This window comes from Peromyscus eremicus, chromosome 5 (genome assembly GCF_949786415.1).
Source record: "Peromyscus eremicus chromosome 5, PerEre_H2_v1, whole genome shotgun sequence".
Classification (NCBI taxonomy): domain Eukaryota; kingdom Metazoa; phylum Chordata; class Mammalia; order Rodentia; family Cricetidae; genus Peromyscus; species Peromyscus eremicus.
The window spans coordinates 66,009,022-66,063,083 of NC_081420.1; the positions used below are offsets into that span (position 1 = coordinate 66,009,022).

Genomic DNA, 54,062 nt, shown 5'->3' on the forward strand with positions numbered 1-54,062 from the left:
TCAAGAGAAGTGCTAGGTCTGAAGCCTTTCCCTGAAGTGTTTGAAGGATGCTAAAGAGAGGAGTGAAAGGGGAGTAGTAGAATATTGAGTTGCAGAGAATGGGCTTGGGGGTGGGGAAAGACAGAGGGCTTGTTTGAATAAAGTGAAGAGGAAGTGATCTTTGGGGAGTGGCTCTGACTTACCTCGTTCAATGTCCACTGACATCAGTGGACCAGATTTACATAGATAGATGAAGCTATATTATCTCTACAAGACTTATGCCTTTAGGCTAAATTTTATTTATTATAAATTTTTAGGTTTTTTTTTTTTAAGATTTTTTTTTCAGTCCTGAAGTGTCCAGGGCCTTGTACGTGCTTAACATGTGTTGAAAACCTGAGTTAGATGATTTTCTAGAGCTGATTTTTAGAGGATCAACTCTAAAACAGGACTTAAGCAAAACCAAACATGCGCCACCCAGTGGTGTTAGGGAGAACTGCTTTGTAGGCAAACTGCTAGGAAGTTTCAACTACATTGGTAAAATTAACTGCATGAGTCTGTGATTTGGGCAGTCCTACTGAGTGCTTTCAAGATTTTTAACTTAAAAATTGGATCAATTAAGTCTTCAATAGTGGGAATTTGGAAAATTTAAGACCAAATTTATGTGTTTATTTTATGTGTTTGGGAGTGAATTCATGTTAATTGATTAGGGATGCATGTACATTTTGATACATTTTGATTGTGTAAATTCATTACTCTGAAGTACTAAAAGGCAAACTCAGGTCCTTGTCGTCTCTTAAAAATCAAAATTTAAGAATCATTGTGGAGAGTGATTTCTTTTTTTCTTTGCTGTTTTATTTCATGAGTTCTAGCTACCCTTCTCTGCAGTGGTGTGGGGTTGTATAGTGGGATGGGAAGGCATTCTTTTAGTTTTCGCCTTGAGATCTAGGCAGTGTGAAAGGAGAGCATTTATAAAGTAAGGGCCTTCTTTGCATTTTATTGACTTCAGGAAGAGTCAGGTCTGAAAGGGCTTCCTAAACGAATATGGTATTGCTCTGGTTCTTACACAATGGCTTCAACTGTTTACTACTTGGACAGATGAAGTAATGCGTGATCACATACTAAATTTAGTATAGTTAAACTGTGAGATTGTAACAGCGGTGGAGGGTTAGAGAGCACATGGAGTCATAAGCTTATTAAGATGACTTCCAGTGATTCATTTGGTCACACCTGCTTGTGAGACTCAGCAAGCTGTAGTAATTGTAAATCAGACCCAGGAACATGTTTCCACCTCCTCCCCAGTCTCTCTGCAGATCCAGCTTGATCCCAAGAGCAGTGTCGCTGTTACCAGCTCCTGACTTTGTGCACTTCAACACCATGGGAGCACAGGAAACAAACCTCGGGCATGCCAGGACATTCTTGGCAGTTTGTACATTTTGTTTCACAGACCCGCTGCAAACAATGAATGAGCCTTGAGATTACAAATACTCTTGCTAACAATTTTAGAGACTTTCAGTTTTTGACTTCCTGCCTTCAGGAAGGAAATATGACAGTTGGCAGTGTGGACAACAGGTGTTCCTCTGGACGGAATGGTATCTTCTGCTTACTAAAATAAAAAGCACTGCATCAACACTCCTACATGGAAGTGAATTCAAACCACACGAGTCGGTCTTTCTACCACAGATCCAGCTTCCGAAACCAAATGTGTTTTCTATCAGGAAGTTCTGACACCCAGCCAGGCAAAGGCAGGCTAAGGCACAGGCCTCTCAAATCACTGTTGGACTCTTTTGATTTCAGCATTTGGGGTGTTTGAAAATGGTCCCTGCACACCTTCTGGTTGTTGAAGTCCAGTTGCATGACGAATTCATGAGGGAACTTAGGAGGGAAGGCATTAGGACTAGAGTACCCAGCTCTCCCCTGGAGGGTAGGTGACTTTTGAAGTCCTCTTGCATCTCCCTTTGTCTTTGTCTCCAAGTCTGGCCATGGCATTATTTCTTCCTCATGGCTTAGTGTTAGCCTAATGGTTTTCTTTTCCTTTGCCAGGTGAGCTAGTTGTTCTATCACTTGTTCAGATATTTTTCCCTGCCTGCCAGTCTATTAGTTACAACTCAGACAAATGAGACAATGAGATGTGAAGACTGATATCACTGAAGGTTGTTGTTAGGATTCCTAGCCACTCCCCCAGCTACATGACTGCACAGGCGCTGTCCAGTATCAGGCAAGATGCTTAGTCATCCCAGGGCCTTACATCCTATGTAATCTGTGCGCTGTGTGATCATATAATTTGCTTGCAGCATGGTCACGCAATCTATGCGCATGCGTGGCGTGGCTACATAAGCCCATATGCTCATGTGCGGGGCAGGGGTGGAGGAGACCTATAAAAGCGGGTTCTATCTGTTCCTCCCCTCTCTTCCTGCAAGATCATCCCATAGGCCTATGCACACCCCTTCTGTTCCCTTCCCTTAATAAACTCTTATAGTGGGTTTTGGTGTGCCTCGTGGCTTCTCTCATATGGTAAACAGCGCTGCTGTTAATAAATAGCAGTTGTCCCTTGGACGAGACAAACACCAGGCAGTTCTCTCCTGGTTGCCTTTGTTAGTGCTCAGATCTGTCATGCAGTATGGTTTTGAAGGTACACAGGTTTGAAAAATTTGGGAAAGATATTGTAGCGTCTTTGTCTGGAAAGGGCCAGAGTCATTACCTAACATCAGTTATGAAACTGGTTTCAGTTATGAAATTAGGCTTTGTCTTCCCTCTCTGACCTTAGGACCCCAAAGACCCATATGATGGAGGAAGGAGACACAGTAGGTCTCCTCCAAATGAATCGAGCATGTGTGTAGAATGAGTAGATTACAAAGGGACAGACGGCTTTCTCTTGATTTCTCCTGAAATGCAGCGTAGAAAACAGCACCATTCCCTTGGGATAAAAGAGCAGTTGCCATGACTGAAGGCCACAGCTTCTGTAGCTGCTCTGTGCTTCCCTTTCTGTCTTCATTCCTTCCTTCCATGAGTATGTGCTGTTCTGTGCTGGGTTCTGTGCTGAGAAATGATGACACACAGACAGGAGCAGATGTTTCCTGCTTTCAAGGAGTGTTTGTGCTTTCTGGAGATCCAGCCTGCAAACCAGGATGTAGATAGACATAACTGTGAGCCGAGAGGGTTTCCCAAAGCATTTGGCACAAGGGAGGAAATGTCTCATTCTACTTGGAGAAAGTGGCTAGAGAGGGGCTGGACAGGAGAAAGTTCTTAAGGTGAGCACGGAGGATGGAGGCCTCAACTAGTCTGCAAAGGCAGGAGACAGCAACCCAGTTCTACTCAGGAGATGGTTTTCCATGCCTTTCTCCTGCTTGATGCTAGCTCCGTGGCTGTTGGCTTCTGTTTAGTTCTTCCATTCAGAGGTTAAGTGGAAGTGAAAGTTGTTTATCTGGCTTCTGCCCAAGGAAAAGTGAAGGAAGTAAGCTGGCAAATTAAAGACTTAAAAAAATATAATGCAAACTTTTTATTCAACTGCAATGATTGTTTTAAAGTTATTTTTAAGTTGTTTTATGTGTATGAGTGCTTGGTTGCATGTATGCATGTGCACCACATGTATATCTTGTGTCCTGGGGGGGCCAGAAGAGGGCATCAGATCCCCTGAAACTGGAGTTAACTATGAGTCATCATGTGAGTGCTGAGAATCAAACCTGAGTTCTCTGCCAGAGCAAGTGCTCTTAACTGTTGGCCCGTCTCTCCAGGCCAATGGCAATGATGTTAAAATACATTTTCTTAGTCTAAAATTATCTTCTAACTTCTTAGTTTTATGAGATATTTAGATGATGGCAATATTAATGAAATGATTAAAGAAAAAACTTCACATACTGCTCTCTCCCATTTCCCAGGCATAACACTATTAATTTGATGGGCATCTTTCTGAATTTTAAATTCACATGACTATAACTAAAATATTTTAAAGCAAAGGTGAAGTTGTGTCGCTTAGAGTGTTTGTTAATCGTGGTCTCTGCAACTTGCTCCTTCCTTGTCCTCTTTAGCTCTGTCTGTAGAGCATGACCACTCTTAACAACAGTTTCCAGAGGGGAGGCCTCTCCCATCCCCCATGCGAAGAAAAGGCTGCAGCCATAAGTAGATATTGCTTTGAGTCAAGGGGAAGAGTGATGGAGGTCCATACTGAGCTCTGAGAATGGTCCGCTGCTTTCTACATTTTCCCCCCCCAGGGTCATTTTTTGGAATCATCAGCTTTTGCACATGTCAGTTCTGAGTGTTATTTATCCCTTGCACCTAAACCTTATAATCTTTTTCTTAATGTTCACAGTAAACTTAGTGTGTTTGTGTGTATGTGTGCATACATGTACATGTGAACATATATGCAAGGCGCAGTGGCTCCCTTTTGTAACGGTTCGCACGAACAGTTGAGGCATCACTAGAGTGGATGTTTCTTGGTGTGTTTACTTCTTGTCAGTCTATCCCAGTCATTTCACTCTCTGGATCAACACCATCCCTCTGCTGAGTCTTCCATTCCCTCTGCATCTGGCTTCTGCTTATTTATTCATCTATCACATAGTTACTGTCTTAGTTAATTTTTCTGTTGCTGTGGGAAAATACATTGACCGAAGTGATTTAAGGGAGAAAGCTCACAAATTGAGGATCTGTTCCATCATGGAGGGCAAGTCATAGCAGCAAGAGCTTGGGACAGCTGTCACATTCCCTTCACAATCAGTAAGCAGAGAGAGATGAGGGTTTGTGGTCAGCTGGCTTTCTCCTTTGTGTTCAGTCTGACACCCTGGAAGGCACTGCACACAATGGGCAAGTCTTCCACCTCGTTTAGCCTAATTGAGATAGTCTATTTGTCTTAGTTAGGATTTCTATTGCTGTGAAGAGACACCATGACCACAGCAACTCTTTTTTTTAAATTTAATTTATTTTTTTATTTTACATACCAACCACGGTTCCCCCTCCCTCCTCTTCTCCTATTCCCCCTCTTCCCTTGCGTCCCACCCCCATTCACTTCTCATGGGGTAAGAATTCCCTTGGGTAGTCAACACCGGCTAGCATATCAACCTGGGGCAGGACTACACCTCTCCATCCTGCATCAAGGCTGAGTAAGGCATCCCACCATAGGGAATGGGCTCTAAAAAGTCAGTTCATGTACCTGGGATAGGTCCTGGTCCCATTGCCAGGAGCCCCACAAACAGATCAAGCCACACAACTGTCACCCACATTCAGAGGGCCTAGTTCTGTTTCATGCAGGCTCCACAGCTGTCAGTCCAGAGTCCGGGAGCTCCCACTAGCTCAGGTCAGCTGTCTCTGTGGTTTTTCCCATCATGATTCTGACCCCCTTTGCCCCTATAGTCCCTCTTCCCTCTCTTCAACTGAATTCCAGGAACTCAGCCAGGTGCTTGGCTGTGGGTCTGGGCATCAACCACAGCAACTCTTATAAAGGAAGGCATTTAATTAAGGCTGGCTTACAGTTTAGTCCATTGTCATTATGGCTGGAAGCATTGTGGCACACAGGCAGACACGATGCTGGAGAGAGAGCCAAGAGTTTTACATCTGGATTGGAGGCAGCAGGAAGAGAAGAGAGAGCCACTAGGCCTGGCTTGGGCATTTGAAACTCCAAAGTCCACCCTCAGTGACAGATCCCCCCCGCAAGGCCATACCTACTCCAACAACAATTGCTTTCCCCCCAACTTGAGACAAACTGGGTCATAGGGATTGACCTGTCTGGGGCAGCAAGGAGACAAGACAATGATAGACACATGGACTCCAGGATAGAGAAGAGCTGGAATCCGATGGGCTGGATCTCTAAAGGCGAAACCACAGCATGTTTAGCATATGCAGTAGAACAGGAAGTCAGGGCTATTGCATACAGCTGAATAAAGGTAGGAGCAGTCTCTGTAGGCGAGCAGTCTTCAGGCTGTAAACATCCAGGATGGGTTGTGGGGAGAAAGCTATGGTGGACATTCTCTGCACACACTATCAGCCTCTACACGTGGACCAGATGTGCTTAGCCATCCTTCTGAGTCTCACCCTGCAGGGACAGCTTTGCATTTGCCCATGGATTGGAGGCTATGGTCCTTGGCATGACCATGACCATGTCAATAACATGTTCACTTGGGCCTTTACACACTCAGGGTTTCCTCTACTCCTCACAGGTAGGCAAGTCCATTGGGGCATTTTCTTGATTAATGGTTAATAAGGGAAGGTCTGGCCTACTGTACCCCTGGACAAGTGATCTTGAGAAGTATAAGAGTAGCTGAATGTGGGCCTGGAGCCCAAGCTAAATACAGTGTTCCTCCACAGCCCCCAGCTTCAGTTCCTTCCTCCATGTTCCTTGCCTGGAGTCCCTTCCCTGACTTCCCTTCCTGCTGGACTGTAAGCCGTAAGATGAGAGACCCCTTCACCCAAGTTGGTTTTGTTGGTGTTTTATCATAGCAACGGAAACAAACTAGGATACTTCTCATGTTTCTTAGTTCACTTTGCTGAGGAAAGAATCTGATAGGCCAAGGGGACTTCAGGTCTTCGGTAAATTGCTGGATGTTCCGTGACCCAGTGTCCTTTGTTCAGGCAGATGTGGCTGGAGAAGGGTGGAGGAGTTGGACACCATGGATTCTCCTATCTCTGATCTACTCAGCATCTTCTCTAAGGATTTCCAGGTCTTACTACGCATTTGTATCATCTCCCATAGGGACTGCAGTGATCTGCATACATTAAATGTTCAGTGGATATCTATATAGTCAACATTTATTCCCATGGTATTGGACCTCCTATGGACAGAGAGCAAGAGTCACCGCTGGAGATACGGCTCAGTGGTTAAGAATACTGCTCTTGGCCGGGAGGTGGTGGTGCACACCTTTAATCCCAGCACTCAGGAGGCATAACCAGGCAGATCTCTGTGAGTTCGAGGCCAGCCTGGTCTACAGAGCGAGTTCAGGACAGGCTCCAAAACTACACAGAGAAACTCTGTCTTGAACCGCCTCCCCCCCCCTCGCCACACACACACAAAAGAATACTGCTTTTACAGAGAACCCAAGTTCAGTTTCCAGAATCCATATCAGGTGGCCTACAATTGCCTGTGTTCCTGAACATGCACGCACACACACACACACACAACAGGGGGGGGGGAGAGAGAGAGAGAGAGAGAGAGAGAGAGAAACATTTTTTTTTGTAATAAATTCCTTCCATGTCATTGCTCTACACTTATGGGACATTTATTTGTGGGGGGACTCAGTGGTATTCTAATGTCACCTTCTCCTAGCCCCTGCTATGTCCTGCTAGCTCTTGCTGACCATTGCAGCTCCCTGTGTGAGCTCCCAGCTCACTTCTGTCTGAAGTGTCACCAACATCCCTCATTCATCTTAGTCATCCTTTATCTTTCCTTCCCTTTCTCATGACCCAAAGACGAAGTCGTCCCATGCCTTAGCTTTACTGTACCATGTAGTTTTATACCTTTGGCCTTTGTGCCCTGTTGTTGTTTATAGGTTTGTTTTCTCTATTGGACTATGAACACTTTCAGAGCAGGCAGCCCTGTCTGTCATCCTCACACCATAATACCAAGTAAAATGATCATTGTGGGGCCTCCAGTAAGTTTTATGAAGGAAGTACCCTTCACAGATGGCTATGTATTTTACATATTTCATGTGATTTCTAGATAAGATATGGAGCTCTGAATGTTAAAATCCTGATAACAGGTTTCTAATAAAACTATGACAGTTTCCTAACCAGTGAATGAAGAACAGTGTAAATTTGTGTTCCACACCCGTCAGCATGTAATAATGAGTGAAGACTATATCAGGAGGGATCCTGGTTAGGAAGTTGATAAACTGAATCCAAACTCCCCTTCTCAGAACTTTGAAGAATTATAAAGAGTAGTTTTAAAGACAAAGACTTTGAGTACCTCTCTGCATGAGTTTACTTATATATAAAAACAGGGGACTAAAAGTATAGATGTAATCTAGTAAATGAAATCCATTCTTTTTAACTTTAGAATTACATTATTCTAATGGTTCTACCTAATAAGGGTTAACTATTACATAAATGACTTAGATCAAAATTACTCATAAACATTACGTTAAACAAACAAACAAACAAACAATAAAACCCTTTTTTTTAACCAGTGTTCACGCTTGAGAGCTGTTCTGACTTCTAGGAGGAGATGTGTGAATGCATTTAGTGGTCATTTCCACAGGGGTTCTGTTTCTTTAAGAGAATATGGTTGTTAAGTCAGAAGATCATTGAACCATATGAGGGTCAATAAAAGAATAAAATCACTGGTTAGCGATTCGAGTACAAGGAACTTGATCCCAGTGTATGCTGCTCACAGTCAACAGAGGAGTGCCAGATCCTTGGCTGTTTGCTGCTCTTCAGGATGTTTTCTGGCAGAATAATTAAGCTGGTGGTTTTTGAGCTTCTTGAGTTCGCTGCCTTCTCTGTCCCTACCCTTGTGATAATGGAACAGTTTGCTACTGCCTATCAGAAGACAAGGGACGGCTCTGACAGGACGCATTATTGGCTCATTGTCTCCTGCTCCATTGCCTATGTGGCTGCAATGAGCCTCTTGATCTGGGTTCCGATAAAAGTTGTCTTATTCAAGAGATGGCATCTTTACAAAAAAATTGTAGGATGGTAAGTAAAAGAGCTCATTAGCAGGGAGTCCCTGCCATGTTTTTAATCTATGGATGTGATGTGTACATTTGTGCCAAGCATATGGACTTAGCACAAGTGTATATAAGATAATGGTGACATTGCATTCACTGTCTGTAAATGTATTGATGTTGTGGTATCTTTTATATCTCCTATGTAAACATGTTGATGTTATGCTATTGCTACATTGTCTATGGTCACTTTTTTTTCTGAATAACAAATTACATATGTTAACAAGGTATGCTGGTTTGAATGTTGCCAGTACTTTCTGCACTGAATTGTATAAAGTCTCCAGAGTGTTCAACCTACACACATCATGATCATTAGCACACGGAATTTCACTTTTGCACCAAACTAAAAGTAACATATCTTTCTACGTGTTTACATTGCACTTCATGGGTCTAAGGCATGATTTGGATGTTTATTAACTGAGATGTTTTAGGCAACCTGATTATTAAGATTAAAAAAAAAAAAAAGAACGCTTAAGGTGATGGGAAGTCATGTTGTTAACCCTTGCAGGGAGAAAATATGTCTGTGATAATACAGAAGTGCCTTAAGTAAAGATTTAATGTTGCCAGGTTCAGTGGTATATACCTGCACACCCAGCAATCAGAAGGCTGAGGTAGCAGGATCCAGGGGTTCTAGATCAGCATGGGCCCAGGGGTTCTAGATCAGCGTGGGCTACATAGCAAGACACTGACTCTCAAGAGAAACAAAGTGAACACAGCAGCAACAAAGTCACCTTACTTTGGCATTTACTGTCAGTTCTGACTGGTGAGCTTGAGAACAATCCCTGTTACTATTGTGTTTTTTCCTTTTAGGTCTTCAGATCTGGTTCTCACTTCTCTGGGATTTCTTTATCTTCTCTGATGAGTTCAATTCTCTTTGTCGCTTTGTTACTGATCCTTTACTTTACAGGTGAGCAACACAGAGAGAATTTGAAAAAGGAAGAGCTGAGTGTTGTAATATAATTTAGGGCAGAAATGTAAAAGCCATACCTACAGCAATAGAGTAATCTTTGAAAGGATGTTGACACAGAGAGCTGAAGTATGAGTGGAGTTTACCAAGGGTTCCTTAGGTACTGACCCTGGATGTGGCGCCCTGAACCTTGCCAGGGCACTTTCTGTTCCCTAAGGTCAAGACTTCTCAGAAGTAAATCATTTTGTGGTTGGCATTGCCTTTGTCATGGGAGGCAGAGACTTTCCACCCCTGGCATGAGCCTCAGGTTCACAAATGGGGTGTCTTAGAGATGGGCCATACACCCCCAATTGCTTTGACTGTTCAAGACAGTTAGATGAGCAAAGGATTTTGAGGAGATAATGGCAATTCCAAATGACAGTGAGAATAAAGCAGTTGGACAATAGCCCACTGCAGTACCCGCCCCACAAGACTCTTGGCTTTGATGGCTTGTTTTGACATTGGTTCATTTCTCTAGCACCTTATGCCCTTACTGTTATTCAGATGTCCAACATTTCCTCATAATTATTATCAATATGATGATTATTAAGCTATAATTGCTTTTTCACAGGTCCTGTATGTTGAGGATGTTATACATGGATTTTTATTTCTTAATTCTGTACCACCTCATACAAGTATTTTACCTTTAAAAATAGATATTTTTAATGAATGTCTCATTAGTATTCCAAAAAGGAAACTGATATTCAGAAAAACTTAGCAACTTTCCCAAAGCCAGTCTAGTAAGTGATAGAACTGAACATTGGACTTTAGCCTGTCTCAGTCCTTGCCTGATACTCCAACCATGATTCTAGACTATCTCTGATGAACCAGGTCTTGGGCCTTCAGGGCAATTGAGATGGAGGAGAAGTCCTTTGTTCCCAGTCTTCAATGCTTGGTGCATCCTCACCCTTCCGCTGTCTGCTCAAACTTCATTTTACACATCTGTCCCAAGTTATGCATCTGCATCAAAGGGTCTGGGTTTGTTGCCACAACTTCATCTTTCAGTGATTCTTCTGGGGAATCCTCTCTCTGTCTTTAGTTTCTGTTTGTGGGTGAGGCTGGCCACAGGTGCTGTGAATGCTTTTACATAGATATCAGTTTATCTGTAATTCCAGTGAACTCTGCAACTATTTATTTCCTCATGGGCTCATTCATGAACACTATCTAGTAGTGACCTTTTAGAGTCATTAAAGAGAAGAAACAGCTCATGAAAACAACTTGTAAGCATTTTACATGCTCAGTAAAGCTAAATTTAGACTTTATGGCAACTCAGTGGAGTTAGGTGTTGCTGTCCTCATTTTATATCTGGTGAAATAGAAACTTAAAGTGATAACTTTGTTAAAAGATATGGCTGCCTTGAGGTGGGTCTGGGATTTGTAAGCCCAGAGTTGTCTAATTCTGTGCAAGTTCTTCTATTTTAGGAAATTTTTCTTTCTTCTTTTTGATTTTTGAAGGCCAACCATGGTTTGCTTTACTGGCATTAGAATATATTTCTCCCAAAGATGTACATTTCAGTAGTACTCAAAACAAGTTTTCCAATGATATTTTGTCATTTGACCATATGAGAGGCAATATAGTGATACCATTACAACCTCAAAGTTATTTTTGCATTTACACAAGTGCAATCATGTACAGGGTATTAAACCTTAATTGCTACATGAAGATTGCTTTTTAAAACAATACACATAGTGGAGATCACAAACATTATTTTAATTATTTATTGTTGAGTAACTAGGTAGATAGTTTTTCATAAAAAGTTTAATAAATCCTTAAATTCATAGGTTTGATATTGATGAGACTATTTGAGCACATCCCCAAAAGGCCACATGAACCCTGTGAAACTGGTCTTCAGAGAGAGGGACTAGAGCACTGATAATAAAGAATCTGCTCAAAGAACAAGAATAAGAAAGAGCAGACATGGACTCAAATCTCAGCTTTGACATTGTCTTATATGAGTTATTTATATTTTCTAAGCTTTAGTTTTTTCGAGAACCAAAAAGGAACAATCTAGTTTCCATTTTGGTTTGAAAAAAAAAAAGAACAGCATAAGATTGTGCCTCTAAAATTGCTAATACAGTGCCTCAAAGCACTATATGGCTATCAGTGTTAGTGCCCTCCAGCCGAACTGATTATTTCCATTTAAACTGTGAACCTTGTTTAATCCATAGAGTAATCTTGAGAAAGATCATGAAAGATGTCATGATGAAACTGAAGAGAAGTAGATGCTGTCGGTGGTACTCCTAGAATTTGAAGAATTTTGTAGGCTCTCTCTTGCCATTTGAACCTGAGAACCCATATAATGATACCATTATAATCTCAAAAGTAACCTTTGCATTTACGCAAGTGCTTCGAGTTTCCCTTTCTCTGTGACCTACTGGACAGGGCTGTGAATTGACCAGGTGGCTATAAATCTTTTCTGAAGAGGAAGCAAGTCACAGAGCTGAAGACATACACCAAGTCAACAGTAGAGTTTGAACTTTCACTTGTGCTCAACACTTCCTCATTCTTTCAGAATCATTGTTTCTCTCTTCATTGCCTGTTATCATTCATGTGGGTTAGGGAGAGGCTAGGTGGAATAAAGAAAAGCTCCTTAAGTAAATACCCAAGTGTATGTGACAATCCATAAGAGATCCTTTCCTGGAGGATCAGAAGGCTCACTGGGGACAGGACAGCTCTGGAGGATTTGTGGAAATCCCCAGATTGCCTCAGGACCCGGAGCCGTATTTCACAGATTCTTCCTACTCTTTTTCACGATACAACTCTTACAAACTATGATGTATCAGGAATCCTTGGGATCGTGAAGTTTGAAAGGCCATGTTTTGAATGACATTTAGTTTGTTGAGATTTTGTTGTTGCTTTGTGTTAGGCAATGGAAATGGCAGTGGTAGTAGGTGTCCTCATAGTAAAATAAGAACAGGTATTTGTTGATCACTTCCTATGTGCCATGCTAGCTACATCAGTTTGGTCAACTCCCTAAACTTGATACTCAAGAAGCATAGCTCCCCTTTTATAAATGAGGAAACTAAGTCACAGACGTTAATAGATCACACAAGCAAGAGATGCAAGAACATCCCTTGGATGTCTGTCTCCAGGGTCCTCCAGTAGGACACACAGCACCTGTGACATCTGTGCTACACTGCACAGACTGGCTAACCTGCAGGGAATGTAGCCTACTGTTTTTAGTAGGATATCCATAACCATTTTATTATTATTACTGTTATTATTTATGATTATGATGGGTGCTTTTGAGGTAGGACCTCATTTCTCACAGAAGCACCTCAAACTACTTGGTGTGTAGCTGATGATGACCTTGAATTCTTGAGCCTCTTGCCTCCACCTCCCACGTGCTTGGATCACAGGAATGCACCCCCAACTCTCAGTTTTATGCAGGGCTGGGGATCAAAACCAGGACTTTTTGCAAGCTAGAGAAGCAGCCTGTCAACTCAGCTGCATCTGCACCTTGATCCCAGTATCTATATATTGGTGTCTTATAGTTATTTACTTTATCAGTGTTCCCATGTGGCTGTCGTCTTCCTCCTTGTTCAGAATCAGTGACGTTATCATTCTGGACTGTAGGCTTTCCTTCTTTACCCTACTCTATTCCATAAGTCAGTAAGAGCCACCCTTTTGGTCTCTACCCACCATATGCAATAAGTCGCCATAGTCTATCATTTCTTTTCTTGTGAACCAGCTCCCTTTTCCCTGTGACTGCTTTTCTCACCCAAGTTGGGCCTTCATTTCCAGTCCTACCATGGATTTGATTTTCTGGCATAGTTCCTCATGGTCTTATGTATTCAGATGCAGTGTCAAGCCATTGTCCTGAGTTGGTTTAAGGAAACACAAAGAACATTTAGTTAATTATGGCAGGGGTTCTGGGATGTCTTTTTCATCCCTCATTCTTGCCTGGTCCTTTTTAATAGGATAGTGCAGTCATGTGTGTTTAAAGCTGGAATACCTTCTGAGAAATAAGTTTCTTGATGCTTCAAGAAATATGTGCCTGAATCCTCTACACAGACTGTGTACTGTTAAGGATATTTTTATTTGGTTGCAGTGCTGAGGATCAAACTCAAGGCCTTCTGCATGCCAGGCTGGCTAGTCCTCTATCACTGAATTACACCCCAGTTTTTTTGCTTGTTTGTTTTTTATTCTTGAGACAGAGTCTTGCTATATGGACCACACTGGCCTAGAATTCATTATATTCCTGCATTCGTCTCCAAAGTGCTAGAATTAGAGATATGTACAGCGCGCTATGTCTGGATAAAGAGAGTTTTTTTTAATTGAAATATTTAAGTATATTTTCTTTTAAATTGTCACATAGTAACTATATCCATTTTGGAGTCACACTGTGGCATTTCAATACATGTATATGATGTATAAAGATCAGGTTAGGGTAACTAGTATATATATGTATATGTATTTAGATGTCTTCAACTCTGCACTGGAAATACTCATTTTCTCTTTTATTTGAAATATTCAGCTAACTGGTGTTAGCTGTGCCATCCTGTTGTTATTCTCTCCATCAGTTTGCACCCCCGTATGCCTTAACCATCCTCACTCCATAAATTCCACCTCTGCACTCCTCCTGCCGCTCCTAGAAGCTTGCTTAATTAGTAGGAGTCCAATATAATACAACAGGGAAAGTTGTAAAGAAGAGTAGTAAATGCAGAGACCACTAACAGACTTATCATCAGTTTGGTATTATATACTGTACATGATTGTATGTGATCTGCTTTATGATTGGCAGCACAGTACATATAGTATACATCACCACAAATGTCTGAGTAAATCCTTGTGCTATGACTATAAGCTGGTTATGACATCACCAGGTGAGAGGAGTTTTTCAACTCCTTTGTCATCTTTTGAGATTGCTGTCATATATGTCAGTCATTATCTATATCATCACTTGAATAAAGGTTTCTGAACATCAGCCTTGTCCCTTAAACATCAATTTGGTGGATGGAAGAAATCGGAGAACTCAGTGTCTAATCTTTTTCTTCCAAGATAGACTGTCTACCTCTTCTCTCTCCCCCACCCCCTTTATAACAGGGAGCTTAGTATTTTCTGTGGTTTTAATTATCAGAATGGTCTTCCTTATTTATCAGGCAAAGACTGCCACCATGCAGCTTCCCTCCTGATCTGCTTTCAAGACTTTGCCTCTCTTTATATGTCAGTGAGCTTGGCTTTGGCCAGGATAACTGTCCATCGCTCCCCAACACCCCCTTTCTATGTTTCTTAAGCGTATTATCCATTGTCAAAAATATAAGCTGCCATTTCTGTGATGTGTCTCCAGGACAACTTCTACAAGCACTCTGTATCTGTCCCAAAGTTTTTCAGACACATGAAAGTGGTCATGTTACCCTACTGTCCTCAGATGTGGCCCTAGCCATTCTACTTCTTTCAGTTTGCAGAATTCCACCATTCCTTTTTGACTCGTGGTTCCTGGGCTTTGTACAGTTTTGGAAGTCTCCTTGGGATGCTGGCTGGCTTCCTAATGTCTGGACATTGTATTGTGATATCCTTTTGATGCAAATACTGACTTCAACCATCAATTCAATACCATTGACTTCATTTATAGTCACGCCACCAGCTTTATAACTAAGAGTCTAGTCAATTGAAACTTCTAGAAGACTTACTTCAAAGTACAGACTTCTAAAAGACTTTCTTCAAAACAACTGTAACATATATGCCGAGGACCTAGTGTGGACTTACACAGGCTCCATGATTGCTGCTTCAGTCTTTGTGAGCCATATAAGCCCTGCTTAATTTATATCTGTGGGCCATGGTTTTGTGATGTCCTACCCACTCTGGCTCCTACAATTCTTCCTTCCCCTTTTTTGGTTTGGAAACCTTTAATAACTGCTTTTGTTTCCTTAGGGGTTATAGGTCACTTTAAGTTGTTTATTTAATCTTTTGTAAGTGGTATCTATGGAGAAAATTATCCATTTCTTTTAGATTTTCCAGTTTTGTGGAGTATGTCTTTAAAGTATGACCTAAAGATTCTTTGGATTTCCTCAGTGTCTGTTGTTATGTTCCCCCTTTTCATTTCTGATTTTGTTAATTTGGAGATTCTCTCTCAGTCTTTTAGTTAGTTTGAATGTGGGTTTGTCTATCTTGTTGATTTCTTCAAAGAATCAACTCTTTGTTTCATTGGTTTTTTTGTATTGTTTTCTTTGTTTCTATTTTATTTATTTCATCTCTCAGTTTGATTATTTACTGCTGTCTACTCTTGGGTGGGCTTGCTTCTTTTGTTTTAGAGATTTTGGGTGTGCTGTCAAGTTGCTAGTGTGAGATCTCTCCATTTTCTTTATGTAGGCCCTTAGTGCTATGAACTTTCCTCTTAGCATTGCTTTCCTTGTGTCCCTTAAGTTTGGGTATGTTGTGCATTCATCTTCATTGAATCCTAGGAAGTCTTTAATTTCTCTCTTTATTTCTGTCTTTATCCAGCTTTCATTCAGTAGAGAGTTGTTCACTTTCCATGAGTGTGTAAGCTTTTTATTGTTTCTGTTATTGTTGAAATCCAGCTTTAATCTGTGGTGGTCTGATAGAATGCAGGGCTTATTTCAATTTTCTTGTATCTGGTGAGACTTACTTTGTGACTGAGTGTGTGGTCAATTTTAGAGAAAGTTCCATGAGGTGCTGAAAAGAGGGTATATTCTTTAGTGTTTGGGTGAAATGTTCTGTAGGTATCTGTTAGGTCTATTTGGCTTATAATGTCTGTTAGTTACAGTATTTCTCTGTTTATTTTTTGTGTGGATGACCTGTCTGTTGGTGAGAGTTGGGTATTGAACTCTACCACTATCAATGTGTGAAGGTTGATGTATGAGTTAAGCTTTAGTAATATTTCTTTTACAAACTTGAGTGCCCTTGAGTTTGGGGCATAGATCTTAAGAATTGAAATATCATCTTGGTGGATTTTTCTTTTGATGAGTATGAAGTGTTTTTCCTCATCTCTTTTGATTAATTTTGGTTGGAAGTCTACTTTGTTAGATATTAGAAGGCTGTACCATCAGCTTGCTTCTTAGGTCCATTTGCTTGGAAAATCTTTTTCCAACCCTTTACTCTGAGGTATTGTCTATCTTTGACATTGAGGTGTGTTTCCTGTATGCAGCAGAAGAATGGATCCTGTTTTCACATTCACTCTGTTAGCCTGTGTCTTTTTATTGAAGAATTGAGACCACTGATAGTGAGAGATTTCAATGGCAAGTAATACTTCCTGTTATTTTGTTGTTGTTGTTGTTGGTGGTGGTGGTGTGTGTATTTCCCTTTTTTGGATTTTGCTGGTGTTTTCATTGTTGTATTTAACCTCCTTGGGTTGGAGTTTTCTTTCTAGTATTTTCTGAAGGGCTAGATTTGTAGGTAGATATTGTCTAAATTTGATTTTATCATGGAATATCTTGTTTTCTCCATGTATGGTTACTGAAAGTTTTTCTAGGTACAGTAGTCTGGGCTGGCATCTGAGGTCTCTTTCAGCCTGAAGGGTATCTCTTCAGCTCCTGCTGGCTTTTAGAGTCTCCATTGCCAGGTCAGTTATAATTCTAATAGGTATGCCTTTATGTTGCTTGGTATTTTTCCCTTGCAGCTTTTAATATTCTTTCTTTGTTCTGTATGTTTAGTGTTTTGATTATTATGTGGTGAGGGGGTCTTTCTTTTTGTCTAGTCTATTTGGTGTTCTATATTGTCTTAGTTAGCGTTTTTATTGCACTGAAGAGACACCATGACCACAGCAACTCTTATAAAGAAAAATATTTAATTGGGGCTGACTTACAATATCAGAGGTTTAGTCCATTATCATAATGGCAAGATATGGTGGTGTACAGGCAGACATGGTGCTGGAGGAGCTGAGAGTTCTACATTTTGATTGTCAGGCCACAGAAGAAGAGACTGCTACACTGGGCATGGCTTGAGAATATATAAGACCTCAAAGCCCTCCCCCACAGTGATACAGTTCTTCTAACAAGGCCATACCTACTCCAACAAGGCCACACCTCCTGTCAAGTCACATAAAATGTCTTAGCCTAAATAGGGTTCACAAGAATCTACTAGTTCTCAGGTTCACCAAAATCTACCAGTCTCCTCTACTGGTTTAAGCAAATGAAAGGTTTGCATACATAAGTATAAATTCAGCTATCTGAACTTCTTTGTAGTTCTCATTTCTCATTAATGCAATCTTCTTCTAAATAATCATTTACAAATTAGCCATTCACTGCCTGGCAGGCTTGTTCCCAAATTGGTATCCAGGATTCTAATTCCCATATCCCAGGACTTAGCCTAGCATTCATGACTGTCTACCCTCTAACCTTGACATACCTCTTCAAACCATCTCATTGTACAAATTCTTCATTTAGTTGATGCTAATCCCAAACAATTGAATCTTTCCCCACACTAGGTACTGCATCCTTCTTCAAAGATTTGTGCTCTACTGTAGGAATCACACAATTAGGCAGGGAAAAGACTGACACAACACTGAGAGTAAGTTGTATGTCTGTGTATGTGGTATATGTGTTCATATGTGTGCACGTGTGTGTGTGTGTGTGTGTGTGTGTGTGTGTGTGCGTGTGGGAAGCCCAAGGGTTGATGCCAGGTGTCTTCCTCCATTGCTGTCCAATTTTTTCTTTATAGATAGATTTTATCACTGAATCAGGATCTTGCTATTTTGGCTAGAATGGCCCTGACCTTCGTCTGTTTCTGCCTCCCCGGTGCTGAGGCTGTAGGAGCACACTGCAGTGCCTGGCTTTTGACTTGACTCCTTACACTTGCACAGCAAGCACTTTACTAGCTCCTCCCCCACCCCCTTCCAAATTACTCTTTATGCCCCACCCCATCTCACTCCATCATGGTGCCCTGCATGCAGCAGGTTTGGGCTGTGCGTGACCACAGGTTTCAGAGTAGAAAAAAAGCTCACAGTGTAGACTTTGAGCTGAAGTTGGAGAGATGAGGGCAGAAGATATCCCCACAGGTGAGGATGGATAATGTACGGACAGGGGAAGAAGCATATATGTTTTAAGGAGTGGGAGGAGATCAATGTGTTTTGAAAGGAGCTAGCAGAAAGAAAGGAGCCAGGTAGCACCACAGTCACTGGGAACAGGAGATTTGCAGTCAGAATATTTCTGGATTAGAACTCAGCTTTTACATCCCAGGGCATGACCTGGAGTTAATTAATTAAACCTTCAGCATCAGCTTTGTCATCAGTGAGAAGCTTTTTGTGGTGTTTGAGTAATGGAAGAACCATGTTTCACCACAGTACTCAGCATTCAGTAGCAACTTAGAAGATGGTAGAGGAGTGTTCTGGAGTCAAGAGCAGATTCAAAGGAGCCTTCTGGCAGGAAACTTTGATTTACTGACTTAGGGAAAAGAGAATCTTACACATTTCTGAGAAGAGAGTCATTTCCCAAGTAATTATCTGACCTCTCCTCCACCAAGCTTCCTCCATGAGTAATCTCAGGGCAAGAACTTGCTGCACAAACAGGAAGTTTTAACCCATAGTGGGTGAGTGTGGTCTTCTAACCATGGGCTCAATTCCTGGGAGAGTCTTCTCATTGCCCATTGAGCAGCAATGGCTGCTGAAGTCATGGAGCTTGCCCTTTTTCAATATGCACCTGCTGCCATGCCCACAAGTTCTCTTTCCCTCCATGCTGTATGTAGAATAGTGGTATTCTGTTAGTTTAAACATAAGTAGACAGTGAAAGATTTGCTGATACGTCTAGCTGAAATTCTCTTATTCTGCAATCTTCTAGAATTGCTAGAACGAAGTGTCTAAGCTTGGTGATATCAGACAGAATTTGCTGTCTCAAAGTTTTAGAGACTTAGGAGTCTGGAGTCAAAGTATTAGCAAGGCTTGTTCCTTCTGAAGAGACATAAGGGAGAGTATGTTCTACACTCATCAGAAAGTATAGAGTGGTGGCCAGCCATCTTTCCATTCACTGATCTTGATTTCCATGTGTAGATGTAACCAACTGTCTTATTAAATAAGAAACACAGAGCCGATTCAGAGAAGAAAGCCAAGAGGTCAGAGCTAAGAGCCTTACCCTTCCTGATTCAGCGATCTTCTTCAGCCAAGAGAGCTCTCCGAAAGGGACCTACTTCCTGTGTGTTTGTCTTTATATAGTCTTTCTGTTCTGCCTTCTCATTGGTTGTAAACCCAAACACATAACTGCCTCATCACTGCCTGTCTGTAGAGACTTCCAGGTCTTCTATGGTTGGGATTGAGATTAAAGGCATGTGTCTCCAATGCTGGCTGTATCCTTTAGAGATCTACCTAGCTCTGTCTACCAAGTGCTGGGATTAAAGGTGTGCGCTACCACCGCCACGCTCTTGCTATGGCTCTAATAGCTCTGACCCCCGGGCAACTTTATTTATTAACATACAATTAAAATCACATTTCAGTACAAATAAAATACCACCATATCCATGTTTACATGGCATTTTCTCCCTCTTTCCTTTCCTAGAAGTCCCTTTGTGCATGTCTGCTTTAAAAAATGTTCCCTTAATATTGACTTTAAATCTATCCTGATACCCTATTTTAACTTAATTACTTTAGTAAAAACACTATTTTCAATTAGCTTATATTCTGAGGGACTAGAAATAGGGACTCAACCATAACTGGGGTGCAAACTTAACCCCACAGCATCCCATCCTCTGGACCCACAAACTTCATGTTGTTTCCTTGCAGAAAGTCATTCATCCTAGCATCTCAAAACGTCTGATCCACTCCGATATCAATTCTGTGTTCAAAAGCTCATCTAAAAATCATCTCAAAGGGCCCCAAGTCACCATCTTATGAGCAAGGCTTGGGGAATGACTGTCTTGGGTCACAATTCCTCTCTATCAGTGACCCATGTGGAACCAGACAAAAGGTAGGTTGCAGGGCCTGGAGAGATGGATTAAGAATGCTTGTTTCTTTTGCAGAAAGCCCAAGTTCAATTTCCAGCATCCAACTGCAGGGGATCTGATGGCCTCTTCTGGCTTTTTCAGGCACCTGCAAACACACACACACACACACACACACACACACACACACACATACACACACACACACACACACTCACACACAAAAGCTCATAAATAAAAAAATATGAATCTTTTAAAAAGTAGATTGCTTCTAAAACACAATGGTGGGACAGAATAGACATTATTATTCTTCGAGAGACAAATAAGGAAGGGGAAAGCAATGGGGTCCAAGAAAGATCCAGCTTAGGAAGGAAAATTCCATTCAGTTTTAAGTCTTGGGGATGATTTCCTATTGCTGGATGCTCTGTTCTCTGGACCCATCTTCCAGGCCCAACTGTGCTGGCTCCTGGTTGGTGGCCTCTGCTCTCTGAATTCATAGCAAAACCTCAGCTTGTTCATCCTCCGAACTAGTCAGAGCCACTCTTCCCTCTTCTGGGACAACTTGTTTGTAGCCAAATAGCTCTATCAGCTCATTTCCTCATAGAGTCTCAGACGCCCAACAGCCTCCCTTCCTCTTGTCCTGTGTCCCCATCATCTTCCACCCAAGGGTTTCTGCCGATGTAGTGGATTGAATTCACAAGCCATAATCTTGATTTTTCTCTTCTGAGCATATTTTTGTCACCCCCCCCCATATGGATGGGGTAAGAATTTTCTAAATAGCAAAGTTCCAGTTTTCTTTTTGTCACACATATTTTTTTTCACTTTATTGTTCTTTAGTTACATTTTTACCAGGAACAACAGGGAGAGAACAGACCATATGAAAGGATATTGGCAACACTAGTTACCTCGTGGAAAGGTCACGGTCACGACAGAACCCAGTATCAGTATTCAGAGCTTTATTTGGAGGAAAAGGGGGGAAGAGAGGGGACCAGGTCTGGTGAGAGAGAAAGATGGTGGGGTGGGGGAAGAGGGGAGCAGAGCAGAACAGGGAGCAGAGAGCAGAGAGCAGAGGGAGTGTGGTGTCTGCATCCAGCTTTTAAGGCACAGATTGCATGACTATGCTGTGCATATATAGTCGCCAGCATCCCCTGATGATGTACATGTGCAGGAGTGAGGGCAGGATCCTAACACCTTTAGCTCTTTGCTTAGTGATGTCCTCAGCACTGCGTCTGATTCATTGCTTGCTAGTTGTTGTGGTTTGAATGGGAAGGTTCCCACAGGCTCCTGTTTCTAGTACTTGGTTCTCAGCTGTGGAGATCTTAGGAGACAGGGATCTGGCTACTGTTAGTAGGTGTCTAGAGGTGGAGATTGAGAGCAGTCTGGCCCCTGGTTCTACTCTAGTGCGCTCTGCTTCTCACCCTCTGCCATGTGAGGAACGTCTACCACACCCTACTGCCATGAGCTGTAGGACGCTTTATATATTATGATGATCTGAAACTGTGAGCCAAAGTTAACCTTTCTATCCCCATGTTGTTTCAGTCAGGTATTTAGTCACAGTGATGAAAAAGTAACTAATACATACATTCTGTTTTCTTCCAAACAACTTACCTGTTTTCTGCTATCATACAAAAAGGTATACCTTCCTTCCAGGTCCCAATAAGATGCCCCTTGTTTCTACCTTTCACATCAGAAGGACCTTGCTGGTCAAACTTCTAGCAGCTGTCTGTTCATAAAAGCATGCATGCTTTCTGAGATGATAGACATTTTCTCTGAGCCTTCCTCTGTTTTTCCTGGGCCCTGTCCAGAATTTCCTACATTTCCACCAACAATCTCTCAAGATGTTCTAGGCTTTTCTACTGCACATCTCCAAAGTTCCCTGTTACTCACTTCCAAAGCCATGCCTGCTTTTTCAGATCTTTCAGCTGCATCTCTCTTCCAGGGACAAATCTCTATTTACTTCCATACATGCTAGAACAAAGTGCCCCCAGCCACATGATACATACAACACAGGTTTATTATTCACCAGAACAGAATTGAGAAGCCTGAGACAAGGTATCAACTGGATTAGTGCTGAGGGATGTGAGGGGCCTTTACTCCTGACTTGTCCTAAGCGCTGCTGGGTTTAGGTAGTCTATGACACTCCTTGGCTAATATGGGAATCACCAAGATTTTACTGCCATATGCTTTTATTGCCATACGACATTCTGTCAATGTTTCCAAGTCTTTTTTCTATACTAGTCCATATTATAAGAATATTGGTTATATTGAGTTAGGGACCACTCTAATGATCTTATGTTAATTGATTCATTCTTTGTGAAAGTTGATTTACAAATGAGGTTGTGTTCCAAGGTACTTGGGAGTAGGGATTTCAGCATGCCTTTTTAGGTAAGTACATCATTTAATTCATCTATCTTGTTAATAAATTATAAGCAGGGCCTAGCAATGTGTGAGGATTTCAAGCACTCATTAAAGAAAACATAAGTAGGGGTTGGTGTTTACTTTTTAACTATTCTTTTAGTTTAGTAGGTAGCAGGTATTTTACAGCCCCACACAAAACTAATGGAATAGATAATAAATACATATCTTGTAATTGAAAGCTAGCATTTTACACAATATAAACGTTGGCAACAATCTATAGCACCATGATCAGGAACTGTAACTTATCACATGATCTATTCATGTCACACAGCAGATGTAGCAGATACTTTAGAATGTGGTACACAATAGTAGATACATTGATATTCTAACTGATTACAATTTCCATCATGTTTTAAGTACTCCACAACTGGGGAAATGCATCAGTAGACAGGTACATGCATTACTATGTTTACAAATCTGAAAGAACTTGAATAATTGCATGTAATTCTATAAGAAGGTTGGAGGCCAATGGAATTATTTTTTAAAAGAGTTATAGATAATTTCAATTTAATTTGTTATGAAAGTCTGTATTTTATTTTACTCATCTAAATTTTATCCTGAGAGGATACCTCAGGATTCACTAGATTCTCAGCTGGTTTTTATACATAAAATGTTCAGGAACAGTATTCTAGATGCTGAAAACAAAGAATAAGTTCAGTTTTGTGAGATGAAGAAAGAGGAAGAGGGCAAGCAACAGAAACAGAAGAAAAGCTGGGCAGTGGTGGCGCACACCTTTAATCCCCCCGCACTCGGGAGGTAGAGGCAAGCGGATCTCTGTGAGTTCGAGGCCAGCCTGGTCTACAGAGTGAGATCCAGGACAGGCACCAAAACTACACAGAGAAACCCATCTCAAAAACCCAAAACAAACAAACCAAAAAAGCAATAACAACAACAACAACAAACCAGAAGAAAACCAGCAGGGTTTTAAGTTGTCAGAAGGGTCAAGTGCTCAAAACATGTTTAGGAGGAATGTGGGAAAATGACCCAAGTGGGAGACACAGGTGACAATGTGGAACGAGACTTCACCACAGTGGATATGATAGAGAGCTCCTAGCAGGAGGAACAGATATAGTGAGACTGAGGAGAAGCCAGCATGGAGAGATCATGAGACAAAAGCTGGAGTGGCTGGAGTCAAGTAGTGGGGAGGCAGATCATTTTAAAGGAGGAAAATAGGAGAAAGGATTCTTAAAGCAAGTTAGGGCTCCCACGAGAAGACTCCATTGTATACCAATTGCATTGCACACCCTTGAGAGCTATCTGTGATTGCAGTAAAACATGCATAACATAAACTTTATGACCTTAACCATTTTGTGTACAGCTCAGAGGTATTAAACGCATTTGTGTTGCTGGGCTACCATCACTGTCAACCATCTGCCCATAAACCCTTCTCATCTTTCAAGACCGAATCTTTGTGCCCATTAAACACAAATTCCCCACCCCTGCCCCGAGCCTCCCATCTTTGAAGATACGGGGATAAAATGCGTTTTACATTTTAAATGTGATTCCAGGGGAGACGGTGAGATGGATAAGTATGAGAAAATGAGTCTGAATCCTCAGCACTCATGTAAAAAGCTTGGCGTGGATGACTGTGTGTACTGTTAACTCCAGCGTCATGGGGGCAGAGACAGGCAGACACAGAGAAATCACTGGGCACAGAGTCTAGCTGTAATGATGAGGTTCAGGTTCAGTGAGAGACTCTGTCTCAAGGTATAAGGCAGAGAGCAATAGAGGAAGACACTAGATGGTTTCCAGAACGGAAATTCTAACAGGAAACACTGTTAGAGAAGTTAGAGATGGGAGACAATGGTGAATGGACTGTGGTGTGAGTAAAGGATGGTTGGACTTAGATTTCCGCAGGAAGTCAGAGAGGATGGGGTGATGTGTTAGAGTGACTGTGGGGGAGGACTTCCATTGTCTTGTAGACACAACTAGTCTGAACTGCCTCTTTAACATTCAGGCAGAGATGTCACCTGGTACAGTATGTATTGAGTGTCCTGTGGAAGTAAGTTAGTAATTAAAAACATGGGAATGAGTGCAGTAATTGAGGGAGATTATTTAGAGAAGAGCCCAGGAATAATCCTCTGGACATTCTCTTCTTCAGAAGTCAGATTACAAGGATTAGAGCCCCATGCATGTTTAGCCATGGTCTTTTAGCCACAGTCCCTTAGGTAGCCTCATGATGCAAATATGTAGTTCTGGTCTTAGACAGGAAGCAAAGCAACCAGCTTTCTTCTTTATATTTTATTTCATTGAAAAGAACAAAATGATTAGTTTCTGATATATCAATTTCAAATCCCATTGTACCTAGCATTAGCCATTTGCACTGGGTGTGGCTTACAGAGGGGATGCTGTCTCCCTTGTTAATTATGGCTGTGTCTAAGATGGAGCTGAAGTAAGAGAGGCATGGCAGAAGTAAGGAGAAATTGTTAACAATTTATCTAGTCAATACTTCTTATACTGTGGAGCACTTTATACGAATGTAACTAATGTAAGGTGTTCAGGGAAAGAGGAGATCAATATTTTATTGTGACAACAATGCTTTGATAGGCTGGCAACATGGCTGAGTGGGTAAATGCTTATCCCACAAGCATAAGGACTGAGTTCGGTTCTCTAGAACCCTCCCTCATAAAGGGCCAGACCCTGCTTTTATGGAGAGTTAGAAGGCAGGGACAGGAGACTCTCCAGAAACTCATGGGCTAGTCCACCACACCCAGTGTTAAAATAGAGAAGCCCTACCTCAAACAAGGTGAAGGTGAGGATAATACTGAGTTACCCTTTGACCCCCATACACATGCTGCACTGTACAGGTGTCTGCGCTCACACATACCTCCACCCAATAGCTCTGACTGTCTTTTGTTTTGTTTGTTAATTCAAGAAGCTAAGCATTCGTTTGAGTTTTCCCTGTCAGAAAATACAGTATGATATTTATTTCACATCTCAATCACTAGTTTACTAATTATTGGGCTATTTGGAAATCTCTCACCCTTTTGTTGGAGAAAAGCATTCTGTTTTTTTTTTTTTTTCCTGCACATGTTACTTTTTTTCCATACTCAAACATTTGGGAAATGGAAATAGGGAAGCAGTGAGCTTCTTAGAAAAACTGTAGATGAATGAAAGGGGAACTATGAAATTAGCGACATACAACAGGAACTGTCGATGTGCTGTGTTACTGCTGTTGCTTATTTTTTCTCCCTTGCTAGGAGACCTGTTCTGATGATGTGTGTGGTGCTCACCACGCTCCCCAGCTTCAGCTTTTCTATAGCAGTCACCGAGGTATGCAATTTTCATTTCTTCGGTTGCAGGATTTCATGGTCTTAAAATGTCATGGTTTTGATTTTCAAGAGAGTAGTATGCCCAAAACATTTTCTAAAGTTGATTTTACTCCAATCTTCTTCCAACTTGATATATATGTACATATATATATACATATATGTATAATCCTTATTGTAAGATAATTATTACTTCTATGATTTGAGGGATAGTCTGGCATTTTAAAATACATATTTTTTCTGTATTTGTGTATATGACACAAAAGTATATTTCAAAGTCATAAAGAGTCAAAAAAATCTCAATCTACATTCTTCATAATTATCTACACAATTCGACACAATTATCTTTGGTAAGTTACCCATTGATAAAATTTTTGCACATGTTAATTAAGTTGATAAGCCTTTTGTTTTGATGAAATACGGCTTCAAAAGTTTTCCAGCCGACAGCCAGACCCTAGGACAGGACTATTATAGGCAAAATTCACAGGCTGTAAGAACCTCAGTTTCCACAGAAGTCAGGGAAGGCCTCACCAATGAATGGCATTATTAACTTGCAAGGTATTAGGAAAGAGGACACCATAATCTTTGGGGAAGGGGGTGGGGAGGCATTCCCAGAAGTTCTAATTTCAGTTCATAAAATGATGGTATATCTGGAGTATGATAGCTTTTTTTTCATTATTTCTTAAGATGTCCTCTTTTTTTTATTAAATTGCCTTTGAATAGTCACACATTAACAGAAAAGTGCTTGAAGCATAATTGTATAATATCACTGCAATGTCACAAAACATATCCCTATACCAACATCACTCAGGTGAAGAAATGCAGCCTGAGCAGCTGCATCCCCACGGGCTCTGCCTCCCTTGCATGATTAATTTGACCATGACTTCTGTAACAGAGACATTTATTTAGTTTTTGGATGTTCTCCTGGTGAAGTCAAATTATAACTACACTTATTGATTACATAATATATCTTCTATTTTACTCAAAAGTATAATGTAAGGGTCATTCATGTTTTTATGTCTGGTTATAGTTCACTTATTTTCATTGCTATAGACTCAAGTATTTCATCTTAAAAGCCATTATAATTTCTTTATTTATTCTTTGGTATTGGGATTGAACTTCTGTGGGTGTGAAGCACATACTTCACATCTGAGGTATGCCAGCCCAGCCCAAGGCTGCAATTTACATTTCAGTTGTACAGTTCTATTCTGATGTTATTGCTGTTGCTGTAGTGAGGACTGAACTTAGGAGGCAAGCACTCTACCACTGTGCTACATTCTCAGTCCCATCAGTGCTGTTCTTTCAAAAAATGGTTTATATTATTATTATTATTGTTATTTTACATCCTGACTACAGTTTCCCCTCTATCCTCTCCTCCCAGTTCATAACCCCTACCTCTGCTCTGTCCCTTCATCCACTCCTCCTTCATTTTTCTTCTGAAAAGGGCAGTCCTCCCATGGATATTAACCAAACATGGCATAAGCCCCTCCTCTCATATTAACTGGACAAGACAACCCAGTATGAGGAATAGGGTCTCAAAAGCTGGTAAAAGAGTCAGAGACAACCCCTGCTTCCACTGTTAGGAATCCCATAAGAAGACCAAGTTACACAATTGTAATATACATACAAAGAGCTAGGTCAGTCCCATGCGGGCTCCCTGGTTGTTGGTTCAGTCTCTGTGAGCCCCTGTGAGCCCAGGTAAGTTGATTCTGTGGATTTTCATGTGGTATCCTTGACTCCTCTGGTTCCTACACTCCTTCACCCCCCTTTTCGTTAGGATTCCTCAAACTCTGCCTAATGTTTGACTGTGGGTCTCGACATTTGTTTCCATCAGTTGCTGGATGAAACCTCTCTGGTGACAATTGGGCTAGGCACCAATCTATGAGTATAGCAGAATATCATTAGGAATCATTGCATTGACTTTTTTTTTTTTTTTGCCAGTCATGTTTGGTTCTATCACAGGTGTCTGGGCTATCCAGCCTCTGGGTCCTGGCCCTCCAGGCAGTGTCAGGGGTGGGCTTCCTCTAGTGGCATGGGTCTCAGGGTGGACCAGCCATTGGTTGGCCACTCTCACAATTTTTGTGCCTCTTTGCCCCCCAGCTCATCTTGTAGGCAGAACAAATTGTAGGTTGAAGGTTATATGGCTGGGATGGTGTTCCAATCCCTCTACCGAAAGTCTTTCCTGGTTACAGGAGATGGCCAGTTCAGGCTAAGTATCCTCTATTGCTAGGAGCCTTAGCTGGGGTCACCCAAGCAGTTCTACTAAAATCAGGAATAAGACAAGGCTGTCTCCTCTCTCTATATCTATTCAATATAGTACTTGAAGTTCTAGCTAGAGCAATAAGACAACTAAAGGAGATCAGGGGATACAAATTGGAAAGGAAGGCCGGGTGGTGGTGGCACACGCCTTTAATCCCAGCACTCGGGAGGCAGAGACAGGCGGATCTCTGTGAGTTCGAGGCCAGCCTGGGCTACCAAGTGAGTTCCAGGAAAGGCGCAAAGCTACACAGAGAAACCCTGTCTCGAAAAACAAAAAAAAAAACAAAAAAAAAAAACAAAAAAAACAAAAAAAACAAATTGGAAAGGAAGAAGTCAAAGTATTGCTATTTGCAGATGATAGGATAGTATACACAAGTGACCCCAGAAATTCTACCAGGGAACGTGTACAGCTGAGAAACATCTTCTGTGAAGTGGTTGGATATAAGATTAACTAAAAAAAAAAAATCAATAGTCCTCCTATATACAAACAATAAATGGGCTGAGAAAGAAATCAGGGAAACAACACCCTTCACAATAGCCACAAATAATATATTTCGGTGTCACTCTAGCCAAGCAAGTGAAAGACTTGTATGACAGTTCTGTTCTTGATGATAATACCAGTTGTTTCCATTTTGAGCTAATGTTGCCAGGAACTTGCCTAAACATGTTTATAGATGTGATTGTATCAGTTGATTTAACACATAGGAGTAGAATGGATGGGCTATACAATATCCAACCATCCAAAGCATGGATTATGTCAAGCACGTTTCAAGGGAGACGGTGCTGCCGTCCGTCTGCACACTTCAGCAGCAGAGAATGAACGTGCTCTCAGCTTCACGTTCTTTACCGGAGCTTGCTCTTGTTTTTAGCTAACCTGAGGGATAGGATTTTGAAACTCATTGTACTTTAAAATTTATTTTACCCAAATTAGCGAGGTTGAGTATCTTTTCATCTTTGCTTATCTTTTTTTTTTTTTTTTTTTGGTTTTTCTAGACAGGGTTTCTCTGTGTAGCTTTGTGCCTTTTCCTGGAACTCACTTGGTAGCCCAGGCTGGCCTCGAACTCACAGAGATCCGCCTGGCTCTGCCTCCCGAGTGCTGGCATTAAAGGCGTGCGCCACCACCGCCCGGCCCATCTTTGCTTATCTTTTAAGTTTGATTTACAGAGTAAACAGGTTGTATTTATGTATTTAGGAACACAGACACACACACACACACACACACACACACACACACACACACACACACTCACACACACCAAAAAAAACCAATTAAAGAGAAAGAGGCCATAAATTTGAAAGAGAGCAAGGTGGAGGGTAACATGAGTAACAAGAGTCTGGAGAGAGGAAAGGGAGGGGAAATGATGTAATTATATTATAATCTCAAAAAATAAAAGAACTATTTGAAAAAAGTGATTTGAAAGTGCTGTTTATATGTTCAAATTACAACCCTTTTTATTTTTTATTTATTTATTTTTATTTTTATTATTACTTTTTTCTTTTGGTTTTTCGAGACAGAGTTTCTCTGTGTAGTTTTGGTGCCTGTCTTGGATCTCACTCTGTAGCCCAGGCTGGCATCAAACTCACAGAGATCCGCCTGGCTCTGTCTCCTGGGTGCTGGGATTAAAGGCATGAGCCACCACCGCCCAGCTTTTTTTTTGTTTGTTTATTTTTTGTTTTTTTTTTTTTGAGACAGAGTTTCTCTGTGTAGTTTTGGTCCCTATCCTGGAACTCCCTTTGTAGACCAAGCTGGCCTTGAACTCACAGAGATCCACTTGGCTCCGCCTCCCAAGTGCTGGGATTAAAGGCGTGTGCCACCACACCCAGCTACAACCCTTTTTAAATATACACACTGTAAATATGTTCCTCCTGGGATTTACCTCCATACTTTTACTGTGTCTTTTGATAAGATTTTTTTTGCTTTAAAATAGTCTGATTTATCAACTTCTTTCATTTGTATAAAATGCTTCTGGTGAGAGAATTAAGAAGATAGATGAATCTAAACTGCAAAATCCTAAAGATCTAATCTCATCATGAACTTATTTCATCTGTTAGAAAATATGTTTTTTCCTCCTTCTTCCTGTAGATCCACAGTCCAGCTTTAATGGTGTTTTATTATGTTGTGTAAGGGTGGGTCAAATTCATTTTTTTTCCCCAATGAGCCGAGTATCATTTTGTAAAAACTTAGTCCTATGTTTCAACAGAGTCCTCTTTATTATAAGGTAGGTGTTCACGTGTCTGAGCTGTCCCCAAGCTTTTTGTTTCATCACTTTGCCCAGTTGTCTATCCTGTGCTCACACCTCACAGCTGTCCATCCTGTGCTCACACCTCACTGCTGTCTATCTTGTGCTAACTCATACCTCATAGCTGTCTATCCTGTGCTAACTCATACCTCACTGCTTATTCTTATAGCTTTGTAAGTTTTCTACAGACCAGAAGAGCAATCATTCTAGCTTCCTTTTCTTCTAGATTTTTTGCCCATTATATTTCCACATACATTTTAGAATATGCTTTATAATTGACATGCTAATTAAATTGCAGTTAATGGTTTTATCTTTTAAAAAATCTTATTTTTATGTTTTCGTCATTAGTAGTTAAAAAGAATACACCCATTTGGGAGCATTTTCTCCATATACACTCATATAGTTTATGAAAAATGATGTTTAATTTTTCTTTGTTTTTAAGACAGTTTATTGTATTGTGTTTATTTTTGCTTGATTTATTAGACTGTCTAAGATATTCAAGACAAGTTGAATAGAATTGGTCATGAAGGCATCTTTGTCTTGTTTCTGAAAGGAAACTTCCAATATTTCATCAAGAATATGATGCACCATAGCTTGTTTTGTTGTGTTGTTTATATATACCATAAGCAGATGAAGAAGAAAGCTTAGCTGAGCTTACCTGCTACTGTCAAGGCTCTGCTTAGCAGTGGAAGTGGAAGGAATGGCCCATTTCACCTTTACTGGGAACACACATACACGTACACAAACACACAATATACACTGATACACAGACAAACACACACAGATGCACATACAGACACATATACACACATACACATACACACAGACACACACTGTCTTAGGGTTTCTATTGCTGTGAAGAGACACCATGATCACAGCAACTCTTATAAGGGAAACATTCAATTGAGGTGGCTCGCTTAAAGTTTCAGAGGTTCAGTCTGTTATCATCATGGCAGGGAGTATGGCAGTGAGCAGGCAGACATGGTACTGGAGAAATAACTGAGAGTTCTACATCTTGTTGGCAACATGGAATGGTCTGTCACATTGATCGAAGCTTAAGCAAAAGAAACCTCGGAGCCCATCCCCACAGTGACACACTTCTTTTTTTCCAGAGCTGAGGACTGAACCCAGGGCTTTGTGCTTGCTAGGCAAGCACTCTATCACTGATCTAAATCCCCAACCCCCCGACACACTTCTTTCAATAAGACCATACCTACTTCAACAAAGCCACACCCCCAGTAGTGCCACTCCCTTTGGGGCCCTTTTCTTTCAAGCCACTATATACACACACAGAAACACATACACTCAGAAACAGACACAGACACACAAAGACACACACACACACACACACACACACACACATGGAATGAGGATCAAATCCAGGGATCCAAGTTCTCATGTATACTAGGCAAGTACTCTGCCAACTGAGCTATATACACAGCCTTTTATTATTGTATTTTTGCATGCATTTAAATAAAAAAACGATCCCACTTGTGAGAATCCTCATTGTATATTTAGAAATGGTTCAAAGTCTTGTAGTTAAAACTTGAGAAGCTAAAAACAGAGCTTTTAATTTTCCGTAAATATATTTATGATAAATTTAGCACTGTCTGCAGACAGTTGACAGACTTTAGAATGAATAAAGCAAACTAATTAAATATGCTTACATGGATTTCTGAAAACAGGTTCAAAAGAATTTCAATGGGTCACTTAATTCAGTGCCTGACTCCTTGCCTGACCTTCCAGTGTCTCTGGTTCTGTTCTCCCTGATCGTGGTTGACATTATTGAGAAACTCAGGATATACCCTCTAAGAGGGAGTCAACAAAGTAAGTAGCCTTTCAAATATGAATATTAAAATTTTTTGTTTATCTTTGATCTTTCTACTATTCTTTTACTTAATGAAACATTTTTTTATTTTTATTTTTTTTTTGGTTTTTCGAGACAGGGTTTCTCTGTGTAGCTTTGCGTCTTTCCTGGAACTCACTTGGTAGCCCAGGCTGGCCTTGAACTCACAGAGATCCGCCTGGCTCTGCCTCCCGAGTGCTGGGATTAAAGGCGTGCGCCACCACCGCCCGGCTTAATGAAACATTTAATGACAGTGTTTCATAGGGGTAACATCACTGAGAGAAGATTGAAAATAAAAGATATCTAGACATAAATATTTTAAAACATACTTTGATACCAGTCATTACTTATTTGTATACTGGTAGTGCTTATAGATTTATAAAAATACCAACTATTTAATACCAATAAAGTTTAATGTTTACTCTAGCAAGAAAACATTATTGATATATCATTTTAGAGATGTTCTTAAGTCTTTAAATTTAGAAGACTATTTGAGCCTGGTTTGGTGTCACACACCTATGTTCTCAGCTGACGAAGGAAGACAAAGAATTGGAAAGAGTCCGAGTTGCAAAGCCAGACCCTTTCTCAAAAAAAACAAACAAACAATGAAAGTAACAAAAAAGTGATTTTGTTTGAATATCTTTGCTATAAGAATGAGTGTAATAACTATAAATCCTACTTACATCTTAGAGAATGGCATATTTCAAATTATGGATTGTAAGTAAGCCAAAGTTCACCTTTAGTAAGACAGAGACAAACCACATACCTACAAAGTGAAAAGTTGAAATTAAATATAGGCTGGCCTTTAAATGTTTCTCATTAATTGATTACTGTCTTTGTTCAGACTTAAATTATTTCTGGTTCCATTTATTGACATGCTGTATTATAAGAATAAAATTTTGTTGTGGGAGTGTGCTTGAAATGGTCAGAGACTGGGAGATCACTCCCCAACAGGTGGATGGAGTAAGGCTTCACAGTGACAAGGATAACGGCCAGAGACAGTCAATCATTTATGGGCCACACACTACCATTATGCTGTCACTCTTGCTCTGGAGATTGAAAGGAAGACTGTCCTGTGGGCCACCTAGAAAGTGGAGTCTTTCATTTTACACTTTGTCCTTGAGTGGGAGATTGTATGACATTATGTTCAACATCATACCGGTGATAATTCAATAACAGCCCAAGGGCCACCTGCTGAGGGAAAGTACTCCCAAGCTCCACATTCCCTCTAAAGTCAAGTGTCTTTATATTAAATATTTGGGACTCTACAACTTTTTTTGCTCACTTCATCTCTAGCTCCTTAAAACTGCAGATCTGTTTTCAGATTGATTGTTCTTGAGTACTCTGTATTTTGCATGTCGATGTAAACTTTCTGTCCAAATGAAAGTTCTTTTTTAGAAAAAAAAAAAGAACTTTTTAGTTCAAGTTAATGGCACTTTATTGTCTGTAGTGATGATTGTAATCTTTCTTCTGTATCCAGCAGTGATGTTTTGAGAAACTAAATGAAGGCTTTCAAAGTAGTCTTGGGAAGGGGACTAGAACAGAGCAAAGCCTTGAACTTCTTACATGAGACCCTCCTGCAGCTCCTTTCTGCCCCAACTTTAGAGGGTTGACTAGCATGCACTGTAATAGCTCTGCCATTCAATAGTAAAATCACACTTTAAAAGCTAGAACTTGTTCAAAATACCTCTGCAAATATTAATGAGATATATATATATATATATATATATATATATTTGATATTTATGTAAAATTTAAACTCAGATACTCTATCCTCATTTCAGTATGTATATTAATACAATAAATTACATGACTTTTGAGTCTATAGTTTATTCTCCTTTATCCTCTGGAAGTTACTGCTTAAACACACTGGTTTTAAAAATCACTTTTTAAAACAGGCTAGCTGTGTAGTCCAGGTTGATCTTTAGCTCATAATCCTCTTGCCTTCATCACCTGAGGGCTTGAATTACAGGTGTACACCAGTGAGAATGCTGAGGTGTCCAGTGATATGACAGCATGGATTCCGAGTGCAGCGTTTTATCTAAAGTGAACCTTCATGGGAATAGTCTGCTGGTACATGGATCTCTGTGACATGACAACTTTGTAGATATATGTAGTATTTACTATATCCAGATATGAGAACAAATGACAAGAATACAAAAACAAAAAAGCCCAAGGCTCTCACTTCTAGATAAATCTCCTCTTGATGACTACACTTCTATCTCCTCATCCTCCACCGTCTTGTTCTTGTTCCTACTTTAAGAGAAGTCTCACGCTGATTCTTCTGTGCTCTTACTTGTGGGTCTAGACAGTTGAATATCCACCACTTCTACTTTGCGTTCAACAGTCATCTTGTTCTTGTTCTCATTTCCAAGCCCAACTCCTTTGGAATCTCCTGTGTCCCTGTTCCTTGGTTCAGACTAGTGACTGTCCCAGAATTCCTACTTTAAGCATAGTTGTCTTTGATGTGTGGTTACCTACCATGCTCAGCTCCAAAGAGTTAGCCCTGTGCTTAGCATCTAGAATGAGCCTTATGTACTTTGGGTGGATTGTCTCTTTTTCGGCCAGTTGGAATGCTGACTTCTTCCACAGAGTTTTACTTTTCTGGAGAAATTGCAAATGGAAGATTGGATGTTTTGTTTGGAAGCACAGCCCTTTAGCTCCAGAATGTATAGATGCTAACATATTGCCTGGGCTTTAGGGATTTCAAATAATGTTCATTACTTTCCACTGGACAACACACTGTCCTCTCCTACCAATAGACCCGAAGCTGAATCTAGTAGAGTCAGATTCCTTTTGAGAGAACTTTTTCTAGAGGAGTCATAGGTCTCCTTACTTCAGGATTTATAATAGATATTCCATTGCCTGAATCCGAATGATGCCTATCATTGGATTTCTCCCCCTTGCCTCTATCAGGATCTCTCAACCCCCACAGAAACAGGACGATGCAAGCATAAACACAACAGCCATGGCTGAGGGGGAGTTTTTAGTCTTCTCAGCAGAACTCAGTTAAGGAGAGTCTGTAGCCCAGGTTGGACCCTGTGTTACAAAACATTAAGAATATATTGGGGAAGTGCTCTAGGGTCTGTATGTAAGGTACATACAGGTGAAGGGGCACTCAGGCCATCTAAGGGGCTAGAGGTCAGCAGAGACTAAGAGAGAGGCCTCTGTTTTGTAGGGGTTTGTAGGTGAACATAGAGAGGAAACTTTCTCCATAGAGTAAGCTTGGACCTCATGGAGGTCGAGAATGCATGTAACCCATGGGCGTGCTCGAGAAGTAAAAAAGTGACTTGGTTTGACGTCACACCATCAGTCAACAAAGCTTTTGCTGGAACAGAGGTTGCCTTCTTGAAACCACCTATGACTAGCTTGTCAATTTGTCACGTTGAAGGCCTGCTCTTTCGGTGAAAACGCTGGGGGAGAGGACTTGGAGAAGGAAGTGAGGGAGGTTTAATTAGATAAGAGGTCTCGGTCTCAGTCCCTGCTTCAGGCAGACAATAGGGCTTTTGTTTAGGAGATATTTTGTATAAAGTTCTGTCTGGAGATAACAAAGGTCTTTCTGCCCAAGGCTTGAAGACCGCTAATTTAGAGCCGTAGACTCTGTCTCCTGTAGAGCAGTGCCGTGACTGGAGTAGCTCAGTCACTCTGTACACCTGGCCCCGGGGAAAGCATGGCTCTGTATCATCTAAAGGCAGAAGGAACCCCACACAAAGCCTCATCATGGCTCCTGCTGCTCAGGGCCTACGTCTACTAAGCCTGTAGGCCTAGCAGGCCTATCCTGATGGAACACACAGGGTCGAGGCACAGTGCTCTTGCAAATCACAAAACTTTTTCATTACAGTATTTTGAACCCTTTCATTTTGACTGCTTTATTTCTCCCATACAAAATATATTCATCTAAAGAGGTCATAAGATAGAGGTCTTAAAAGGGAAAAAAATTAACTAATGTAACTCAGCAAGCTAGAGATTTATAATTGATGGGATCTTGTTACATATTCAGTTAAAGGAACTTATTTTGTGATTTTCCCCTATAGTGTAGGGTGGGCCTTTTGTTCTTGTTATTTTATTGACTATACCACCATTTTTATTGGTCAAATAATGTTCCATTATGTTAATGACTTGTGTTGTGTCTAAGTCACCTATTGTTATGCATCTAGATTTGTGATTTATTCTTTTTAAAATCTTTCTATTATAAGGCGCTGCTGTTACAGAAGGATAGGGGCATGGCTAGGGCAAGTCAAGCAATGTCTGTTTGACTCAGGAAGGAGAGCCACATAAAGGGCAGAGCACATGTAGAGCACAGTGCAGGTGGTCTGCTTTAAAGTGACGCTGCACTCTGTGTGGGAATTAGAAGCCACTCAGTGAGGCGAATGGGCAAACGGGAGCTGGGAATGGGAAGAGTTAAGCACCTCTGGACTGTAGCCTAAAGATGTCAGGATGATGACTGCAGAGTGTCCTCAGAAGACCTGGAGCATCTGTTCGTGCCCAGACTCCTTGGCAACCATGTTGCCAGAAGACAGTGACTACCAGAGGCTGACAGCTCACCAAGGGAACTAGAGAAGGGGACGGTAAGCCAGTGTGGTGCGTGGCAATAGTGGTTGGACTGCCTTAGAGCCTTCTGCATACTCAGAGAGGCCTTGCTGGAGATGAGGTCAGCAGGCTATTTGAGTGGAAAACCTCAGCGCTCTGCAGAGCGGAGGTGGCGCCAGGTATGATGTTGGCAGGGTAAGGTTCTCAAATAAATCTGCTTACAAGGGCCCTAGTCCAACTCCTTCTGTGCCCTTTTTTTTTTTGACTCACAGTCCTGGGCTAGGCACTTCAGGGACCTCAGCAGCACAGGTGAATATTTCTTTAGGTTACATGCTCCCGTGTCAGGTTTCTGACTCAATGTCCACGTTAAGCCTGTAAGGCTCTTAATATACGCAACCAAACTGCTCCCTTGCAGAATCCTCTAATTCAGTTCCTAAGCAGTGGTGTCAGCACGCACACTCACCTTCTCACCTTTGTCTTTCTGTTTTTGCCAGTTCCAGAGGTGAAAAAACATCATGTCTATGCCTTTCAGAATTTACAATTGTAAAAAGTATAGTGGTATTCAACATGGTTTCATTTCATGGGTAATTTTTAGTTTTTAATAATGAAATGCTATCTTTTTCTTTTTACTGGGTGGTTATGACACGAATATTGGGGAACCTCAGCTCTGCCTGCCATGGCTGCAGCATCAGGCCATCGTTTGCCTCTCAGTTTTGCCGTGGTGGTTTTGATAGAAAGAATTTTTCAATTTTTCATACTTCAGGCTACCCATTTCTCCTTATTGGTTTTGTCTTTGTTATTATGCTTAAAAGTCTTCTTTTTCTCTAAATGAAAATTATTATTATTATTAATTTGTTTTGCAAATGAAGTCTGATGAAGAAAAGTCGAACCTGGGCCTAATGGCCACCCCTGCAATCCTAGCCCCCCCACTGGCTCAGGCAAGAGAATCCTAAGTTACATGCCAGTCTGGGCTACATAGTAAGATCCTGTCACCAAACCAAACCAAACCAAACCAAACCAAACCAAACCAAACCAAACCAAACCAAACCAAACCAAACATCAAACCAAACCAAACCAAGCCAGCAAAAAGTTGAATTCTGTATAGGATGCAAATTTGCTAATCCATAAATAGTTAATAAATTAAATAAGATAAGACATTAATTTACTTGACTCAGTAGAGGTTTTTAACTTATGCCTCTCTTGTATTCCTACTTTTCTGATGGCTATAGCAGATGAAAAACACCTGCAGGAGTTGGGGAGATAGTCCAGTAGGTAGAACGTTTGCTGCCCAAGCATGAGCATATGAGTTCAAATCCTCAGCACCCATACAAAAAGCTGGTCATAGTTGTCCATGTGTCTGCAACCCCAGTCCTGGGGGTCAGGGAGGCTCCTTGTGTCTGTAACTACAGTACTGTGGCCTATGAGGCAGCAGGATCTTAGAGGCTTAATGGCTGCCGGCCTAGCTCCAGATTCAGTGAGAAACTCTGACTAAGAGGATTTAGGCAGAATATGATAGATATTCAGTATCCTCCTCTGTGCTCTGCATGCGTGTGCTCAAGAGCATGCATTCACACACATGTGTGTATATGACATACACACACACACATACACAGAGCACATAAAATTAAAATAAGCCCCTTAATAGAGTATATTAAAGATATTAGAGCCAAGTACAGTCCCAGATGACTGAACTAGAACTTCTGGGACAAGACTGGACACATGTAGATCGTTAAACAGAAAATCTCACTGGAGGAGCCTCTGTTTGTGTCTTGAATTAAAAGCAGTGGTACTCATTCTCTGATATATATTAGAATCAGTTAAGGGGTCTTGTTTTGTTTTGTTTTTTTTTTTTTTTTTGAAATCCAGGCTGCATCCAATGATAGTTAATGTGTATTTTGAGCAGTAAGGCTGTGGCACTAGTAACTTTTTGTTTGTTTGTTTTTTCAAGATAGGGTTTCTCTGTGTAGCTTTGTGCCTTTCCTGGGACTCCCTCTGTAGCCCAGGCTGGCCTGGAATGCACAGAGATCTGCCTGCCTCTGCCTCCCTAGTGTTGGGATTAAAGGCATGCGCCACCACCACCCGGCCGCCCTAGTAACTTTTTAGAGGTTATGAATTATTCTATTATTCAATGTTCTTACACAGGACTAGTAATTTTTAAAGGTTCCTAGGTGAATTTCAATTGTGAAAATAAAAAGGGGGTGGGAGAAATAACACAGGGTAGCTGACAGCTTGTGATGTCACAACTTCCTCATGAAAGAGGGCGTACTCTTAGTGTGGAGAATGATGCCGAAGCTTAGAGGGAGAGTGTGCAATTAGGGAAGCCCTGGGCTCATGTTGGGGGCAACAGGGATGATGCAGGCAAGGGAGAGGGTAAACAGGTTCATGAGCAACTTGTTGAGAGCATCGTGGAAAGAATTCCTTCTGCTTCTAATCAGCAGTGTGTGACATTGTTCAACAATACTGAGAAATCTGCACATCAGCTGTAGAAAAGGTGGATCGGTAGAACTGACCTAGCTTCAGCAGCTTGTAGGGAAGGGAGGGAAGGAAGAACAGGAACCATTCCTCTGAGCCATGTCTTCCTGATCGTGTTTTATCAAAATGTAATTACTCTCTCTCCCCCTCCTCCTCACTCTCCTCCTTCTTACTCTCCTCTTCCTCTTTCTGTGCTTCAGAGTGAACCCATGTCCTTGTATATACTAACCGTGTGTTCTACCACCAAACTAGATTCCCAGCCCCCAGACATAATTTCTTAAAGGAATAGCAATGCTAATGTATGTGGAACTTTTAAGTTATTTTTGATGAACCAGAAACTACCTTTTCACATGTATGAGGGGGCCTTAAAAGTCAAACCACCAAGAGAGTCTCTTCAAACTTAGTGTACATACTGCCTGCCATACTCCAGCCACTTGGACAGTGCAGCAGGAAGACAGCCAGCACGGACTGTGTAGTAAGACAAGAAAATAAAAAAAATAAATAAAAATAAAAAAACAACAAAAAACGCTGTAAGTGGTGTTTGTCAGCCCTCTTCCCCCAGGGCTCAGAGATCTATGCCAAAGAGGAGGCAGAAAGATTGTAAGAGGCAGAGATAGGGGATGACTCCAAGGAGACGGGCTCTTCCAGACACAACCGGGCCGAAGCACCTAGGAGCTCACAGAGACTGTGACAGCAATGCTCCAGACCTGCACAGGTTCTAACCAGACAAAACTCCAGAACAGAGAAGGGGAAGTGGACACAAAGTCCCACTTCTAAACAAGAAGCTATTTGCAATCGATACTCTCTGCCCAAAGGAGAGTGTTTTCTCTAATGGAATGCCATTGGGTGTATCACCTACACTTGAGGGCAGGTCCTGTGCCCAGGAGCAGTTGGCTAACACAAAACAGACTCCATGTTTTGTTTTGTTTTTTTTAATGCATCTTTTGTTTTATATTAGTTTGTCTTATTGGGTTTTTTGTTGTTTATTTACTTTTGATTTTTGTTTTTGCGGGGGAGGGGGTTGAGAGAAAGAAAGAACATGAAGTGGAGTGGAGAGGAGCTTGGAGGAACTGGGGGAGGAGAAAGAATATAATCAAGATGTAATGTATGAAAAGGTAAATGTAAAAAATGAGAGTACATATGTACTCACTGACCCAAGCATAGGGAGTCATACTCTGCCACCTGTAACCTTTGTAAGGCTCCCTAAACCACTGATGAGACTGCCTTGAGACAGGGAGTATTAGGAGCTGTGGCAAATGCCAGTTTAACTCTGAGAGACCAGATCCAGGTTTCCAAAGGACTTAATTACGCAGCTCATCCCACCTTAACTAAATTGAATATAAAATAAGTGGTTCTATATCAAGGCTGAAAGAAACAAAGAGAGGAGGGATGTCATTTTTTTGAACCAGTCAAGCCAATAGGGGTCCAGGAAAGAAGAATGGTGTCAGAGTGAAAGAAGTGGGGACACCAGAGGGCAACAGGGGTGAATATAGTCACAATAGATTGCGTATATGTATGAAACCCCCACAAAAAGGAAGAGGGCACAGGATATATTTTTCTGAATAAAATGGCATTTTGACTTCCTCTTTGTTTCTTCTTAAGGAATAGCTTATTAAACAATATGGGCACATACAGTGTGAGCTGGGTTTCCATAATGTGTGGTTTTGCAATGTGCTCGAGGCTGAGTCTGAGGAACACTGTGTCCAGGGCTATGCCAAGAATGAGCCTGTTTCCTTCCTTGCTGCCCTTTGCTACAGAGAAGGAAGTTTCAGAACACTAGAGTTCTAGGATTTTTTTCCTTTACTGAAGAAATAAGTGACCATTTCCCAGACTGTGGGCGAGAGTAGAGTGAAATTTCTGATTTTATCTCCTAATGAAGCATCGGCTGTCAGGGTTAGACAGTATGGACAGGTCCCCAAACACTCTGAGTATAAGCTTCATACCAGGAGACACAGGGCATCAGTGCTAAACAGCCTTGAGTTCATGCCCCATTTGATTAGGTCAGCTTTGTGTGTGTGTGTGTGTGTGTGTGTGTGTGTGTGTGTGTGTGTGTGTGCATGTGTACATGCATGTGTCTGGAGGCCAGAGTTCAATCTTCTCTGTTGGTCCTCAGGAACTGCCCACCTTAGTTTTTGAGACAGGGGCTCTTACTGGCATGGGGCTCACTAATTGGGCTAAGCTGGCTTGTCAGAAAGTCCCAGGGATCTGCCTGCCTCTACCTCCACAATATGAAGATTAGCATACACCAACCCTTTCTCAGATTTATATGTTGGTGTTGGTCAAATTGAGGTCCTAATGCTTGCAAACAATTGCTGTACCGCCTGAACCATCTCTAAGGCTTCACAGATGCTTTTAATAGTGCATTACAAAATGGTGACTTTTCTCTTTAGTGGGCAAAGAGCCATGAACAATTTTAATATGCAAAGAAGACTACTGAAAGTTGCATGATGTTTTGGTAATAGATATTAAGATTTCCAGAGAGACTGATAAGAGTAAAGAGACATAAAGAATTCAACATGTATTTCTTTACAATAAATACCAAGCCCTGTTTTCCACAGCTATATTAGCCAAGGCAAGCTCAAAATTACTGGCCTGGAATCCTATCTCTGGGAACATTGCTTTTCTTATGCTCTGCTTCCACCAAGCCCCTGTTTCAATGAGTGTACATGGGTTGGTTATTGGGGGTGTGAGTAAAAGCTGCTTTCTATGAGCTTACAGTCTTCTCTGAATAATAAATACATCAGTGCTTTCATTCCCTAGCTCTATGACCCTCATTGCTACTCATATCTGAGAGGCCTCTAAAATCTAGTGAATGACAGCTGCTGGGGATGAGTCCTGTGGGGTTGTGCAAATGCTGCACTAGGCTGTCATTCTTCTCTGGGTCCAAAGCCATGCCACATCTTCTCTTACCATAGAGCTACATAGACCACAGTGCCAGCTTTTCCTGATGTCCTCAAGGGCTTTTGAAGGGACTCAGTCTTACAGCCTATGTAAGGACAGGGCCAGGGTCCAATCCGAGTGATGGAGCCTATGCAGGACTCCAGAGTGCTTTTGTCTGTGGAGTCAGGGGCATTGTTTTTGGACCATGCTTTCATGCCTTTTCTTGGTACCTTACTGTAAGTTGTTTCGCAGAATGCTCACTGCTCCCCTGTGCTAACAGACTCGGGGTGGACATTCCTCCCGTCCTTTACTTCGCAAACCTGTTGTTCATTGTAAGGTCGCTGGGTATTCTACTAGCTGCTGGGGTACAAGAGTAAAACACATGGAGGCCTTGTCTGTGGAGCTCACGGTCTAGGGGGCTTGAGAAGATGTCAACCAGCTGTGCTGTGGAGTACGGATAAACAAAGCTGAGATGAGTGCTCTGAAGACAGTGAATCAGCTTGTTTTCCTGTGTGTCACCGTTTGTCACTCAGCTTGGGCTCATATCAGCATTTCTAACTCTAGTCTGTATCTAGACGCTTGAATCCCTCAATTATGTGCAACAATACAGGCAATACGAAAAGTGCTTAACCTTCAAAGTTTAGAATTAATTGTACCTAGGTATGTGCTTAAAAAATAGTTGGCATGTTATTTTACATTTTATATAATCAGAAATACATATGCTATAATGTACAATATTGTGATTTTTCTATTTACATACACAGTAAGGCAACCCTATTTTCCAACCTTATTTTCACTGTGGAGGAAGGCTGGAACAGCCTGCATGAGAAGCTGGGGGCTAGGAAGTTCTGATCAGGAAGCGTTCTCAACATTCAAAAATGGAGTCAATTACTCCAAACACCATTGTGCCAGGTTTTTGGCAATTCTTGGTCAGTGTTAGATTCATCTGGGAAGTAATGGCAGTGTAGAAAACAGTCTCCAAAGCTCCAGCCTTCCAGTTGTATCCTTAGATAAGGGTTCCTTCAAAGCTTCCACTGCTTAAAACCCAGAGATGACATATGCTTTAATTAGTAGATTCATGCAATGCTTAACAGGAACTGAAAATGAACACTGGAATTTCCACATTTTCCAAATAACAATGCACCATCTTTTGTATGGAATTGGTGCAGCTATTTTACAGTTAGGAATGGGTGTTCATGCGTCCTTCCCAAAGCGATGGTGGGCTGATTGTCTTAAGTTGCTACTCATTTTCTTCATTGCCATCACCCCTCACGCCTTCTACTTCCTCTCTCTCTCTTCCTCCTCCTTCTGTTCTCTCTCCTCCCCCTCATCATTTTTGGGGAAATTTCGCATGGTTTTGGGAACCGCTAATATTATGTTGGTCAATGTTTAACCAGCTGCTCTCCAGAGTAGAACTCCGAATAAGGAAGTTGACTTCTAGTTGTGTGTGTGTGTGTGTGTGTGTGTGTGTGTGTGTGTGTGTGTACATGCTCATATGTGTGATGGTACATAGGCACATGTGTAGTATATATGTGGAGAGCAGAAATCGATGCCAGGATGTCTACCTTGGTCATACACCTAGTTTTTTTTGAGACAAGGTCTCTCATTAAACCCAGAACTTGCCAATTTGGCTAGACTGACTGGCCAGTGACCCCTCCAGATTTTCCTGTCTCTGCCTCCACAGTATTGGGATTACAAATGAGAGTCACTATGCCCACTTTTCATATGGTGCTTAGGATCTAAACTCAGGTCCCTCTGCCTGTATGGCAAACACTTTAGCGAAGAGCCATCTCCCAGCCCCTGATTCATAGAACATGCCAGTTTCTGTGATGTAAACATTCCTACAAAGACCAATGAACACAGCCAAGATGAATCCCAGACTACTGATCACAGAATTGGGAAGAGGTGCACACTGTGAACTCTTGTTGGAGGGTATAAGCTGTCTCTACTCCAGTATTATATCTGGGGATCTGGGGTAGCATTCTTCTTGGTGGTGAGGATGGGCAAATATGAGGAATCGTCTCATGATTTTGTTAAGACAGTAGTGTAACCTGATTTCTCAAACTTTTGGACTTTCACCATGGGCTACCCACAACCACACTGTTTGTTTCACCTTCCTGATTTTCTGTTCTTCTCCAATTAACTGAGAGCAGTGCATTGTTGAGCTATTTCTGCCTTTTGTTTGTGAACACATCCATGATTATTGTAGGGATTACACACTAGTCAGTGTTCGTGGACATGGACTCATGCTACTTTATAGGGGCCTTGTGAAGTAGGAGGCACACCTCATCACTTGTTAGTTCGGAGTGTTGTCTGTCTTTCCTCCCTCAAGGAGTCTACAGTGCTAAAGTCATGATGCCTGTCATTTCCCTCGGCACACACTCCAATGTGTTGCCTTCTTTCCCCCTTGTCTTCTAAAAGTGCTGTGCTGAAACATGCTTTGTGACTACCTGTTTTTTAAAAAGAAATATTAAAATAACAATTAATTTTCTGCGTTTCCCCACAATGTTCTGTCTGAGTCATCATAGATTACTTTTCTTTAGAACATGTTACTCTCAGAGAAAATAGTTTAGAGACTGTTAAGAGGCTAATGTTACTTTTTTCTGAGTAACTCTTTGTGTCCAGAGAATTGAGATCTTATTGTCAGTTGTCCCTTTGCTGACGTCACTGGTCCTCTTTGGCCAGTGCCTTCTTTTCTCCTTTATGTGAGTCTTTCTCTTGCTCAGATCTTTTTTTTTTTCAAAGTTTCTACTACTGAACTTAGAATAAAGTCTGAAACATTAATCTTGGGCCCAAAGGTTTTTTATTTCATCTGTCTCTACCACAGGGAGTGTTGTATAGTGTTTGTGGGATTGGGATTCAAGTTCTGTTTTTTCTACCTGTGAATTCTGTGGCACTGGAAATAGTTCTTAATCTCTCTGTACCTCAGTTTACTCATCATTGTAAGGAGAAAACAATGCTGTTCATATGGCTGGGATTTTTTTTTTAAAGAAAGAGCTTAGAATTGTGCCTGGTACATACAACAGTGAATGTTAGCTCCCCACCGCATCTCCATTCTGCTTCTCCAGTTTCTCAGCAACTCTTTCATTTCTGATAACTGAAGGCTATTCCTGCTTCCTGTCAAGTTCCCTTTTCTTCTGTCACTTCTCAGATGGGCTCCCCTTGACTCCTGTGGCTATTTGGAGCTCCCGCCCCCGATGATTGCATTTCATCACAGAGTTTATAGTTGCCCTGTCTCCCCCACCATCTGTGGTTTTTGCATCTACAGATTCACCAACATTACATCAAAAGTGTTTGAAAGGTCTGGGGTGATGGCTCCATGGGTAATGTGTTTGCTATGCAGGCATGGGAACCCAAGTTAAAACCCCTGGAATCCCAATATAAAAAAAGCCTTGTAATCCCAGAGCTGGCAGAGACAAGGGAATCTGTAGGATTTGCTGGCCATCCAGTCTAGCTGAATCTATTAGCTCTAGGTTCAGTCAAATAATCTGCCTGAAAAGATAAGGTAGAGAGCACCTGAGCAGGACATCCAAGGTCAAGTGACCTTTACACATATGGGCATGCTAGTGTACACACACACACACACACACACAGGAACACATATCAAAAAGTAAATGATGAGAAAAATTACATCTGCACTGACCATGTACTGACTCCTTTTCATCATTCCCTACAAATACATAGATCATAACAACCATAGAATGTTCTTGCTGTATCATATTCAAAGGCAGTATAGAGAAGATCCAAACTCTACAGGAGGATATAGATAGCTTATTTGTAAATATTGCATCATTTTTTGTCATGAACTAGAGCATCCCATGAATATTCTAGGAACTGATCCCATGGGATGACTGTACTTTCCCTTCTATTTTCACCATCATGTATTATTTTATCCTTCTTGCTTTGACCACGGGAGACTCAGAGTCATTACAGTGAGGTTCATTTCCATGCTGTTTGCTTTATAATTTTCTAAAGTCTAGCTTAGGCCTGCTGCAGTGATTTTTTTAAATTTGGTTACCTTTTTACTGTTTGAGATAAAAATCTTGCTATGTAGCCTTTGCTTTGCAGACTGCTCTTGAATTCATGGTGATCCTCCTGCCTCAGCCTCCAAAGTGCTGGGATTGTAAGTGTGCGCACCATGGCCAGCTGTTATGTGGTACTCTGATATTTGTTTGATCAGAAGAGGCAGTTGGGTGTCTCATTGTGACTTTTAGCTTCATTCCTGGCGTTTCAAGTCCCCTTCCCCATAATCCCTCCCTATTGCCATTCTTCATTCTAGTTACATAATTTATCGCCTTCTTTTCTTTGCAAGAGGAATACATATCACCTAAAAATGTCTCACTACCAATTTTCTCTGGACAGACATTGAGGGAGTTGAGTGAGAAGTAGAAATAAATCAATACAAGTCAATGGTGAAGTAAAGTAGGGAAAGATTACCTACTGAAATGCTCCTCTATTATCAAAATAATGCCTTTTAATTGTTCATTTAGTACAGTAAAGACAGGAATCTGTTTCAGCCACTGACACAAATTTGCTGTGGTTTTCAGTTTGTTCAGGGCACCTTGAGCCTCTCAGGAAGTGAGTGTATTGTACTCTCTAAGCTTACATCTTTTGTTCATTTTGCTCATACACATATAGTTTTGCCCAAATAACTAACAGCAAGAAAACGAATGCCAGCTGCAGGAGGAAATGTAAGCAGTGTTAACTTGGAGAAGATGTTAGTCCCGGGGCTAGCTGTTGAACGCGCAGTATTTCTGTTCTTGGTAGTCCTCTGCTGGTCTCCTCCAGTGGCCCACGTGTTTCTTGGCCTCTTCAGCTCTCTTTCACCCCACCAGGAGGCGGAGAGCTCTGCTTTAGTTCTGGCCTGTCACACTGGAAATCAAGATGACACCCCCAAATCTAAACTAGTCTCCATTGAGCTGGCATGACATGTAATGTTTCCAGATCCAATTTCACCAAACATGCAGACTCCTGGGATCTTTTCAAAGCTGAACACTAGCTAGGAACTCAGTGTTCTGACCAACAGCTCTTCTGAGATAGTGCAACTCTCAGTGAGCACTGAGAATGTGTTCATGTGGCACTTCTTACAGGGCCACTTCCTGGCCGTGAAACAAAGCTGAGTTTGCAGTCAGTCATCAAGCTGGTACTGTGCATGCTGTTCTTAATGCTGGCAAGGGGGTTTTAGTTTTTCCCCTTTTCTTTTGTGTTGACATGCTTCACTCTATTCACAGCATGCACACCCCCTTGGCCTTCTCTGTCTTCCCTCCCCGTCTCTTGCTGGTCTCCTTCATCCGCTCAAATAGGGACCCCCTTCTGCTTTCATGTGCTACAGCTCCCTTTATTATTTTGTTTCACACTTCCCTGTCTTTTTACAACTTTCAAAATTTGGTTTTCCTTACAAACAACATAGTGTGTTAAGTGGGGCAAAGGAGATTCTCTATGCCATGGATTTTCTCTTGAATTCTTTCAAGTGTGTATATATGTGCATATGCTATGTGAAAAAAACCCTTTTTTTTCTTCTGGGGAGACACAGCACACAGGTCTATTCACCCCAGATAGAGAGCCCACCACAGACCAAAGCATAGATACCACGGAAGTCCAACTTGGTGAGCCAATCAATTTAAATGGGGTTACTTAACAAGCGTATGCATGAGGGGTTACTTACAGAAGCAGAAATGACTCAAAGACAGCAACATCACCATAGCCCAACCCAGCATGGGTAACAGCTCACAAAAGCTGGGAAACTGGGAGCACACCACACAGCCTGTAGGCTGCTCAACAGCTTGGAGAGGGTCTTTTCTGGGTGCCTTAGTTGGTCTAAACCTCTTCCAGGTAGCTGGTCTGGCTACAGAGTCTTTACTGTAGCTCAACTTGTCTGAGTCTTCTTTGTGGCTCAGCTTCTTTAATCTGAGTGGGACTCTCAGCTTTCATTGTTTACTCTGGCAGGGAGGAGCCTAGTGAATCTGGCCAGCTTCAGGGACTTCCTGAAGCTATTTTCTTTACCTGCCTGCTTAAAAGCTTCCCTACAGGATGGACTGTTTCAATGTTGGAGGAAACTGTTACACAACAGCATTGTACATATAGAGGCCAGGGGTCAACCTTGCATGTCATTTTCAGAAACCATCAGTCTGTTTTTGAAACAAGATTCCCCACTGGTTTCGAACTCGATAACTATGCTAGGCTGGATAGTCAGTGAATCCTTGCTGCCTGTCTCCACCTCTCCACATGCAGATTTTTTTTTTTTAAATATGAGTTCTGGGACCAACCCAGGTTAGCATGCTTTCAGAGCAAGTACTTTATCAACTGAGATGTCTCTCCAGCACTCTACTGAGTTCTTTAAAGTTAAGTGAAATGTAGAAGTGAGCACCCGAGTTTAAAGAGAGGATTTTACAGAAATAATGCATTATAGAATGTCACTATCTCTTAGTATTGTTTGTGAAATGATACCTATTCAGGCCATTATGGCTTCTAACGTAGGTTAAGAGGTACCTACGGGTTACAAGTCCTAGAATATTTCTTAGGGATCCTTAACACCCAAGCAGAAAGCCACACACTGAGGTGCTGAGGTAGGTGCTGAGAGGGTTATGGAGAAGGACAGATCTGAAGAGCATAATTAGCCAGCCTCAGCAAACCAGTGAGTTCCAGATTCAGTAAGAGACTTTTCCTTAAAAAAAGAATGTGGAAGGCAGTGGTCTCTGAGTGTAGCAGTGCTTATAAAATAATCACTCAGAAGCTTATATTAATTATAACTGCTTGGCCATTAGCTCAGGCTTATTACTGACTAGCTCTTACACTTAAATTAACCCATAATTTGTATCTATGTTTAGCCATGTGGCTTGGCACCTTTTCTCAGTTCTGCCTTGTCATCTTGCTTCCTCTGTGTCTGGCTGGTGACTTCTCACTCCATTCTTCCTCTTCCCAGAATTCTCCTCATCTGTTTGCCTGCTTATACTTCCTGCCTAGCTACTAGTCAATCAGCGTTTTATTTTTCAGCTAATCAGAGCAGCACATATTCACAGCATACAGAATGACATCTCACAGCATAGCAGAATGTCTTTAGGAGTCATTTTATTACTACTCCCCCGCCCCAGAACAGTAGTATTTGGTTTTACCCTAAGTTACTGGACTATCTAGTATCTGTCTTGGTCACTAAAACAGTTGCTCAGCAACAATCAGAGAAGTTTCTTCCTGCAGCAGACGAGAACAAATACAAAGACCCACATCCAGATATTATTAAGAGAGTGAAAGACCTTGGAACACTCAGCCCTAAATGGGAAAGTCTCCACTAAACCCCTCCCCTCAGGGATTGGGGAACCCCACAGAAGACAAGGCTGAAAAAGTGTAAGAGTAAGAGAGGATAGAGGACTCCAGGAGATGAAGCCCCTCTAAATCAACTGAGCAGAGCTCATGTGAACTCACAGAGGCTAAAATAGCAAGCACAGGGCCTGCACAGGTCTGCACCAGGTCCTCTGTGTATACATTACGGCTCCCAGTTTAATGTTTTTATGGGATTCCTGAGTATGTGAATGAGTGGGTTTCTGATTCTTTTGCCTTTTCTTGTGCTCTTTGCGTTCTTTTTATTTGTCTTGTCCAACTCCAATGCATTAGTTTTTGTTTTATATTATTATATTATATTTTATTATTATCCCTAAAAATCCTGTTTGTTTTTCTAATGAAACACAGAAAGGGAATAGATCTGAATGGGAGGAGAAATGGAGAGGAACTGGGAAGAATAGAAGGAGAAGAAATTGTAATAAGGATATATTATGTAAAAAAATCTATTTTCAATAAAAGAAAAAAGGAATAATCACATTTTATTTTTTAAAAAAAAGGAAGAAAATGAACAATTGAGGAAGGCCCTAAAGTTGACCTCTGGCTTCTACATGTGCACACACACATACACACCACACCCAGTGCATATATGCATGTACACATATAAACAAAAGAGAAAAAAACACTTAATCTTTGTATTTAAAAAAATACTCAGTTCAACCTTTAAAGTTTTAAATAATTAACTATATGAAAAATCACCGAGGTTTGTTGAATACTTAGTAAATACTCTTAACTTAGTCACTAAGTAGCTTAGTCATGAATCAAAATTCATTCCTCTCCCAGTGTTTTCACTTTCAGTCCACCAAGTTTTTACTGACATTGGTGCCTTTCAGACCTTCCCACCTAACACTCCTTTACCTTCTGTCTTCTCAGGTAACAGGACCTCTCAGAACGTTTTCTTGGTAAACTTTGCCAGGCTGATAAAATCTTAGCAACACAAAAAAGGTGTTTAAGTGGATAGGTGGGGGACAAATGATGCACTATAGGGCTCAGGAGATAGCTCTGTCAGTAAAGGGCTTGCAAGCATGCATGAGTACCCGAGGTCAATCCCCAGGACCCACATACAATCTGGACACGGGGCTAGAGAGATGGCTGAGCAGGTAAGAGCACTAGTGGCTCTTCCAGAGGACAAGGGTTTGATTTTAGCACCTACGCCGCGGCTAACAACCACCTGTAACTCCAGTTCCAAGGGATCCAGTGCCCTCTTCTGGCCTCTGTAGGCACCAGATACACATGTGTAGAGACACACGTGTAGGCAAAATACCCATACAAATAAAATAAAATAAATAAATCTCAAAGAAATGTAAAAATATTGGATATTGTGGCAGGTACTTGTAAGCCTAACACTGGGGAGGTGGAGACAGATTTTCTGGCTATTTCTGGCTAGCCAATCCAACCCTGTTCTCAGTGAGAGATCAAGTATCAAAAAACAAGGTGGACATCACTGGAGGAACAGCATCCAAAGATAGCAGCTATCATCCACATGCAGGCATCTTTGTACACACACACACACACACACACACACACACACACACACACACACACACACTGTGACAAGGATCAGATATCTTCCCATTCATCTGACAGGTATATTGATTAACATACAGCCTCATGACCCATGACCCAGACATGCTGGTTCAGCTGACCAGTCCTGTTGACTGCTTCTAAAGCCCCTGGGGAAGAACAGCTGAACTATTTTCATGATTCTCTGTGGGTCAAACAGTTTCTCTCTGAGCACTGAACTCCACTGCTAGGGAACTAAGGTAGAATCAGTCCTGGGAGCCCATTTCATCTTACGGGGGGACAGTCCTGGACTGGTAAGCTTGTCAATTCACTTGGTTTTGATACGCATGTCTTTTATAATTAGCACACACTGTCTTGCTTCTACGCAGACAATGGTAGCCGTGACGTTAAAAGTTTGTCACTTGGAGTTGAGCAAGCCAGGCAGAGGGCTACAGCTCTGCCACTGAGTCTGAATTTGAGCCTCGTTTTACCTCATGGGCTTCAGTTTCTAAAACTGTAAAATGCACTGGTAATCATTTCTTCATTTGCTCCAAGGATCCAATAAGTAGTCAATAATGCCCTTTTCTGTCAAATTGTGAAAATAATTTAGGTTTCATATCCAGGAAAAATACCAAGGTGCCAAGAATCTCTGAATTTTTTTAGTCTGTCACTCAGTCATTGTTTTCCACATGTCAAAAATTTAGACTTTTATTTTAAGAATTACAGTTTGAAAGCTTGGTTGTGTTCTGGGTCTGTGTCTCTGGAGAGGTATGTGCATATGTGAGTGCAGGTGCACATTGAGCACAGAGGACCGAGTTTCCCTTGAGCTGGAGTTGCTGATAGGGTGAACCACCTGACAAGGTGCTGGGAACTAAACTCAGGTATCTGGACCTTCTGGCAGAACAGTATGAATCATCACTTCTGTACTGTCTTGCATTTGCCAAGATGGGCATTTGGAGGTCAGAGAACTTTTGGTAGTTCTGGGGACTGAACTCATGTCATCAGTCTTGCCTAACACGGAGTTTTTACCAACTGATCAATCTTACCTCTATCTATCTATCTGTCTGTCTGTCTCTCTATCTAACTACCTAAATATCTATTATTAATCTATCATCTATCTATCTATCTATCTATCTATCTATCTATCTATCTATCTATCTATCAATCATCTATCTACCTACCTACCTACCTACCTATCAATTTATCTAAATATTTATCTATCATCTATCTATCTGCTACATTGTCTGTTCTTGAGACAGGGTCTTTCTATGCACCCTAGATTAGCCTACATTTTGCCATCCTTCGGCCTCCATGTCCTTCTTCCATACTGGGATATTAGGATTGCCATCAAACTCAGTTTAGTAACAAGTAAAGTAAACATTTTTAGATTAAAGAAATGCTTAAAATGTAAATTAATTGATGTTTTTCAGGTCATGAAGACAATGACATCCATATAACCTCTTTGCAACAGATAAAAACTGTGACAGAACAGGTGGTCCATGGTGATGAAAATCCTGCACCTGCCCAGGCAGCCAAGCCCACTGTGATGTCCCAGCCCCACCACCACATGACAGTGCTGGTGGGGCCACTGGAGCCCTCATTTCACTCTGGAATCCTGAGCACAATGTCTCACAGAGATGTCCGAGCCGAGCTGTTCCTGCGAAGCTTCCTCATGTGGTCAGACACTATAGAAATGTTGCGTGTGGCTGGGCACCACTCCGTGTACAAGTCGGGTTGGCTGTACCCGGTCTACATATTCAGTTACATATCTCTCCTGCGAATGGTCTTCACGCCCAAGAACCCTCTTCTCAATTCCATGGGGGTCCTGCTGCAGGATTTACCCTTTGTTTTTCTTAGACTCAGTTTAATCATTGCCCTGGGGACTATCACACCAGTACTGGGCCTTTGTAAAAATGTCCTAGTGACTGTCTCCTACGTTTACTTCAATTATGTCACCAAACTCAGGCCTTTCTCTGCCTTTGAAACCTCTCCATTTTAAGCAGCAAATGTTAAGAAAGTAAGTCCTCCTGATTATGCATATAAACACATTTGTATAGTGTTTCTAAGCAGAAGCTTTTGCACTATATAGAATTAACCACTTCCAAACTGTAGCATAGCTTTTTTTAAAAAATATATAAATGGTGCTACCTTTAAGCAAAGTTATATTCTTCCAAATTGCTTCTTCTTGGCTTCTGAAAACCTTAGTTGTTGATTTTAGCCATGCATATCCCACCCTTTCTTTTTTCTAAAAACCACTCCTCAATAAAGCCTTTTAAAGTGCTGGGAACCATGAGCTAGCTCAAGAATGAGATTTTCATCACATGTACATTGAAGAATATTTTACGGCTTAATTAAATGAAATTAGTTTTAGAAAATAACCCAAAGATATTGAATTTATTTTAGAGTTTGCTTGGAAATCTGAAAACTGTAGCTTTTGGGTCTCCTTCAAAACATAAAATTTCATTCTCTCTCTCTCTCTCTCTCTCTCTCTCTCTCTCTCTCTCTCTCTCTCTCTCTCTCTCCCTCTGTTGCAAACACACAGCAGTGAGGATTGAACCAGACCCCTGCCACATTCTCCTAGTGCTCTACCAATGAGCTGCACCTTTAGTCTTAGAAATGCATTTTTTTTACCCTGCTACAGTGACCGCTATTCAATTCGTTGACTGTGTTAAAGAGAGAGAGAGAGAGAGAGAGAGAGAGAGAGAGAGAGAGAGAGAGAGAGACTTCAGCTAACACCAACTCAGCAAAGCTTCATTAAAGCCACTTGGTCTGGTATGGCAGGACAGTGCTTAAGTGTTGGGTGTAATGGAGACAAGGTACACTGTGATTCCTAGATAAAGTTTTATAATGGAAATCATAAACTGTAGACAAAGTATAAGAATGTAACGTGGATGGAATTTGATACCATCATAAAAA

The 54,062-nt window shown here is 41.3% G+C and overlaps 1 protein-coding gene across 1 annotated transcript; it reads left to right on the top strand.

The window, feature by feature from the left end:
- The first annotated feature begins 8,338 nt into the window (after positions 1–8,338).
- Positions 8,339–53,230, top strand: Tmem236 (transmembrane protein 236). The gene is made up of 4 exons (XM_059262446.1): positions 8,339–8,595; positions 26,016–26,088; positions 32,269–32,410; positions 52,577–53,230. The coding sequence occupies exons 1-4, from the start codon at positions 8,339–8,341 to the stop codon at positions 53,143–53,145; spliced, it is 1,041 nt and encodes a 346-aa protein (XP_059118429.1). The 3' UTR covers positions 53,146–53,230.
- The last annotated feature ends 832 nt before the right edge of the window (positions 53,231–54,062 follow it).

What these genes read in the sequence shown, in the direction of transcription:
- Tmem236 (XM_059262446.1), top strand. Translation starts at nt 8,339, where the DNA reads ATGTTTTCTGGCAGAATAATTAAGCTGGTGGTTTTTGAGCTTCTTGAG. An exon ending in TACAAAAAAATTGTAGGATG is followed by an intron (nt 8,596 to 26,015) that starts GTAAGTAAAAGA and finishes CTCCCTTGCTAG; the next exon opens with GAGACCTGTTCTGATGATGT. An exon ending in TCTAAGAGGGAGTCAACAAA is followed by an intron (nt 32,411 to 52,576) that starts GTAAGTAGCCTT and finishes GATGTTTTTCAG; the next exon opens with GTCATGAAGACAATGACATC.